We start from the raw sequence: 72,089 nt of genomic DNA, 5'->3' as shown, positions 1-72,089 counted from the left end.
CATAAAATAGAGTTCAATATGAAATCATAGAAATTTGATTCACTCAAAACGGATTCAAAATGAAGAAGTTATGGGTAAAACAAGATTGGATAGTTTTTCTCATTTTAGCTACGTGAAAATTGGTAACAAATCTATTCCAACCATAACTTAATCAACTTGTATTGTATATTATGTAATCTTGAGATACCATAGACACGTATACAATGTTTCGACCTATCATGTCGACACATCTATATATATTTTGGAACAACCATAGACACTCTATATGTGAATGTTGGAGTTAGCTATACAGGGTTGAGGTTGATTCCAAAATATATATAGTTTAAGTTGTGATCAATACTGAGATACGTATTCACTGGGTCGTGGATTGATTCAAGATAATATTTATCGATTTATTTCTGTTCATCTAACTGTGGACAACTAGTTATAGGTTACTAACGAGGACAGCTGACTTAATAAACTTAAAACATCAAAATATATTAAAAGTGTTGTAAATATATTTTGAACATACTTTGATATATATGTATATATTGTTATAGGTTCGTGAATCAACCAGTGGCCAAGTCTTACTTCCCGACGAAGTAAAAATCTGTGAAAGTGAGTTATAGTCCCACTTTTAAAATCTAATATTTTTGGGATGAGAATACATGCAGGTTTTATAAATGATTTACAAAATAGACACAAGTACGTGAAACTACATTCTATGGTTGAATTATCGAAATCGAATATGCCCCTTTTTATTAAGTCTGGTAATCTAAGAATTAGGGAACAGACACCCTAATTGATGCGAATCCTAAAGATAGATCTATTGGGCTTAACAAACCCCATCCAAAGTACCGGATGCTTTAGTACTTCGAAATTTATATCATATCCGAAGGGTGTCCCGGAATGATGGGCTTATTCTTATATATGCATCTTGTTAATGTCGGTTACCAGGTGTTCACCATATGAATGATTTTTATCTCTATGTATGGGATGTGTATTGAAATATGAAATCTTGTGGTCTATTATTATGATTTGATATATATAGGTTAAACCTATAACTCACCAACATTTTTGTTGACGTTTTAAGCATGTTTATTCTCAGGTGATTATTAAGAGCTTCCGCTGTCGCATACTTAAATAAGGACGAGATTTGGAGTCCATGCTTGTATGATATTGTGTAAAAACTGCATTCAAGAAACTTATTTTATTGTAACATATTTGTATTGTAAACCATTATGTAATGGTCGTGTGTAAACAGGATATTTTAGATTATCATTATTTGATAATCTACGTAAAGCTTTTTAAAACCTTTATCTATGAAATAAAGGTTATGGTTTGTTTTAAAAATGAATGCAGTCTTTGAAAAACGTCTCATATAAAGGTCAAAACCTCGCAACGAAATCAATTAATATGGAACGTTTTTAATCAATAAGAACGGGACATTTCAACTACCGTATGTAAATGATGATGTTTGATGACGATGAGTTCAATGATATAAAGATAATGGATAGGATACATGATGGTGGTTGTAAAAGTTAGGATGAAGATGCGTATGATTATCATGATGATGAGGAGGTGATTATGAAATGATCGGGATAAAGATGATAATATGAATACCGAATGATAATTGGTGAGGATTATGTTATGATGATGATGTAAAGCAAATCGATGATGATCATGGAGAGATATATGGTGAAACCAGGAAACCTCGTTTGTGTTCCTGTTACCGTAATATTTTTTTTTTACAATTCTTTTTGTGAAACCAGGAAGCCTCGTGGACAACTAGATTGGGTTTTATGATGGGCCGTTTATGAGTTAATGGGATTTGTTTAGATGGGCTGCGCCCCAATATGCAAGCAGGCTACTAGTAATCTTGTTAAATAGAAACGAACTAGGATTAAATCAGAAAAGTAGACTTGGACGGTTGGTTAGGAGTGTTGTTTGCTAAGTGAGAGGTCACGGGTTCGAGCCCGGGCTCTAGCAATTCTTTTTCTAAAAAAGCTCATTTTGAAAGGTAGTCTTATTATTGTTATTGTTATTATTAATATTATTATTGTTATTATTATTATCATTATCATTATTATTATTATTATTATTATTATTATTATTATTATTATTATTATTATTATTATTATTTTTATTATTATTATTATTATTATTATTATTATTATTATTATTATTATTATTATTATTATTATTATTATTATTATTATTACTATTATTATTATTATTATTATTATTATTATTATTATTATTATTATTATTATTAGTAGTAGTAGTAGGTATTAAGTATTATTATCAAAACTATTATTTTCATTATCAGTATTATTAAACTTATCATTTTGATTAAAAACTATCATTTATATTAAAAGTATCATTTTTACTAATATTATTATCATTATTAGAAAAATTATCAATTTATCAAAATTATTATTATTACTATCATTATTATTATTTTCACATTATTATTATTATTTTTATATTATCAATATTATTATCATAATAACTATTATTATCATAATAACTATTATTATTATTATTGAAAAATAAAACAACTTTTATTTATTATTATTATCAATATTATTTTATCAAATAACTATTAGTTATATGAAACTATATTTACTACACATATCATAACTATATTAATACTTTTATAATAAATATTAATAAATAAGGTTATTAATGAAAAATCTAATTAAAACAACAATTAAATCTCTAATAACATATAAATTTGTTCAATTTTCATTTTATGTGTTAATATATATATAAATGATATAGGTTCGTGAATCCAAGGTCAACCCTGCATTTCTGTCGTATGAATATTTTTACTACAAAATATTGGATAGTGAGTTCATTTGCTCCCTTTTACTCTTTACATTTTTGGGACTGAGAATACATGCGCTGCTTTTACAACTGCTTTATTAAATGCTTTTGAAATACATTTTGAACTGCGAATACATGAAATGCTTTTATAAATGTTTGACGAGATAGACACAAGCAAAACATTCCTCGAATGAATTATGTGGACATGATAATTGCCACCATTGAATTATGTGGACGTGATGTTGGAGTCGATCATCACAATGGAACCAGATGTTGGTGACTTCGTCCAGATGGATTTAATAGAAACCCTTCTCTATATTTTTTTAGTCGACTTTTTGTTCCCTCCTCCCCTCTCTGCTGCCGTCGACTACCACACACATACACACACTCAAAAATTAAATTTTGATCAAACCTCAAGAACAAATGTTGCAATTCTCGATCTCCTCTATGCGTTGGTATAATTCTTTTCTTGATATAAGGTATATTCACATGAACCCTAATCTTAAAAATATGATTTTTAATAAAGTTTCATAGTTATGTTGTCAATTGCTCAAGTCTATACGCGTACGTGTTAATTGTTATCGTTATATTGATTGTTTGATGCGTTAGGGTTTAAAAATGAATTTATTTATGCATGATCAGAAAAATTAAGTTTTTCAAATATTAATTATTATGTTATATTCAGATTCCTTGCGAAAAACTATTGAGTTTAGGCTTTGGATTCGCTTGATTTCGTATCCGGATGATCAAGTTATGCTTAATTGAAATTAACGTTATGTTTTCGTGATTGATCAGAAATCTGGATTTTATAGACCACGAATTGGCATGTGAGACTTATACCACTGGAAAGATAATTTAAAAACACTCAATTTAGACTAGGATATCATATCGTTTGCTTATGTATAAACCGATATATGCTTGAATTAGTGTAAAAATAGTTTTATACAGCACTTGCATGAAAATAACCTTGTATGATAAAATTTGTTAACTTCTGTGATTAAAGCTTTGCATATTTGAAATTTACACAAAAATTACTTCACCTATCATGTAGATATCATAGGCTAATTGTATCTAGATCTTCGGATAATCGCGTGCGAATGTGACTAACTAATCTAGAATCGAATCTGTAAATTGCTCTCTGTTTTATACTCTGTGGATTGTGTTTATTGAATGAGCATGTAAGCTTTTGGAATATGAATTTTAACATGATATTTGACTTATTGTTTGTTTATGTCAATCTCTGAAACCTTATGCATTGGGCACAATAGAGCCGTACTTTATGTGGATTCTGATTTGAGCTGAAAAACTGAATATCCAATTTGCATGAATAAACTGTACAAATTGGCTAAAAAAAATTTGCTAGATTTTTGATATGTGTAACTTTGACTTGTCCTTGAACTATGGCCACTGGTATTGTATCAATTTCATGTCCCTAACTCCGGTTATAGCCAAAACGAAATCAGTGCGCGGTCAGAAACTGACTGGGCAAACCCCAAATGTACCCCTTCTGATTCCCGACTTTTAATTATTGTATGAGTCCCTGGCCTGAATTTTTGGAATCTATTTTAATTATATTTATGATCTAGAGTTTTCCATATTTACGTGAATTTTGTACTATGAGATATTGTGCTAAGTATGCTACGTGTTCATGAACTTTGTGCACAACGATAAACGAAAATTGTGAAAATGATCATTCATGACCTAAAACGTATTGTTTGACTTAGATTTGACATGTTGAACAACATTTGACATGAACCTACCGATTTTGACTTTAGTTGACCACATTGACCAAGTTTGACTTTCGGTTTGACTTCGGTTGACTTTGTTTGACTTGCATGAATTACTTGACTATATGTTGACTTTTACTTTAAAACGCGTCGAGTCGAGCAATAAGATAACTTATACTATGAAACCTCCCTTATTTAAGATACATATATTGACCAACCTAAATACGTATACTTAGGTTGCATTATTCAGCAGCAAACCGTACAAGTTTTTGTCTGTCATCCAAGCTTATTCAAAGGTGAATCTATAGTCCCACTTTTTACATGTTTTCAGGGATGAGAATACATGCTATTATACTTACTTTATCAATTGATTTTGTATTGACACTAGTACTATATATGCGTACTGAGTTTGTTCACAAAGCCTCTAGCTTGAATACTTTTAATACCATCGGTATAAGCACAATTTAGATGGACGGATCCGTTAGGTTGACTGAAAGTGTAGTGACCCGAACTTTTCCATGTTTATATATATTAATTGAGATTGATATTTACATGATTAAATGTTTCCAACATGTTAAGCAATCAAACTTGTTAAGACTTGATTAATTGAAATGTGTTTCATATAGACAATTGACCACCCAAGTTGACCGGTGATTCACGAACGTTAAAACTTGTAAAAACTATACGATGACATATATATGGTTATATATATAGTTAACATGTTTTTATTATAAGTATGTATCTCATTAGGTATTTTAACAATGAGTTGTATACATAAAAATGAGACTATTAATTTAAGAAACTCGAAAACGATATATATAACGATTATCGTTATAACAACGTCTTACTAGGTACATATGAATCATATTAAGATATTGATACACTTGGTTAATTATGTTAAATGATAAGTAAATATATTAGTAAGTGTATTAACAATGAAATACATATGTAAAAATAAGACTACTAACTTAATGATTTCGAAACGAGATATATATGTAACGATTATCGTTGTAACGACATTTAACTGTATATACATCATACTGAGATATATTATATATCATAATATCATGATAATATAACAATTTAACATCTCATTTGTTATAATAAACAATGGGTTAACAACATTCAACAAGATCATTAACCTAAAGGTTTCAAAACAACATTTACATGTAACGACTAACGATGACTTAACGACTCAGTTAAAATGTATATACATGTAGTGTTTTAATATGTATTCATACACTTTTGAAAGACTTCAAGACACTTATCAAAATACTTCTACTTAACAAAAATGCTTACAATTACATCCTCGTTCAGTTTCATCAACAATTCTACTCGTATGCACCCGTATTCGTACTCGTACAATACACAGCTTTTAGATGTATGTACTATTGGTATATACACTCCAATGATCAGCTCTTAGCAGCCCATGTGAGTCACCTAACACATGTGGGAACCATCATTTGGCAACTAGCATGAAATATCTCATAAAATTACAAAAATATGAGTAATGATTCATGACTTATTTACATGAAAACAAAATTACATATCCTTTATATCTAATCCATACACCAACGACCAAAAACACCTACAAACACTTTCATTCTTCAATTTTCTTCATCTAATTGATCTCTCTCAAGTTCTATCTTCAAGTTCTAAGTGTTCTTCATAAATTCCAAAAGTTCTAGTTTCATAAAATCAAGAATACTTTCAAGTTTGCTAGCTCACTTCCAATTTGTAAGGTGATCATCCAACCTCAAGAAATCTTTGTTTCTTACAGTAGGTTATCATTCTAATATAAGGTAATAATCATATTCAAACTTTGGTTCAATTTCTATAACTATAACAATCTTATTTCAAGTGATGATCTTACTTGAACTTGTTTTTGTGTCATGATTCTGCTTCAAGAACTTCGAGCCATCTAAGGATCCGTTGAAGCTAGATCCATTTTTCTCTTTTCCAGTAGGTTTATCCAAGGAACTTAAGGTAGTAATGATGTTCATAACATCATTCGATTCATACATATAAAGCTATCTTATTCGAAGGTTTAAACTTGTAATCACTAGAACATAGTTTAGTTAATTCTAAACTTGTTCGCAAATAAAAGTTAATCCTTCTAACTTGACTTTTAAAATCAACTAAACACATGTTATATATCTATATGATATGCTAACTTAATGATTTAAAACCTGGAAACACGAAAAACACCGTAAAACCGGATTTACGCCGTCGTAGTAACACCGCGGGCTGTTTTGGGTTAGTTAATTAAAAACTATGATAAACTTTGATTTAAAAGTTGTTATTCTGAGAAAATGATTTTTATTATGAACATGAAACTATATCTAAAAATTATGGTTAAACTCAAAGTGGAAGTATGTTTTCTAAAATGGTCATCTAGACGTCGTTCTTTCGACTGAAATGACTACCTTTACAAAAACGACTTGTAACTTATTTTTCCGACTATAAACCTATACTTTTTCTGTTTAGATTCATAAAATAGAGTTCAATATGAAACCATAGCAATTTGATTCACTCAAAACGGATTTAAAATGAAGAAGTTATGGGTAAAACAAGATTGGATAATTTTTCTCATTTTAGCTACGTGAAAATTGGTAACAAATCTATTCCAACCATAACTTAATCAACTTGTATTGTATATTATGTAATCTTGAGATACCATAGACACGTATACAATGTTTCGACCTATCATGTCGACACATCTATATATATTTCGGAACAACCATAGACACTCTATATGTGAATGTTGGAGTTAGCTATACAGGGTTGAGGTTGATTCCAAAATATATATATTTTGAGTTGTGATCAATACTGAGATACGTATACACTGGGTCGTGGATTGATTCAAGATAATATTTATCGATTTATTTCTGTACATCTAACTGTGGACAACTAGTTGTAGGTTACTAACGAGGACAGCTGACTTAATAAACTTAAAACATCAAAATATATTAAAGGTGTTGTAAATATATTTTGAACATACTTTGATATATATGTATATATTGTTATAGGTTCGTGAATCAACCAGTGGCCAAGTCTTACTTCCCGACGAAGTAAAAATCTGTGAAAGTGAGTTATAGTCCCACTTTTAAAATCTAATATTTTTGGGATGAGAATACATGCAGGTTTTATAAATGATTTACAAAATAGACACAAGTACGTGAAACTACATTCTATGGTTGAATTATCGAAATCGAATATGCCCCTTTTTATTAAGTCTGGTAATCTAAGAATTAGGGAACAGACACCCTAATTGACGCGAATCCTAAAGATAGATCTATTGGGCCTAACAAACCCCATCCAAAGTACCGGATGCTTTAGTACTTCGAAATTTATATCATATCCGAAGGGTGTCCCGGAATGATGGGGATATTCTTATATATGCATCTTGTTATTGTCGGTTACCAGGTGTTCACCATATGAATGATTTTTATCTCTATGTATGGGATGTGTATTGAAATATGAAATCTTGTGGTCTATTATTATGATTTGATATATATAGGTTAAACCTATAACTCACCAACATTTTTGTTGACGTTTTAAGCATGTTTATTCTCAGGTGATTATTAAGAGCTTCCGTTGTCGCATACTTAAATAAGGACGAGATTTGGAGTCCATGCTTGTATGATATTGTGTAAAAACTGCATTCAAGAAACTTATTTTGTTGTAACATATTTGTATTGTAAACCATTATGTAATGGTCGTGTGTAAACAGGATATTTTAGATTATCATTATTTGATAATCTACGTAAAGCTTTTTAAACCTTTATTGATGAAATAAAGGTTATGGTTTGTTTTAAAATGAATGCAGTCTTTGAAAAACGTCTCATATAGAGGTCAAAACCTCGCAACGAAATCAATTAATATGGAACGTTTTTAATCAATAAGAACGGGACATTTCAGTTGGTATCCGAGCGTTGGTCTTAGAGAACCAGAAAATTTGCATTAGTGTGTCTTATCGAGTTTGTTAGGATGCATTAGTGAGTCTGGACTTCGACCGTGTTTTCTTTAAAAATGATTGCTTAACATTTTTGTTGGAAACTATATATTTTTAACATATGAATATTATGTGATATATTAATCTCTTAACGTGTTTGATATTATGTGATAGATGTCTACCTCTAGAACAAGTTCCATTGACTCACCTAATAATAATGAAGAGTCAAATGTAAATTGGAATGATTTTTGGACTGATTCACAAGTTCCCGAAGAAGAACAGGAAGAAGAGTCGGAACCGGAAGAAGAATCGGAACCGGAAGAAGAATCGGAACCGGATGAAGAAATAGAACCGGTGGGGGAAATAATAAAACGGTTAAGTAAAAGAAAATCCTCAACCAACCGACCAAAGTTAATTATGGTCAATGGTGTTTCCGCCAAGGAAGCAAAATATTGGGAGGATTACCAATTCTCCGATGAATCGGATTCCGACGAGAATTCCGATGATGTTATAGAAATTACCCCAACTGAATTTAAAAAGGCAAAAGAAAATAATAAGGGAAAGGGCATAAAAATAGAGAAATCTAATTCCAACCCCGATGAACTTTATATGTATCGTCAACCCCCGAAGTCCTTAAGTTGTAACAATGACCCGGGAACCTCTAAACCACCAGGTTTTTCTAAACCAATGTGGACAACGACGGCTCGTATTAGGGGAACATCATATATCCCTAGAAACTTGGCAAAACGAACCAAAACCGAAGAAGAAGAAATGAGCGAGTCGGAATAAGATAGTTGTATTCGTGTGGTGTAATATATGTAATATAGTGTTCTTATGCTTTATGATATATGTAAAAATTGCTTGTATTAATAAGTATTTTTTTTATGAATCTAACTCTTGTCTATTTTACAGTTTAAAAACACAAAATGGATAGACAACCCAATATTTTAAGAGACCTACCCGGAGACATGATTGATGAAATCTTGTCTAGAGTCGGCCAGAATTCTTCGGCACAACTATTTAAGGCGAGATCAGTTTGTAAGACATTCGAAGAACGTTCCAAGAATGTCTTGGTTTATAAGAGACTTTCGTTTGAAAGATGGGGGATATCACATTGGGAAACCCATAAGTTACGATGTGTTTACTTTGACGCATATATTGCGGGGAACCCAAATGCTATTTTACGCAACGGGTTAAGAAATTATTTTGACTCAATATATCATAATATTGGACTTCGTGATTTAGAAAAAGCGGCTAACATGCAACATAAAGAAGCATGTTATGCTTACGGATTAGTAATGTTCGCTTCTCACCAAAGTGAGAACAAGAACATTGGGCTACAACTATTAAACAAAACGTTTCCACAAGTGACGGAGTCGGTAATTGGGGTAAGAAATGAGGTTTTTAGATTATTACGGGACTGTTGGACATTACGTAACCCTCGTCCCTTTGATGACGTTACAACACGCTGTCTTATCAACGGCCATAACGGTTATGTTGCACAAGACCAAGGATGGGAAGTAGTCCTAGTAAAACCAGAATGCATGACTTGTTTCTGGACGTATGAATTACGTGTCTTTATTGCCTTTGCTGAACGACTTGTGTACTAGCTAGAATTGTCTTCACAACTATCTTGTATCAAAGTTATTGTGTGCTATATTTCATGCTTTATGTAAAATAAGCGGTATTGTAAGTTTGTAAAATATTGTATAAAAGTTTGAACGCGAAATATTATTATAATCAGTTTTTCATATAGAATTGTAGTAGTTGAATTGTATATTAGCTACTAAGTATGAACTTAACGGGTAGGTACTACCCGAATTTAAACTTATAAAACGCTAATATGAAGAAAAAGCTTTTATAAATGAGTTCATATTATGCTACGAAATACTATTAACTACTCTTAATATTCTGTATGATTAACTTGTTCCATTTAACTATTTTGAAGGAAATGGCACCGACTACTCGACACACCGTGAATATGAATGAAGAGGAATTCCGTACTTTTCTAGCTTCAAACATAGCCGCAGTACAGGCTGCGCTACATACCAACAATAACCTTGGATCTAGCAGTACAGGAAATCGTGTAGGATGCACCTACAAAGAATTCACTGCCTGCAAACCTTTGGAATTTGATGGAACCGAAGGACCGATCGGATTGAAACGGTGGACCGAGAAGGTCGAATCGGTGTTTGCCATAAGTAAGTGTACTGAAGAGGACAAAGTGAAGTACGCTACGCATACCTTCACAGGTTCTGCGTTAACATGGTGGAATACCTATCTAGAGCAAGTGGGACAAGACGATGCGTACGCACTACCGTGGTCAGCATTCAAGCACTTGATGAACGAGAAGTACCGTCCCAGAACCGAGGTCAATAAGCTCAAGACAGAACTTAGAGGGTTACGAACCCAAGGATTTGATATTACCACATACGAAAGACGATTCACAGAATTGTGCCTATTGTGTCCGGGAGCATTCGAAGATGAGGAAGAGAAGATCGACGCATTTGTGAAAGGATTACCGGAAAGAATCCAAGAAGATATAAGTTCACACGAGCCCGCCTCCATACAACAGGCATGTAGAATGGCTCACAAACTCGTGAACCAGATTGAAGAAAGAATTAAAGAACAGACTGCTGAAGAGGCCAATGTGAAGCAAGTCAAAAGAAAGTGGGAGGAAAACGGTGATAAGAATCACCAATACAACAACAACAGCAATTACAACAATAATCGCAACAATTATCCCAACAATCGCAACATCAATCGCAACTACAACAAACGGCCCAACAACAACAACAATAATAACAACAGCAACTACAACAATCATCCCAACAACAATAATAACCGCAACAACAACAACAATCAGAAGCAGCTATGCCAAAGGTGTGAAAAGAATCACTCGGGGTTCTGCACCAAATTTTGCAACAAGTGTAAAAGAAATGGTCATAGTGCGGGGAAGTGTGAGGTCTACGGACCAGGGGTTAATAGAACGAAAGGAACAAATGGTGTCGGAACGAGTAATGGCGGAGCAAGTAGTGTCGGAGCAAGTTATGCCAATGTAGTTTGTTATAAATGTGGAAAACCGGGCCACATTATTAGAAATTGCCCGAACCAGGAGAACACGAATGGACAAGGCCGTGGAAGAGTTTTCAATATTAATGCGGCAGAGGCACAGGAAGACCCGGAGCTTGTTATGGGTACGTTTCTTATTGACAATAAATCTGCTTACGTTTTATTTGATTCGGGTGCGGATAGAAGCTATATGAGTAGAGATTTTTGTGCTAAATTAAGTTGTCCATTGACGCCTTTGGATAGTAAATTTTTACTCGAATTAGCAAATGGTAAATTAATTTCAGCAGATAATATATGTCGGAATCGAGAAATTAAACTGGTTAGCGAAACATTTAAGATTGATTTGATACCAGTAGAGTTAGGGAGTTTTGATGTGATAATCGGTATGGACTGGTTGAAAGAAGTGAAAGCGGAGATCGTTTGTTACAAAAATGCAATTCGCATTATACGAGAAAAAGGAAAACCCTTAATGGTGTACGGAGAAAAGGGCAACACGAAGCTACATCTTATTAGTAATTTGAAGGCACAAAAACTAATAAGAAAAGGTTGCTATGCTGTTCTAGCACACGTCGAGAAAGTACAAACTGAAGAAAAGAGCATCAATGATGTTCCCATTGCAAAAGAATTTCCCGATGTATTTCCGAAAGAATTACCGGGATTACCCCCACATCGATCCGTTGAATTTCAAATAGATCTTGTACCAGGAGCTGCACCAATAGCTCGTGCTCCTTACAGACTCGCACCCAGCGAGATGAAAGAACTGCAAAGCCAATTACAAGAACTTTTAGAGCGTGGTTTCATTCGACCAAGCACATCACCGTGGGGAGCTCCTGTTTTGTTTGTCAAGAAGAAAGATGGTACATTCAGGTTGTGTATCGACTACCGAGAGTTGAACAAACTTACCATCAAGAACCGCTACCCACTACCGAGAATCGATGACTTATTTGATCAACTACAAGGCTCGTCTGTTTATTCAAAGATTGACTTACGTTCCGGGTATCATCAAATGCGGGTGAAAGAAGATGATATTCCAAAGACTGCTTTCAGAACACGTTACGGTCATTACGAGTTTATGGTCATGCCGTTTGGTTTAACTAATGCACCAGCTGTGTTCATGGACCTTATGAACCGAGTGTGTGGACCATACCTTGACAAGTTTGTCATTGTTTTCATTGATGACATACTTATTTACTCAAAGAATGACCAAGAACACGGTGAACATTTGAGAAAGGTGTTAGAAGTATTGAGGAAGGAAGAATTGTACGCTAAGTTTTCAAAGTGTGCATTTTGGTTGGAAGAAGTTCAATTCCTCGGTCACATAGTGAACAAAGAAGGTATTAAGGTGGATCCGGCAAAGATAGAAACTGTTGAAAAGTGGGAAACCCCGAAAACTCCGAAACACATACGCCAGTTTTTAGGACTAGCTGGTTACTACAGAAGGTTCATCCAAGACTTTTCCAGAATAGCAAAACCCTTGACTGCATTAACGCATAAAGGGAAGAAATTTGAATGGAAGGATGAACAAGAGAAAGCGTTTCAGTTATTGAAGAAAAAGCTAACTACGGCACCTATATTGTCATTGCCTGAAGGGAATGATGATTTTGTGATTTATTGTGACGCATCAAAGCAAGGTCTCGGTTGTGTATTGATGCAACGAACGAAGGTGATTGCTTATGCGTCTAGACAATTGAAAATTCACGAGCAAAATTATACGACGCATGATTTGGAATTAGGCGCGGTTGTTTTTGCATTAAAGACTTGGAGGCACTACTTATATGGGGTCAAAAGTATTATATATACCGACCACAAAAGCCTTCAACACATATTTAATCAGAAACAACTGAATATGAGGCAGCGTAGGTGGATTGAATTATTGAATGATTACGACTTTGAGATTCGTTACCACCCGGGGAAGGCAAATGTGGTAGCCGATGCCTTGAGCAGGAAGGACAGAGAACCCATTCGAGTAAAATCTATGAATATAATGATTCATAATAACCTTACTACTCAAATAAAGGAGGCGCAACAAAGAGTTTTAAAAGAGGGAAATTTAAAGGATGAAATACCCAAAGGATCGGAGAAGCATCTTAATATTCAGGAAGACGGAACCCGGTATAGGGCTGAAAGGATTTGGGTACCAAAATTTGGAGATATGAGAGAAATGGTACTTAGAGAAGCTCATAAAACCAGATACTCAATACATCCTGGAATGGGGAAGATGTACAAGGATCTCAAGAAACATTTTTGGTGGCCGGGTATGAAAGCCGATGTTGCTAAATACGTAGGAGAATGTTTGACGTGTTCTAAGGTCAAAGCTGAGCATCAGAAGCCATCAGGTCTACTTCAACAACCCGAAATCCCGGAATGGAAATGGGAAAACATTACCATGGATTTCATCACTAAATTGCCAAGGACTGCAAGTGGTTTTGATACTATTTGGGTAATAGTTGATCGTCTCACCAAATCAGCACACTTCCTGCCAATAAGAGAAGATGACAAGATGGAGAAGTTAGCACGACTGTATTTGAAGGAAGTCATATCCAGACATGGAATACCAATCTCTATTATCTCAGATAGGGATGGCAGATTTATTTCAAGATTCTGGCAGACATTACAGCAAGCATTAGGAACTCGTCTAGACATGAGTACTGCCTATCATCCACAAACTGATGGGCAGAGCGAAAGGACGATACAAACGCTTGAAGACATGCTACGAGCATGTGTTATTGATTTCGGAAACAGTTGGGATCGACATCTACCGTTAGCAGAATTTTCCTACAACAACAGCTACCATTCAAGCATTGAAATGGCGCCGTTTGAAGCACTTTATGGTAGAAAGTGCAGGTCTCCGATTTGTTGGAGTGAAGTGGGGGATAGACAGATTACGGGTCCGGAGATTATACAAGAAACTACCGAGAAGATCATCCAAATTCAACAACGGTTGAAAACCGCCCAAAGTCGACAAAAGAGCTACGCTGACATTAAAAGAAAAGATATAGAATTTGAAATTGGAGAGATGGTCATGCTTAAAGTTGCACCTTGGAAAGGCGTTGTTCGATTTGGTAAACGAGGGAAATTAAATCCAAGGTATATTGGACCATTCAAGATTATTGATCGTGTCGGACCAGTAGCTTACCGACTTGAGTTACCTCAACAACTCGCGGCTGTACATAACACTTTCCACGTCTCGAATTTGAAGAAATGTTTTGCTAAAGAAGATCTCACTATTCCGTTAGATGAAATCCAAATCAACGAAAAACTTCAATTCATCGAAGAACCCGTCGAAATAATGGATCGTGAGGTTAAAAGACTTAAGCAAAACAAGATACCAATTGTTAAGGTTCGATGGAATGCTCGTAGAGGACCCGAGTTCACCTGGGAGCGTGAAGATCAAATGAAGAAGAAATACCCGCATCTATTTCCAGAAGATTCGTCAACACCTTCAACAGCTTAAAATTTCGGGACGAAATTTATTTAACGGGTAGGTACTGTAGTGACCCGAACTTTTCCATGTTTATATATATTAATTGAGATTGATATTTACATGATTAAATGTTTCCAACATGTTAAGCAATCAAACTTGTTAAGACTTGATTAATTGAAATGTGTTTCATATAGACAATTGACCACCCAAGTTGACCGGTGATTCACGAACGTTAAAACTTGTAAAAACTATACGATGACATATATATGGTTATATATATAGTTAACATGTTTTTATTATAAGTATGTATCTCATTAGGTATTTTAACAATGAGTTGTATACATAAAAATGAGACTATTAATTTAAGAAACTCGAAAACGATATATATAACGATTATCGTTATAACAACGTCTTACTAGGTACATATGAATCATATTAAGATATTGATACACTTGGTTAATTATGTTAAATGATAAGTAAATATATTAGTAAGTGTATTAACAATGAAATACATATGTAAAAATAAGACTACTAACTTAATGATTTCGAAACGAGATATATATGTAACGATTATCGTTGTAACGACATTTAACTGTATATACATCATACTGAGATATATTATATATCATAATATCATGATAATATAACAATTTAACATCTCATTTGTTATAATAAACAATGGGTTAACAACATTCAACAAGATCATTAACCTAAAGGTTTCAAAACAACATTTACATGTAACGACTAACGATGACTTAACGACTCAGTTAAAATGTATATACATGTAGTGTTTTAATATGTATTCATACACTTTTGAAAGACTTCAAGACACTTATCAAAATACTTCTACTTAACAAAAATGCTTACAATTACATCCTCGTTCAGTTTCATCAACAATTCTACTCGTATGCACCCGTATTCGTACTCGTACAATACACAGCTTTTAGATGTATGTACTATTGGTATATACACTCCAATGATCAGCTCTTAGCAGCCCATGTGAGTCACCTAACACATGTGGGAACCATCATTTGGCAACTAGCATGAAATATCTCATAAAATTACAAAAATATGAGTAATGATTCATGACTTATTTACATGAAAACAAAATTACATATCCTTTATATCTAATCCATACACCAACGACCAAAAACACCTACAAACACTTTCATTCTTCAATTTTCTTCATCTAATTGATCTCTCTCAAGTTCTATCTTCAAGTTCTAAGTGTTCTTCATAAATTCCAAAAGTTCTAGTTTCATAAAATCAAGAATACTTTCAAGTTTGCTAGCTCACTTCCAATTTGTAAGGTGATCATCCAACCTCAAGAAATCTTTGTTTCTTACAGTAGGTTATCATTCTAATATAAGGTAATAATCATATTCAAACTTTGGTTCAATTTCTATAACTATAACAATCTTATTTCAAGTGATGATCTTACTTGAACTTGTTTTTGTGTCATGATTCTGCTTCAAGAACTTCGAGCCATCTAAGGATCCGTTGAAGCTAGATCCATTTTTCTCTTTTCCAGTAGGTTTATCCAAGGAACTTAAGGTAGTAATGATGTTCATAACATCATTCGATTCATACATATAAAGCTATCTTATTCGAAGGTTTAAACTTGTAATCACTAGAACATAGTTTAGTTAATTCTAAACTTGTTCGCAAATAAAAGTTAATCCTTCTAACTTGACTTTTAAAATCAACTAAACACATGTTATATATCTATATGATATGCTAACTTAATGATTTAAAACCTGGAAACACGAAAAACACCGTAAAACCGGATTTACGCCGTCGTAGTAACACCGCGGGCTGTTTTGGGTTAGTTAATTAAAAACTATGATAAACTTTGATTTAAAAGTTGTTATTCTGAGAAAATGATTTTTATTATGAACATGAAACTATATCTAAAAATTATGGTTAAACTCAAAGTGGAAGTATGTTTTCTAAAATGGTCATCTAGACGTCGTTCTTTCGACTGAAATGACTACCTTTACAAAAACGACTTGTAACTTATTTTTCCGACTATAAACCTATACTTTTTCTGTTTAGATTCATAAAATAGAGTTCAATATGAAACCATAGCAATTTGATTCACTCAAAACGGATTTAAAATGAAGAAGTTATGGGTAAAACAAGATTGGATAATTTTTCTCATTTTAGCTACGTGAAAATTGGTAACAAATCTATTCCAACCATAACTTAATCAACTTGTATTGTATATTATGTAATCTTGAGATACCATAGACACGTATACAATGTTTCGACCTATCATGTCGACACATCTATATATATTTCGGAACAACCATAGACACTCTATATGTGAATGTTGGAGTTAGCTATACAGGGTTGAGGTTGATTCCAAAATATATATATTTTGAGTTGTGATCAATACTGAGATACGTATACACTGGGTCGTGGATTGATTCAAGATAATATTTATCGATTTATTTCTGTACATCTAATTGTGGACAACTAGTTGTAGGTTACTAACGAGGACAGCTGACTTAATAAACTTAAAACATCAAAATATATTAAAGGTGTTGTAAATATATTTTGAACATACTTTGATATATATGTATATATTGTTATAGGTTCGTGAATCAACCAGTGGCCAAGTCTTACTTCCCGACGAAGTAAAAATCTGTGAAAGTGAGTTATAGTCCCACTTTTAAAATCTAATATTTTTGGGATGAGAATACATGCAGGTTTTATAAATGATTTACAAAATAGACACAAGTACGTGAAACTACATTCTATGGTTGAATTATCGAAATCGAATATGCCCCTTTTTATTAAGTCTGGTAATCTAAGAATTAGGGAACAGACACCCTAATTGACGCGAATCCTAAAGATAGATCTATTGGGCCTAACAAACCCCATCCAAAGTACCGGATGCTTTAGTACTTCGAAATTTATATCATATCCGAAGGGTGTCCCGGAATGATGGGGATATTCTTATATATGCATCTTGTTATTGTCGGTTACCAGGTGTTCACCATATGAATGATTTTTATCTCTATGTATGGGATGTGTATTGAAATATGAAATCTTGTGGTCTATTATTATGATTTGATATATATAGGTTAAACCTATAACTCACCAACATTTTTGTTGACGTTTTAAGCATGTTTATTCTCAGGTGATTATTAAGAGCTTCCGTTGTCGCATACTTAAATAAGGACGAGATTTGGAGTCCATGCTTGTATGATATTGTGTAAAAACTGCATTCAAGAAACTTATTTTGTTGTAACATATTTGTATTGTAAACCATTATGTAATGGTCGTGTGTAAACAGGATATTTTAGATTATCATTATTTGATAATCTACGTAAAGCTTTTTAAACCTTTATTGATGAAATAAAGGTTATGGTTTGTTTTAAAATGAATGCAGTCTTTGAAAAACGTCTCATATAGAGGTCAAAACCTCGCAACGAAATCAATTAATATGGAACGTTTTTAATCAATAAGAACGGGACATTTCAGAAAGGACCCGTCCTAATCCATCCACACGAAGTCCATACCGATTATAAATGAATCACAATAGTTGATTACATCGCGAGGTACTTGACCTCTATATGATACATTTTACAAATATTGCATTCGTTTTTGAAAAGACAATCTTTCATTACATTGAAAGTTGACAACATGCATACCATTTCGTAATATATCTTACTATAATTGACTTAATAATAATCTTGATGAACTCAACAACTCGAATGCAACGTCTTTTGAAATATGTCATGAATGACTCCAAATAATATCTTTAAGATGAGCAAATGCACAGCGGAAGATTTATTTCTTACCTGAGAATGAACATGCTTTAAAGTGTCAACCAAAAGGTTGGTGAGTTCATTAGTTTAACATAAATAATCATTTCCATCATTTTAATAGACCACAAGATTTCATATTTCCATTTCTCATAAACATACGTCCCTTGCATAGAGACAAAAATATCATTCATATGGATCGAACACCTGGTAACCGACATTCACAATATACATATAAGAATATCCCCAACATTCCGGGATCCTCCTTCGGACATGATATAAATTTCGAAGTACTAAAGCATCCGGTACTTTGGATGGGGCTTGTTGGGCCCGATAGATCTATCTTTAGAGTTCGAGTCAATTAGGGTGTCTGTTCCCTAATTCTTAGATTACCAGACTAAATAGGGGCATATTCGGTTTAATAATCCAACCATAGAATGTAGTTTCGATTACTTGTGTCTATTTCGTAAAACAGTTATAAAAGCAGCGCATGTATTCTCAGTCCCAAAAATATATATTGCGAAAGCATTTAAAAAAGGATTAATGAAACTCACAATACTGTATTTTGTAGTAAAAATACATATGACGACATTGAACATGTGTGCAGGGTTGGCCTCGGATTCACGAACCTATATCAGTTGCATATATATTAATACATATAATGGAAATCACATAATTTCATTTATTAATATATATTATTTGTATATTTATAGTTATATAGAACTTATACTGAAACTCATTTTAAAACATATACTTTATTTGTATATATTATATTTTAATTTGTATATTTATTTTGTATATATGTATTCATTTAGTTATGTTAATATATATATAGTATATATATATATATATATATATATATATATATATATATATATATATATATATATATATATATATATATATATATATATATATATATCTTAAAAATACTTAATTTATTATATATAGGTATTTATATACAAATTGTTAATCAAATGAATTTATACTTATATGTATATACTTATAAGTCTATTTTTATATAGCTAATAATATTTTATATAAATAAAAGTTGTATTTAGTTATATTGATAATAAGATTACTACTAATGATATTCATATTAATAATATTTTTGTTAATGATAATAATAATAATAGTACTAAAAATGGTGCTAATGCTAATATTAATGTTAATTATAGTGATTTGTATTATCTTCATACAACAATAATAATCGTAATCCTAATCATAATATTACTTATATCAATATCCATAATATCACTAATATTTCCTAATGACGTTACTTAAAAATGATAATAATATTAACCATGGTATTTATGTTATCATTATAATAACATAACAATAATTAATGATAATAATAATAATAGGTTGTCTTATTTTCTTAATAATGATAAAAGTTATATTCATAGTAATAATAACAATAATAACAATAATACTAGTAACATTAATAAAAATCACAATAATTAATAATAATAATAATAATAATAAATAAAATAAAATTTAAAATTGTATACCCTTTAAAAGTATTTTCCAAAAAAAGACTGCGCGAGACGAGACTCGAACCCGCAACCTCTTGAAACCCGTCACCAACACAAACCATCTGGGCTACCACATTTTTTCTAATTAATACCCAGATCAAATTTATTTAACACCTATGTCGTAAGCTGTCATCTCCTTCTCCCAAAACTAACACTGAATCGACCAATTTACACAATCGTTGCAAAGCTTTGAAATGGATTGATTTTAGGATTTAGTATTCAGTACCAAAATAATTATAAGTGAGTAATTTTATTAACATACAAAAAAAAATAAATAAAAAAACAACAGCTGTAGCTGTGTTCGTGGCTGCAAATAAAAAAAAATTTGATTTTGATTACGGGCATATTTTAGATAAAAGTTCCTAAATAACATAAGTTCTAAATCGTTGTTGGAAACAATTTTGATCATCAATTGAACCTATAACATCAAAACGATTTCAAATTTCTCTATGAACAAAATTGTTGACTTTTTCATTATGAACTTTGACTCTACAATTCGAATTCGTTTTAAAGAATTGGAAACTGAAATTTTGAAGATATTTTGAGTAAAAGATTCCTAACAAAGCTACGTTAATGGATTCTAACAATTATTTCGATTTCGAATTCTAATAGTAAGCGAGTTGGAACAGCGGTTTCGCTGAAAAGAAAAAAAAAGAAAGAAAGAAATAAATAAATAACATCTGTTTCTTTCCTCTCGATTAGTACAGCGAAGCAGTTTATAAATGTTAAAACTGTTAGTAATCGAATTATTGCTGCTACAATCATGATAGAATCTATTAGTGTTTTGTAGTGAGACTTTTGGGAAGACATAAATTCACGAGTAGGAATAAAGAAAGAAAAAAAACGAAAGGGAATCAGGTGAATGAGAAAAACAAAGAGATAGGGATAGCGAAAAATTCAGCCTTTATATATTTATATTTATTTATTTTAATAATTAAAATAATACTAATAAAAACATCTTAATAATATTATTCATAATTCTGTTATTAATTAATATCTTACTAACAATAAATCAGTTATTATATAAATAAGAATAATAATAATTATGTAACAAATCAATTGTATCAAATTTCATATCTATTTATTATATACAATAATATTGATGATACTGATGTTAATATAAATATTAATTTTTAACGAAAGTAATAATATTAACATAACAATTATGTTTTAACTTGTATTCATATAAATACATATTTTAAGTTTCTACCTAAGATTTATAAATTATTTATAATATATATTATTTACATTGTTCATATGTATAACTGTATATCGGAATTTTATATATATATATATATATATATATATATATATATATATATATATATATATATATATATATATATATATATATATATATATTCATATATTAACCTACCTATAAATTATTCGTTGTTAACTTCGTTAGGAAAATAAGACGAGTCTTTCTAAGTATAGTATTCGAAGTTCTTAAAATATATTTTAAAATACTATATATATATTTATTACTTAACAGGTTTTTATTATATAATTAAATAATATATATATATATATATATATTTATATTTTTAATTAAATAATTTAATATTTAATCTTATATATATATTTACAATTAATAATATTTCTCATTACATAGTATATTATTTTACATATTTAATTCTATTTGATTAAAGTATACTTTATTAATTCAAACTATTATATATACACTTTTATTTATATTTATATATAGTTACATATTTAATTATACACAATTATTCGTGAATCGTCGAGAAAAGTCAAAGGTCAAATGATTTCATGAAAACAGTTCAATAAAAAACTTTGAGACTCAACATTACAGACTTTGCTTATCGTGTCGGAAGTATATAAAAATTAAGTTTAAATTTGGTCGAAAATTCCCGGGTCATCACAGTACCTACCCGTTAAAGAAATTTTGTCCCGAAATTTGAGTGAGGTGGTCATGGCTAACAATAAGAATTTTTTCATGACCAATATGAGTTGATAATTAGAGGTTTATTATCATTGAATAATAATGATAAAATAATTCGATTATACTAAGAATACGAATGAAGCTATCACCAAAGAGTGAAATAGGAAAATAAAGATTCATTTTAACTTTTGACAGGGTCAGGGTTGAAAATAAGATGCGTCTTAACTTTTGATGTAGTCTGGTTTGAATTCCGAAATTCAAGGGATTCAAAAGAAAATCTTGTAAATCTATAAGATCTGATTCTTCGAGATTTAAGGAAATTAGGGCCTCTTTAATTAAATGCGATGATCTGTCCCGATTACTACGCCTGATGTTTCCATTATAAATTTACATTTTCCATTCTATTAGTTTTCACTACTTCTATACCTTCTCTCTCAGTTCATATATCAAAAGATTATAATAATGCTTAATCCGATTCTAATCCTTGTTCTCATGCTGACTATCGCAATGACCGTTCTTCTTTCCCAACTTCCACCTGAAGAATCTGTTTATTTCTATTATGCTCTAGGGATTATTGTATTCATAATCCTCCCGTGTATTTATATTGCTATACGCACTGATATCCACAGTTTGTAATTTCGGTGTTGTTGTTGGGATTTATATTTTCCCTTATATATCGGAGCTTCATGTTCTTGTTTTCTCTTCCCGACTTTAAATCAAGCGAATAATGGTCCAGAATTCGTAGGTATAGTGTTTCGAATGATTATAATGTTCTAAGCAGGAAGGAACGTGATAGCACGATTTGATTTTCAAATTTATCAACATCACGGAAGATAGAACCATCAAGAATACATTTTCTTGATTTGTTCAGGAGTTAAGTAGAATGAAAGAGTTATATAACATGGCACATGATGATGTTATGATCAGCGAATCATCACGTTAAAATAGAAGCTCAGCATGACTTACTGTAATATAATCACATTGATCAAGTGTCATTATATTATACTAACTCATGCATCAGCTCCCAACACTACTTCAATAACATTCATATTTTAAGCTCGAAAGTTTACAGAATATAGAAACTAACAGTTTCTATATGATGTAACACTGATAGCACGAAGAGATTAATGATTTCAGATAAGAATAGTTATGAAAATATCTTCAGAAATATGAAGGATATTTATAATGAAAGATACGATGATATCTTGGAATTTCTAATATCGATGGATGATGAAGAAGATTTATCCGTAAAGGTTTAGATTCGGAAGCAAGGTATTCGCTAAAGATTTCATCAGAAACAGAATCATTTGGATTCTTTGAAGTCAAACTCATTCTTTGCGATTTGTCCACGGCGTTCTTCATAGTTTCGCATAATCTGCTTTTCGGTACTAAATTTTCTATTGAATGTTTCCAATATAATGATACACAGGAAGCACGAAAAGGTATATAATTTTGGACGAGAATATTTATGAAAATATCCTCAGAAATATCGAAGATATTGATGATGATATTTTGGAATTTCTAAGTTCGATGGTTGATGGAGAAATATTTTTCGCAAGATTTTAACATGACTTCGGAGCAAGATATTCTCTAAAAATTTCAACGGATCTAGATTTATCTGGGTTCTATGAATTTAGGGTATGTTACTTGTATGTCTCCTTGGTTTCCTTTATGGTTAGCTCAATCCGCTTTCCAGTTCCAACTTTTCTGAGCTTTTCCAACATACTAATCTTTATCATCAAACTTTTCATGATTATGGTCGTTTACGGTTATCTACAGTTTCTGCTGCTTCATTCAGCTTTTTCAACATTCAGAGTATTAATTTGTGACTGAGTGCTTTTCAGAATTTCAGAATGAGAGATCATAATTCTAAGAGATAAATGTCATATATATAACTGTTGATGTAGATATGCTATGAGTTTTCAAAGTACTGATTGCTGATTCCCGGTAATTGTTATGGCAGTTCTCGTTATAAGATGCGGGTGAGTATATGATAGGGTTTCAATGAATAAATATAATGATTTATCAGAGAGATTTAAGCAAAAAAAGCAACGAGGTTGCTGGTACGTCTGCTGGTAATATGGTGGAATATAAAAGAATTCTCCGGTATCAAAAGGGTAATTGTATATATCAGGATTATAGTAAGGCTACTTCGAATGAAAAGTCGAAGTTGACTTGCTGGAGCTGTGACAAAATTGGCTACTTTAGAAAGGGATCGCAAAGTTAGTTTTGCTAATAAATGTCAAAGGATCTGACGCGGCTACGTGTTAAACTTTTACTCAGTTGCCGAGAGTTTCTCAGGTGCATAATTATATGTATAAATCTTTCCTTCCGTTAATGAAGTGCGGTTGATTCATCCTATCGATTGAGGTGTTTTCAAGAATCATGAAAGGTTTGAACGCATATTGTAATCGTCAAGATACAAATGAGGTTTAAGATAAAATCAAGTGGCAAACTTGAGGAATTGTTTAGTTTCATATATTATAGTCAATATTTTAATTCATTTTAATTGTCCAATGTTATTAGTCTACAGTCGATAGTCCACAGTTGGCAGTCCAATAATTCATTTTCATATATAATTTAATATATAATATTCAAATTAATTAATACGTATCGTGACCCGTGTACATGTCTCAGACTCGATCACAACTCAAAGTATATATATTATTATAGAATCAACCTTAACCCTGTATAGAGAACTCGATCATTACTGCATATAGAGTGTCTATGGTGATTCCAAATAATATATATAGATGTGTCGATATGATATGTCAAAACCTTGTATACGTGTCCCGATATTTAAAGTGCGTAAAATAAATAACAGAAATTAAATGACGATAAATTAAATGCGTAAAGTAAATAACAAAAAAAAATTAAATGACGATAAATTAAAATTACGAGAATGTAATTGCGAGAATGTAAATTGCGAGAATGTAAATTGCGATAAATAAAATGTAACCAGTTAGCTAGTAACAGTTAGCTGGAACAGTTAGCGTGGTTTCTTAACAAAATTCCATATTGTTAATTAGTCTATTTCTAATCAATTTTTATTGTGTCTATTATTTCTTCATTATGCCACTTGTTGAATTCTGGTAAGTAAAAATCCAAATATGAAATTTAATTTGAATGAAAATGGTTATTCTGTGGTGAACGGATTCGTATATCGATAGATGTAGGTAGGATGGTAATCGACCGTTGAATCAGATTCGAAGAATGTACAATGTAACTAATTAATGTGAAATCTTAAATATTTCTCGAGTATTACCTACCCGTTAAAATATTTTTACCATTAACAGTTTGTACGAAAGAATTTTTAATCACAATCCTTATGAAAATATATTTACATATATATTTTCTTCAGATGTAATTATGGATTTAATGAGTCAATGTGATATTAAACTCATCAGATTTACGATTGGAACTATGATACATAATCTCTAAAACATTAGAGTTTACATAATCGTCATGTCGAACGAAGATAAATGATGTAGAATAATTCGTGGAACGATAATTATACTCAAGGTACAGAATGAGATGTTGAGGCATGGATTGTTGAAACTTGGGTTGTTGGTGGTATTGGTGCCATTGGTGCTGAGACTGGTGATGTTACTGGTGTTGGTGATACTGTTAATGATTGCAAATTGTATATCGTGCTCTCTAAAGTTAATACTCGAGCTCAGCTCGGAGTTCTCTAACTTCTTCTACTAACCCTGGTTGTTTATCAATGTGAGGTAGAGGTCGGATATCTTCTCTAGTTCTATTAACGGTAGTTTCAAGACAAAAAATTCTTGCAAATAGGGTATAAACGGTATTGCGAACGGGTTCGCCGGTGAGCGGGTCAAGTACTCCAAGGTTAGGTGGTAGATTTGATTCATGATATGAAGTACCTTCTTCCTTTCTCCATAGGGTGAGTATGTCGCGAACCCACCCCCATTTTCTCCAGTAATCACGGTAGTTGATTGGTTGGTGTGCTCCTGTTACGCTGTCTTCAGAGTCAGAGGAACTTGGTCAATTCGTAGAGGCCATCTTACGCAATCTCAGGAAAGATTTTTGGTATGAAGAGTTTAGTGACAGCAATTGATAGTTAGATGGTATTCTCAATGCATAATTTGCATAGATATATATAGTACCAGGATCCCTTAAATTAAGGAGAAATTTGCGAGATACATCAGGCAAGGTCTACAGTAACAGATACACTAAGATATGAATTAGAGGATACGTTAAGATACGAATGTTGTCTACACACTATTCATGCAATCATTGCAGTAAGATGTGTCTAGACTAAGAATAATAAGCAGGTATGTTCCTAAGGATGATAAGAAGATGATTTTAGACACAAAATGATAAGCAAAACTTTTGATATGCAGACACGGTCGAAGTCCAGACTCAATAATGCATCCTAACGACTTATCAGTTAGACACACTAATGCAGACATGGTTCGCTAAGACCACCGCTCTGATACCAACTGAAAGGACCCGTCCTAATCCATCCGGACGAAGTCCATACCGATTATAAATGAATCACAACAGTTGATTACATCGCGAGGTACTTGACCTCTATATGATACATTTTACAAATATTGCATTCGTTTTTGAAAAGACAATCTTTCATTACATCGAAAGTTGACAACATGCATACCATTTCGTAATATATCTTACTATAATTGACTTAATAATAATCTTGATGAACTCAACAACTCGAATGCAACGTCTTTTGAAATATGTCATGAATGACTCCAAATAATATCTTTAAGATGAGCAAATGCACAGCGGAAGATTTCTTTCATACCTGAGAATGAACATGCTTTAAAGTGTCAACCAAAAGGTTGGTGAGTTCATTAGTTTAACATAAATAATCATTTCCATCATTTTAATAGACCACAAGATTTCATATTTCCATTTCTCATAAACATACGTCCCTTGCATAGAGACAAAAATATCATTCATATGGATCGAACACCTGGTAACCGACATTCACAATATACATATAAGAATATCCCCATCATTCCGGGATCCTCCTTCGGACATGATATAAATTTCGAAGTACTAAAGCATCCGGTACTTTGGATGGGGCTTGTTGGGCCCGATAGATCTATCTTTAGAGTTCGCGTCAATTAGGGTGTCTGTTCCCTAATTCTTAGATTACCAGACTAAATAAGGGCATATTCGGTTTAATAATCCAACCATAGAATGTAGTTTCGATTACTTGTGTCTATTTCGTAAAACAGTTATAAAAGCAGCGCATGTATTCTCAGTCCCAAAAATATATATTGCGAAAGCATTTAAAAAGGGATTAATGAAACTCACAATACTGTATTTTATAGTAAAAATACATATGACGACATTGAACAAGTGCAGGGTTGGCCTCGGATTCACGAACCTATATCAGTTGCATATATATTAATACATATAATGGAAATCACATAATTTCATTTATTAATATATATTATTTATATATTTATAGTTATATAGAACTTATACTGAAACTCATTTTAAAACATATACTTTATTTGTATATATTATATTTTAATTTGTATATTTATTTTGTATATATGTATTCATTTAGTTATGTTAATATATATATATATATATATATATATATATATATATATATATATATATATATATATATATATATATATATATATATATATATATGTATATATATATCATAAAAATACTTAATTTATTATATATAGGTATTTATATACAAATTGTTAATCAAATGAATTTATACTTATATGTATATACTTATAAGTATATTTTTATATAGCTAATAATATTTTATATAAATAAAAGTTATATTTACTTATATTGATAATAAGATTACTACTAATGATATTCATATTAATAATATTTTTGTTAATGATAATAATAATAATAATAGTACTAAAAATGGTGCTAATGCTAATATTAATGATAATTATAGTGATTTGTATTATCTTCATACAACAATAATAATCGTAATCCTAATCATAATATTACTTATATCAATATCCATAATATCACTAATATTGCCTAATGGCGTTACTTAAAAATGATAATAATATTAACCATGGTATTTATGTTATCATTATAATAACATAACAATAATTAATGATAATAATAATAATAGGTTGTCTTATTTTCTTAATAATGATAAAAGTTATATTCATAGTAATAATAACAATAATAACAATAATACTAGTAACATTAATAAAAATCACAATAATTATTAATAATAATAATAATAATAAATAAAATAAAATTTAAAATTGTATACCCTTTAAAAGTATTTTCCAAAAAAAGACTGCGCGAGACGAGACTCGAACCCGCAACCTCTTGAAACCCGTCACCAACACAAACCATCTGGGCTACCACGTTTTTTCTAATTAATACCCAGATCAAATTTATTTAACACCTATGTCGTAAGCTGTCATCTCCTTCTCCCAAAACTAACACTGAATCGACCAATTTACACAATCGTTGCAAAGCTTTGAAATGGATTGATTTTAGGATTTAGTATTCAGTACCAAAATAATTATAAGTGAGTAATTTTATTAACATACAAAAAAAATAAATAAAAAAACAACAGCTGTAGCTGTGTTCGTCGGCTGCAAATAAAAAAAAATTTGATTTTGATTACGGGCATGTTTTAGATAAAAGTTCCTAAATAACATAAGTTCTAAATCGTTGTTGGAAACAATTTTGATCATCAATTGAACCTATAACATCAAAACGATTTCAAATTTCTCTATGAACAAAATTGTTGACTTTTTCATTATGAACTTTGACTCTACAATTCGAATTCGTTTTAAAGAATTGGAAACTGAAATTTTGAAGATATTTTGAGTAAAAGATTCCTAACAAAGCTACGTTAATAGATTCTAACAATTATTTCGATTTTGAATTCTAATAGTAAGCGAGTTGGAACAGCTGTTTCGCTGAAAAGAAAAAAAAAAGAAAGAAAGAAATAAATAAATAACATCTGTTTCTTTCCTCTCGATTAGTACAGCGAAGCAGTTTATAAATGTTAAAACTGTTAGTAATCGAATTATTGCTGCTACAATCATGATAGAATCTATTAGTGTTTTGTAGTGAGACTTTTGGGAAGACATAAATTCACGAGTAGGAATAAAGAAAGAAAAAAAACGAAAGGGAATCAGTGAATGAGAAAAACAAAGAGATAGGGATAGCGAAAAATTCAGCCTTTATATATTTATATTTATTTATTTTAATAATTAAAATAATACTAATAAAAACATCTTAATAATATTATTCATAATTCTGTTATTAATAAATATCTTACTAACAATAAATCAGTTATTATATAAATAAGAATAATAATAATTATGTAACAAATCAATTGTATCAAATTTCATATCTATTTATTATATACAATAATATTGATGATACTGATGTTAATATAAATATTAATTTTTAACGAAAGTAATAATATTAACATAACAATTATGTTTTAACTTGTAATCATATAAATACATATTTTAAGTTTCTACCTAAGATTTATAAATTATTTATAATATATATTATTTACATTGTTCATATGTATAACTGTATATCGGAATTTATATATATATATATATATATATATATATATATATATATATATATATATATATATATATATATATATATATATATATATATATATATATATATATATATATATATATATTCATATATTAACCTACCTATAAATTATTCATTGTTAACTTCGTTAGGAAAATAAGACGAGTCTTTCTAAGTATAGTATTCGAAGTTCTTAAAATATATTTTAAAATACTATATATATATTTATTACTTAACAGGTTTTTATTATATAATTAAATAATATATATATATATATCTATTTATATTTTTAATTAAATAATTTAATATTTAATCTTATATATATTTACAATTAATAATATTTCTCATTACATAGTATATTATTTTACATATTTAATTCTATTTGATTAAAGTATACTTTATTAATTCAAACTATTATATATACACTTTTATTTATATTTATATATAGTTACATATTTAATTATACACAATTGTTTGTGAATCGTCGAGAAAAGTCAAAGGTCAAATGATTTCATGAAAATAGTTCAAAAAAAAACTTTGAGACTCAACATTACAGACTTTGCTTATCGTGTCGGAAGTATATAAAAATTAAGTTTAAATTTGGTCGGAAATTCCCGGGTCATCACATTGACAACCTCACCCGCTATAATAATTGTGGTACATTTATTTTGAACATTAGATACGCTCGAACAAGTGTAATGACCCACACTTTTTCGATCATTCTATACTTATAAGATTAATATTTACATAAATTAAACCTTACCAACATGACAAGCAATCCAAATTGTTGAGATTTATGTTTTTGAAAAGAGTTTTACACAACGTTTGACCGTCTAGTTTGACCGATGATATCACGAACTATATAATATATGATAATTATACGTTTGTGTATATATATGTATATATACATATTTAACATGATCTAAGAATGTTTTAATACCTCATTTTGTATTAATAACAATAAGTTACAAGTATATTTTGAAACTACTAACCTAAGTTTTCAAAACGATAACCATACGTAACGTTATTTGACATAAATACTTATGACCTATAATGTTTATACATATATCGTATAAGTAATGTATTTAATCACTTTTAAGGACTTAAATACATAAAACAATATAAGTATATTCACAAAAGATAGCTATATTTGAATTCTCATTCCATTTTTCACAAGATTTCTATACGTATATCTAGAGTACATGTACTCGTATCATACCTAACCTCTATACGTATTTACTATTGGTATATACACATCAAATCACCACCAACCAGCCCTTGTTCAATGCCTTATGTATAAGGTAACTACTTTTGTTATCTAGTATGACAATTTCACATGATTAAAAGATTTTTTCACAAAATTACAAACTTATACACCTTTTACACCACCATTTATACTCCATTCCATTCTCATTTTACTACACATTTCCTTTAACTAAAACACACACACTTTTAAGAGCCTTAACCTCCATAACCATTCAGCTAATATCCATGAAGATCTAGCCATAAAAACATCACTTAATCACCATAAGAAAACTCTTACAAAAACACTTCAAGAATCCTTCCAAGAACACAAGTTTACTTCCAATCTTTCATCCAATTCCATCACCCTTTTGGTTCTAGGTCTTTACTCCTCTTTTACAGCAATCTTGTCCAAGTAACTTGAGGTAGTAACTTTGTTCATAACCTTATTCGATTCATATATATATATAGCTATCTTATTATATGGTATAAAATTTTAACAACAAGAACATAGTTTGAATGTTTTCAAACTTGTTTGCAAACTAAATAGATCCTTCTAACTTAACTTTCAAAATACTTCAAGACCTGTAATATATCATAAATATATGCTAATTTAACAAGGTATAACTTGGTTTTTCAAAGAACATCTTAAAAACTGTTTTTACGACGTCGGAGTGCAACCGGGGGCTGTTTTGGGTTGGATAATTAAAAACCATCTTAAACTTTGAATTGGAGGTTTATTTTCTGGAAAAATGATTTTTACTATGAATATGATAACACATAAAAATTTCATTATTTAACTAAAAGTATAAGTATTTTTAGAAAAATAATCATTTAAGGTTGTTTACATGATGGAAAATGATTAACTTCATAAGTTTCACTAAAGTTTGACCTATGACCTGTGATTTCGAATACAAACTAAGGTATTTACAGTTCATAGTCTTAAAGAGGGACTCGATCCAAGGAAGTGGCAAGTTGAACCAACGAAAACGGAGTTGTAACGAAGAAACTACGACCAAAACAAAATCGGATATCCAAGACTAGTTTAGCTACGAAAATAATTGGAGAAAATTAAATAAATCACATCTTTTTAAAATAACATGATATTTTATATATATGTACTCATAATTTAATTTTATATGGTTCAGGATCACCCGTAAACAATACGAGAAGATTAATCATAAGATCCCATGATTGTACGCAACACGTCATTTGACAACACCGGTACTTTATGTACGCAACACGTCATTTGACAACACCGGTACCATGGGTCAAGATTAATCCCGACCAATACAAATACGATGGGGTTTTATTTATTTCGATGGGGGTTTTATTTATTAAACACCTAAATATGAACCATTAAAATTGAATTACTAACATCGGACTACTAACTACGGACTAAGAAATTATTAAAACTATTAAAAGTATAATAAGTATATATATGTGACGATTGTTTAAAATGGAAATATATTGATAAACTATATATGGATAGGTTCGTGATATCAACCGGAGACCAAGTCAAAATATATATATCTTCAAGGCAAAAGTGAGTATATAGTCCCACTTTTAAACTCTAAATATTTCGGGATGAGAATACATGTATTTTATGTTTTACGATATGGACACAAGTAACTGAAAAATATATTCTACGTTGAGTTGTACCACTGGCATACTTCCCTGTAGCTTGGTAACTATTATTTACAGCGGTATTGTAAACGCGAATCCTGTTGATAGATCTATCGGGCCTGACGACCCCAACCGGACTGGACGACCAGTATTCAACGGTTGCACAGTACTTCGTTTCGTGACTATACTTGGTACAGTGTAGTAAGATTTCATAATAAAGGGAATATGCGACGTGATTAAATGTTAAGTATGGTTACCAAGTGCTCAACCACTTAGAATACTTTTATTAAAATGTTTATATATGAAATCTTGTGGTCTATATATATATATATATTGCTACCGGCATTAAACCTATATCTCACCAACTTTATGTTGACGTTTTAAGCATGTTTATTCTCAGGTGATAACTAAAAGCTTCCGCTGCAACATGTTGAATTTAAGCAAGATCTTGAGTATGCATATTTGTGTCAAAAATAAAACTGCATATCCGAGGAATTGTAATGTAAAATATGCTAGAAATCGTATTGTTATCATCACATGTAAAGTTTGTAAGTCTAAGATTATCGCTAAACGATAATCATCTTTATATTGTCTAAAGCTTGTATTAAAATAAGAGTTATGGTTTGTAATGTAAAATAAATGCAGTTGTTCTTTTAAAAATGTCGCATATAGAGGTCAACACCTCGCAATGAAATCATACGTTATCTAACTCGTTCTTATGGTTAAGGACGGGTTATGACATGTGGTATCAGAGCGGTGGTCTTAGCGAACCAGGTTTGCATTAGTGTGTCTAACCGAGAAGTCGTTAGGATACATTAGTAAGTCTGGACTTTGACCGGGTCTGATTTTTAAAAACCATTGCTTATCATTGTTGGTTAAAATTTATATGTAAATATTATGTAGTACTAATGGGTTAGTTGTTGTGTGATAGATGTCGGGCTCAAAACTTATTATCACATTCAGCGACCCCGAATCAGAATCTTCAGATGGTGTTTCAGTCATTAACCTATCCGATGACGAAAATAATATCTTTGGGGAAGACTCACAAATTCCGGATGAACCAACTATAAAGAACCCGGAAAGTGAACCCGAGGAGGAAAGTGAACCCGAGGAAGAAATACAAGAAATTACGAAAGACAAGTTCGAACTAGGAAAGAAACGAAAGGCTAATGAATTAGAAAATTCAAATCCTGAGTTTAGTAAGGATGATGTGGCACCAACTCCACTAGACACTACCACCCCTATTCCCGCTATTCCTATTCGTTCTATCCCGGCATCTAGTTCTTCAGCCCCACAGCCAAAATATAGGCAGACAGCTAGGATAAGCGTTAGGCCATTCCTTGAACCTAAACGTCCTAGAAAATAGACCAAACGATGCGCTGCCGTATTAAACCATGGGATCATATAATGTTTTGTATAATATTATTAGTGTGGTTTGCTTAATGTTCGATGTAAGATAAGCATATGTAAAATAGTGAAGTATGAAATGCAATAATTTTCCATGGTTAAGTATTATTTAGATTGTAGTAATTGATTCTGTACTAAGCTATTAAGTATGGACATTAACGGGTAGGTACTACCCTAGATATAATTATAAAACGCTAATAAGAAGAAAAGGCTTTTATAATAATACCTGGTTCATATTATTAATAAGCTATAATGTACTGTAAATATACACTACATCTATAATATTCCATGTGAATAATTATTTTTTTTCATTCTTATAGAAGAATATGGCGCGATTGAACCGAATGACGGAACAAGAAATCCAGGAACTCATCAATCAGTGAGTGAACGACAGAATGTTATGGGTCGAGGCTGCAAGAGGTGCTGCAGTTAACCCAAATCCTCGTGTGGGGTGCACTTACAAAACTTTTCAAACTTGCAAGCCCTCATCATTCAGTGGAACAGAAGGACCGATCGGTTTAACCCGGTGGATAGAAAAGATGGAGACTGTGTTTAAAATCAGTGGTTGTGTTGAAAAGGACATGACCAAGTATGCATCGTGCACTTTACAAGATAGTGCACTCACGTGGTGGAAAAATTATGTGAAGGCTGTAGGAGGAGATGTAGCTTATGATACCCCATGGGAAGAATTCAAAATAATGTTAATCAACGAGTATTGTCCAAGGAACGAGGTTAGGAAGTTGGAAGATGAATTACGAAGCCTGAAGGTTGTTGGTACTGAAATCACCAACTACAATCAGCGATTCATGGAATTAGTTTTGCTATGTCCTGAATTGGTTCCAACCGAAGAACGGAAGATTGAAATGTACAAAGATGGTTTGCCCAAAAAGGTCAAGGCAAATGTTACAGCATCGAAACCTAAGACAATTCATGAAGCTATAACCATGGCAAACGAGCTAATGGATCAGGTCATCATGGATAAGAAAGTATCCAATACTGATGTGAAGGTATCAGGTAACAAAAGAAAGTGGAATGGAAATTATGATCGAGGTAACCAACAACAATCTTTTAAGAAACAAGAAATCACGCAAGGTGCGGGTAGTGGTTTAAGCTTTGGTTATAAAGGACAAAATCCTTTATGTAACCGATGCCACAAACATCACTCTGGCTACTGTAATGTGGTATGCAACAAATGTAATCGAAAGGGTCATCTTGCTGAAGATTGTAGGGCTCTCGTTACAAATACAAATGGTACCAAGACTCCTGCCACCAATGCAAATAGAACTGCTTTGGCTACCATTACTTGTTATGGGTGTGGAAAACAAGGTCACTATAAGATCCAGTGTCCGAATCCAGAGAAGAATAATGGATCTGCACGTGGAAGAGCATTTGTTATTAATGCTAGAGAGGCGTGTGAAGACCCGGAGCTTGTTACGGGTACGTTTACCATTAATGACTTATCCGCATCTATTATATTTGATACTGGTGCCGATAGAAGTTACGTGAGTAGAGGATTTTACGCTAAATTGAATTGTTCATCATTACCTCTAGATGCTAAGTACATGATTGAGTTAGCTAATGGTAAACTAATTAAAGCCGATAAAATTTGCCGTGATTGTAAAATAAATTTAGCCGGAGAAACGTTTAAAATTGACTTGATACCCATAGAATTAGGAAGTTTTGATGTAATAGTCGGCATGGACTGGATGTCCAAAATAGGAGCTGAAGTTGTGTGCGCCAAGAAGGCAATTCGCATTCCTCGTAAGAATAAAACGCCAGTAATGATTTATGGAGAGAAGGGTAACTCAAAGCTAAAACTCATTAGTTATTTGAAAGCTCAAAAGTGCTTGAAGAAAGGGTGCTATGCTATCTTAGCACATGTTAATAAAGTCGAAAAGAAAGAAAAAGAGAAGTGCATCAATGACGTGCCTGTGGCAAGAGATTTTCCTGAAGTATTTCCGGAAGAGTTGCCGGGATTACATCCATTTAGATCTGTAGAATTTCAAATAGATTTAGTACCAGGAGCTGCACCAGTTGCCCGTGCTCCATATAGACTTGCACCGTCCGAGTTAAAAGAACTTCAGAGTCAGTTAAAAGAATTACTGGATCGTGGATTCATACGACCAAGTACTTCACCGTGGGAAGCTCCGATTCTATTTGTTAAAAAGAAAGATGGATCTTTTAGGATGTGTATAGATTATCGTGAATTAAATAAGTTAACTATCAAGAATCGGTATCCACTACCGAGAATTGACGACTTATTTGATCAACTCCAAGGATCATGTGTGTACTCGAAAATTGACCTAAGATCGGGCTATCATCAATTACGTGTCAAAGAAGAAGATATACCGAAAACTGCTTTTCGGACACGTTATGGTCATTACGAATTTTTGGTCATGCCGTTTGGGTTGACAAATGCGCCAGCTGTATTCATGGACCTCATGAATCGAGTTTGTAGTCCGTATTTAGATAAGTTTGTTATCGTTTTCATTGATGATATTCTTATATATTCCAAGAGTGAGCAAGAGCATGAGCAGCATTTAAGGTTGATATTAGAGTTGTTGAGAAAAGAACAGCTATATGCTAAATTTTCTAAATGTGCTTTCTGGTTGAAAGAAGTGCAATTTCTTGGCCACGTTGTTAGTAGCAAAGGAATTCAGGTTGATCCAGCAAAAATTGAAGCCATTGAAAAATGGGAGACTCCTAAGACACCAATGCAGATACGCCAATTTTTGGGTTTAGCCGGTTATTATAGAAGGTTTATTCAAGATTTTTCCCGAATAGCTAAGCCGTTGACAGCGTTAACGCAAAAAGGGAAGAAATATGAATAGACTTCTGAGCAGGAGAGTGCATTTCAATTACTGAAAAAGAAGTTGACTACGGCACCTATTTTATCGTTACCAGAAGGGAATGATGATTTTGAAATATATTGTGACGCTTCGCGACAAGGTTTTGGTTGCGTTCTTATGCAACGGAAGAAAGTTATTGCATACGCATCCCGACAATTGAAGATTCATGAGCGGAATTATACGACGCATGATCTAGAATTGGGAGCAGTCGTGTTTGCATTGAAGATATGGAGACACTACTTGTATGGGGTTAAATGCACTGTGTTTACTGATCATAAAAGCCTTCAACATATTTTTGATCAGAAACAGCTGAACATGAGGCAACGTAGGTGGGTCGAGTTAATAAACGACTATGATTGTGAAATTCGTTATCATCCCGGGAAAGCGAATGTGGTGGCTGACGCACTAAGCAGAAAGGAACGAGAACCAATTCGAGTACGAGCGATGAACATAAAAATTCGCATGAATCTCAACTCACAAATCAAAGAAGTTCAACGAGAAGCACTTACTAAAGAAAATATAGGAAATGAAATAATGAAGAAGTATGAGAAGCAACTCGTTATGCGGGAAGATGGAATTCGATATTTTGCAAACCGTATTTGGGTACCAAAGTTGGGTGGATTAAGGAAGTTAATATTGAATGAGGCACATAAGACAAGATACTCGATACATCCTGGAGTTGGAAAGATGTATCAAGATCTTAAGACGCATTATTGGTGGCCTAATTTGAAGACAGACGTTGCAACATATGTTGGGGAATGTTTAACTTGTTCCAAAGTCAAAGTAGAACACCAGAAGCCGTCAGGATTACTTCAACAACCAGAAATCCCAGAATGAAAATGGGACGGTATTACCATGGATTTCATCACGAAGTTACCAAAGACTGCCTGGGGATACGACACTATTTGGGTAATTGTTGATCGTCTTACCAAATCTTCACATTTCTTGCCTATAAAGGAAACGGATAGAATGGAGAAATTATTACGATTATATATAAAGGAAATAGTTTCAAGGCATGGAATACCTATTTCCATTATATCTGATCGTGATAGTAGATTTACCTCAAAGTTCTGGCAATCACTACAGGAGGCACTAGGAACTCGTTTGGATATGAGTACCGCATATCATCCGCAAACTGACGGGCAGAGTGAAAGAACAATTCAGACTCTTGAAGACATGCTCAGGGCATGTGTGATCGATTTTGGAAACGGATGGGATAAGTATTTACCATTAGCAGAATTCTCGTATAATAATAGTTATCATGCGAGCATTAAAGCTGCGCCATTTGAAGCACTGTATGGAAGGAAGTGTAGATCTCCTATTTGTTGGAATGAAGTAGGAGATCGACAATTAACTGGTCCCGAGATCATACACGAAACGACTGAGAAGATAGTACAAATCAAGGAGAGATTGAAAACAGCCCGTAGTCGTCAAAAGAGCTACGCCGATGTCCGAAGGAAACCATTAGAGTTTCAGATCGGTGACATGGTTATGTTAAAGGTGTCACCATGGAAAGGTGTAATACGCTTCGGAAAAAGGGGTAAACTGAACCCAAGATATGTAGGCCCGTTCAAGATCATCGAACGCATTGGACCGGTAGCTTATCGACTCGAGTTACCGCAACAACTCGCCGGAGTACATAATACCTTTCACGTCTCAAACCTTAAGAAGTGTCTTGCAAAGGAAGACCTCACCATTCCTCTTGAAGAAATCCATGTCGACGAGAAACTACAATTCATCGAAGAACCAATCGAAATCATGGATCGTGAAGTTAAACGGCTCAAGCAGAGCAACATACCGATCGTTAAGGTTCGTTGGAATGCTCGAAGGGGTCCCGAGTTTACTTGGGAACGATAGGATCAAATGAAACAAAAGTATCCACACTTGTTTCCCGATGACGCAAAATAGGTACAATTTTAAAATTTCGGGACGAAATTTATTTAACGGGTAGGTACTGTAATGACCCGCACTTTTTCGATCATTCTATACTTATAAGATTAATATTTACATAAATTAAACCTTACCAACATGACAAGCAATCCAAATTGTTGAGATTTATGTTTTTGAAAAGAGTTTTACACAACGTTTGACAGTCTAGTTTGACCGATGATATCACGAACTATATAATATATGGTAATTATACGTTTGTGTATATATATGTATATATACATATTTAACATGATCTAAGAATGTTTTAATACCTCATTTTGTATTAATAACAATAAGTTACAAGTATATTTTGAAACTACTAACCTAAGTTTTCAAAACGATAAACATACGTAACGTTATTTGACATAAATACTTATGACCTATAATGTTTATACATATATCGTATAAGTAATGTATTTAATCACTTTTAAGGACTTAAATACATAAAACAATATAAGTATATTCACAAAAGATAGCTATATTTGAATTCTCATTCCATTTTTCACAAGATTTCTATACGTATATCTAGAGTACATGTACTCGTATCATACCTAACCTCTATACGTATTTACTATTGGTATATACACATCAAATCACCACCAATCAGCCCTTGTTCAATGCCTTATGTATAAGGTAACTACTTTTGTTATCTAGTATGACAATTTCACATGATTAAAAGATTTTTTCACAAAATTACAAACTTATACACCTTTTACACCACCATTTATACTCCATTCCATTCTCATTTTACTACACATTTCCTTTAACTAAAACACACACACTTTTAAGAGCCTTAACCTCCATAACCATTCAGCTAATATCCATGAAGATCTAGCCATAAAAACATCACTTAATCACCATAAGAAAACTCTTACAAAAACACTTCAAGAATCCTTCCAAGAACACAAGTTTACTTCCAATCTTTCATCCAATTCCATCACCCTTTTGGTTCTAGGTCTTTACTCCTCTTTTACAGCAATCTTGTCCAAGTAACTTGAGGTAGTAACTTTGTTCATAACCTTAGTCGATTCATATATATATAGCTATCTTATTATATGGTATAAAATTTTAACAACAAGAACATAGTTTGAATGTTTTCAAACTTGTTTGCAAACTAAATAGATCCTTCTAACTTAACTTTCAAAATACTTCAAGACCTGTAATATATCATAAATATATGCTAATTTAACAAGGTATAACTTGGTTTTTCAAAGAACATCTTAAAAACTGTTTTTACGACGTCGGAGTGCAACCGGGGGCTGTTTTGGGTTGGATAATTAAAAACCATCTTAAACTTTGAATTGGAGGTTTATTTTCTGGAAAAATGATTTTTACTATGAATATGATAACACATAAAAATTTCATGATTTAACTCAAAGTATAAGTATTTTTAGAAAAATAATCATTTAAGGTTGTTTACATGATGGAAAATGATTAACTTCATAAGTTTCACTAAAGTTTGACCTATGACCTGTGATTTCGAATGCAAACTAAGGTATTTACAGTTCATAGTCTTAAAGAGGGACTCGATCCAAGGAAGTGGCAAGTTGAACCAACGAAAACGGAGTTGTAACGAAGAAACTACGACCAAAACAAAATCGGATATCCAAGACTAGTTTAGCTACGAAAATAATTGGAGAAAATTAAATAAATCACATCTTTTTAAAATAACATGATATTTTATATATATGTACTCATAATTTAATTTTATATGGTTCAGGATCACCCGTAAACAATACAAGAAGATTAATCATAAGATCCCATGATTGTACGCAACACGTCATTTGACAACACCGGTACTTTATGTACGCAACACGTCATTTGACAACACCGGTACCATGGGTCAAGATTAATCCCGACCAATACAAATACGATGGGGTTTTATTTATTTCGATGGGGGTTTTATTTATTAAACACCTAAATATGAACCATTAAAATTGAATTACTAACATCGGACTGCTAACTACGGACTAAGAAATTATTAAAACTATTAAAAGTATAATAAGTATATATATGTGACGATTGTTTAAAATGGAAATATATTGATAAACTATATATGGATAGGTTCGTGATATCAACCGGAGACCAAGTCAAAATATATATATCTTCAAGGCAAAAGTGAGTATATAGTCCCACTTTTAAACTCTAAATATTTCGGGATGAGAATACATGTATTTTATGTTTTACGATATGGACACAAGTAACTGAAAAATATATTCTACGTTGAGTTGTACCACTGGCATACTTCCCTGTAGCTTGGTAACTATTATTTACAGCGGTATTGTAAACGCGAATCCTGTTGATAGATCTATCGGGCCTGACAACCCCAACCGGACTGGACGACCAGTATTCAACGGTTGCACAGTACTTCGTTTTGTGACTATACTTGGTACAGTGTAGTAAGATTTCATAATAAAGGGAATATGCGACGTGATTAAATGTTAAGTATGGTTACCAAGTGCTCAACCACTTAGAATACTTTTATTAAAATGTTTATATATGAAATCTTGTGGTCTATATATATATATATTGCTGCCGGCATTAAACCTATATCTCACCAACTTTATGTTGACGTTTTAAGCATGTTTATTCTCAGGTGATAACTAAAAGCTTCCGCTGCAACATGTTGAATTTAAGCAAGATCTTGAGTATGCATATTTGTGTCAAAAATAAAACTGCATATCCGAGGAATTGTAATGTAAAATATGCTAGAAATCGTATTGTTATCATCACATGTAAAGTTTGTAAGTCTAAGATTATCGCTAAACGATAATCATCTTTATATTGTCTAAAGCTTGTATTAAAATAAGAGTTATGGTTTGTAATGTAAAATAAATGCAGTTGTTCTTTTAAAAATGTCGCATATAGAGGTCAACACCTCGCAATGAAATCATACGTTATCTAACTCGTTCTTATGGTTAAGGACGGGTTATGACAACAAGTGTATAACATTTTGGGAGGTAAAGGCGGGTATAGTGGCTTCTATACTCGGGTCATTGCTAGTATTCAGGTGCTCAGATTATGCAAACATTAAAATCTCGTGGTCAAGAAAACTAAACTATTTTTCTGATAACTGTTTTTCAGATACTGCTACATTACTTTAAACATGTAGATTCACCAACATTATTGTTGACCTGTTTTTGCGTGTTTTTATTCTCAGGTCCTTAAGAGGTAGACTTCCGCTGTGTTTGCTGCATGTCTGGTCGTGGAGTCAGCATTTGATATAATGAACATTATTTACTTTCACATTTAAAACTTTTATAACTGTTTAAATACTGTTGGCTTGTGGTTACGATCACAATAGTGTTTCTATTTTAGTATTATTGACTTATGTTTTTGAAAGTCAACTTTTAATAAAATTAAATGCGATTGCTTTAAACGTCTCATATAGAGGGCGTAACTGTTAACTGTGGGACCTGGATTAACGCGCCGTCAGATAGAAATTTGGCGGGGTGTTATAGTCTCGAACAACCACTATCGATATACCAGATTTGTTTTGAATGCCTTGCACAATAATAAGTGATTAATTTATTTTTGAGAACTCATCCAGTCATCTTAGATGACTTGATTTTCCTTTCTGCTGGTTTTTAAGGACCAGAAGATTGAGTCATAGGTACAAGAACAGGCAGATAGACTGGACTATCAGTGTATTCTTTTACATAGGAATGTGCCTAATGATGTTTGTTACCATAAGTATAGCACCTTAGCCTTTCCTGTGGTTGCTTGTGCTAGTTAGAAGTAGACGGGTTGAAAATATGATCTGTTGCTGGTTGTTAGTAACAGCCGGTAGTATCTTGTCCAGCTTTTCAGTCAGTAGCAGACTCCTTACCCTTGGTATTCTTTAGAATCTTGCTTTTATGAGCTTCCTTGCGTTTACACACAACACTGTTATTCGTTGATGTCTTGCCTTTACCATTTGGTTTACCAGTATTCAAAATTTTTGTAGACCCAGCAGATAAAGGAATTTATGCTTGGTCTTGGATTACTAGAAGACCAGTGGAACTTTTAAAAGTAGACACAACAGATATAGCATAGCAGATATAGTAGACGCATCAGGAGAAGTATTTAGAGAAATTGAGGGATCAGTCAACTTCAATATAGAATTTCTCCTTTTGTTGAGTATATCCCTTTTGATCTCTAGTTATTTAGGAGACATGTATAGGTCATCTAAAGGATCAGTAACCTCATTAGTCGAGGTAAAGGAGCTAATGTGAAATGGCCCGTTCATATCGATTATAAACGTTACATAATAATTGATTTCATTGCGAGGTATTTAACCTCTATATGATACATTTTACAAAGATAATTGATATGATACATGATGGTGGTTGTAAAAGTTAGGATAAAGATGCGTATAATTATCATGATGATGAGGAGGTGATTATGAAATGATCGGGATAAAGATGATAATATGAATACCGAATGATAATTGGTGAGGATTATGTTATGATGATGATGTAAAGCAAATCGATGATGATCATGGAGAGATATATGGTGTCACGACCCTACTTTTTTCGTTAACTTTTCCGTTAATTATTTAATGACCGTTAACTGTTATTTGTGTTACGTCATTTCATGACCTATATTATTATTTTAGTAATAATATATTAATTATTATGTGTTATGTGAATATATGTATTCATATTTTAAAATGTACGTTTATACGAATCGCGGATTTCTATCCGGCGAATCTTTTCGGTATTTAAACCAACGGTCGCGTTTTTGGGATATTTAAATCCTAAATATTTTAAATATGATATTTTAAGATCATATTATTATATAGTGTATTTATATTTATTTTTCGTCGCGCGTTTGTTATCTTTCCGAATTTTTAATCGCGTAAGTGCATTTTCGCGTTTCAGGACTCGTTCGGGCTTTCGGGCCATCAGGAAATAATCACTTAGCAACTTGGGCTAGTGGGGCCCACCCCACATACCCCATTCGGCCGACCAAGAGGGGGGATGGAGTATTACTTCCTTAAATTTTTTTATTTTGTTATAATTTTTTACTTCATCAAATCCCTTAAACCTAATTATTATTTTTGCTCTCCTTCTCCTTTTTCCCTTCCCCTAACCATCGCCATTCATCACCATACCATCATCATCATCAACCAAAATCAAGCTTGGATCAAGAGATCATCTACATAAACGCGTTCCTCGTTCCGTTCTCTACGCGATCATACTCATTGATTATTGATTAGGGTATAGACCCTAACCCTAGAACTTTCAATTTTTCATTTATTTTCTGTATTTTGATGATTATTTAGTAGTATGATGTTTGTGGATTATTGTAATGATGTTTGTATGCATAGAAATACTCATAATCACATGTTTTCGGTTTGATAAAATTGGGACAGCAGCTTTTTCGTGTGTTTCTGACTTTGTAACTGATGTTGATCATAAAATAAACTATATAAATGAGTTCCTCTCATCAAGACATTAATTTTAGACTCCGGATTCATGTCGTTTCGATTCCCGGAACCCTAATTATGATCAAAATGGTATTTTGTTAAGATTGAAATGTGATTTTGGTATGACCCAGGTTTGGTCCGACTTTGTGACCATATTTGGTGACTTTAGGGTGTGTTAGTGTGTTAGGACTGATGGTGGGGTGAACTTTCATGTCCGAGCCACGAATCACCCGTTACGTCTAAAACACGTTTTTGATTGAATTGAAGTTGTAAGTAGTGTAATGGCTGTACATCATGACTTGTGGACTGTTCTTGGGGTGTTCTTGAGTGTACCAAAGTGTCGGGTGATTTGTTTAGGCGGCGATATATGTAAGGCTCGCCGAAAATTGACACCCGGGGCTCAGGATACGACCCGATAAACTTTTGATTTAAAACTTGTGATTAATTATTAAACTTATGTTATAAATAATGAATTTCATTATCATTTAATTACTTATGATAAAAAGGTAATTATTATTATTTACAACTTATGATATATATATTTATTATATCATTTAATTAATAATTATGATTTAATTAACTTTTTAATTAAACATATGATTAATAATACTTCATTATTAATGGAAAATACTTATGATAAGTATTAAACTTATATTATGAGATTATTATAATAAGACTTATAATAAGGATTAAATAATTATTTAATTATTATAAGAATTAGTTATTATTTAATTATAATTTAATTATTAAATAATTATGATTTAATAATTATAATTAGAAACTTATGATATGATTAATAATTCATTATTAATTAATAATACTTATGATATGATTTAAAAATTATTATTAATTAATAATACTTACATTATGACTAATATTTAATTAATTAATTAAATACTTGTGTTATATTAATTATATCATTTAAAGTTATATTAACTTTAATAATTCATTTTAATTTAATTAAACTTATGTTATGACATAATTAGACATATTTAACTTTAATAAACGTTATAACTTATATTATTATTATAACTTACACTTTTAAAATTAACGTTGACCATGTTTGACCAAGGTTGACTTTTGAGTTGACTTTCGGTTGACTTTGACTTTCAGTTGACTTTTGTTGACTTTCTAATTAAGGAAACTTTCCTAACTTATAAACTTTCCTAAAATAGCAACTTTCTAAATTTGGAAACTTTCCAAAAATAGAAACTTTTCAAAAACAGAAACTTTCCAAAAATAGAAACTTTCCAAAAATGGAAACCTGCTAAAAATAGAAACTTTCTAAAAATAGAAAGTGTGTGTCCGTAAGCTGTTTCGATCAAACCGATGCATATTGAGTATTGTTCTATGACTACTTGCAACATGTACAATAGCTATCATACTAAGACTTGACCTAAGTTAGTTATTTATATCGACCTGCTTTATTTATAGGTCGGCGTTGTGATCATTCCTGATCACTGTACTACATTTGATGTTTGCTTAATTATGTTGGTTACTTCATTACTATTAAGGTGAGTTATAGTCCCGTTTTTACATACTTTTCAAAGTATATTTTTGGGATGTGATTACATGCATTTTATTTCACGTTTAGACACAAGTGACAATTAAATTTAAATTATTCATTGTGAGTTGGACAAAAATATTCCCAAGTCTGGTAACTGTAATCATTGGTTTTTACCGGTGAACGCGAATCCTACGGATAGATCTATCGAGTTTGACAACCCCATTTCGAGCTAGTCGCGCTAGCAATTTATAATCGGAATGTTTAGTACTTCGTATTTTGTTGTAGATACACTGTCCAGTTTATATTATTATTGTGTTTGGCAAGGGTAAATAAAGGGTTAAGTGGTTACCAGGTGGCTCATTGATAATGGAATAATGTTTAATGTTTTCTAACATTTTTAAATCTTGTGGTCAAAAGTTTATTTAATTATTTAAACCTATAGTTCACTCAACCTTTGTGTTGACAGTTTACTCGCATGTTTTCACAGGTACTTGAGTTTATGTGATGCTTCCGCTGTGTTTAGAAGAGTCTGCATGCATTTGGGCCGATTTTTATGAAACAATTTATGAAACTTTGGCTTGCATTCGGTTTTTGAATAATTAATACTTGTGGTTTGTTGACAATGTTTTTGTGTCAACTTTGGATTATTAATATGTTGAGTTACTTTTAAACTACATATTTTGGTATGCTTTCCTTTTTGGGAAACTTTTGATATAAAAGAATGCAATGTCATTTATTAAATTCATTTAAATTCGATCAAGCTGTGGGACCAAGTGACGGAGCCGTTAAGTGTTTTGACGGGGCCATCACAGTTGGTATCAGAGCTCTGGTTGTAGGGAACGAGGCGGTCTTAATGTGGTCAACCCGTGGTTCTTAGGGTGCATTAGAGTCTAGTCTACAGCCCGACCTTTTTGCTATAGCATTATTATGCATTTCATTTCGGATGTGTTATATCATTAGCATTTATATCTTTTGGTATGTGGTTTGCGGTTTTACTGTTTGCAGATGTCGACTTCGAGCGATAACTCAGTTGCTGCTCCTGCTCCCCAGGCTGCTGCCAGACGCCGTGCTGATCAACCAGAGATCGATGATCCTGTTCACTACTACTTTTCCACCCTTACCCATATGAAAAGGGCTTACAATGAAGTGACGTGTATTAATGCTCTTAGTGATTGTATGCGTACTTTGCCACATAACGAGATGATGGACCAGATTCGAGCTCGTATGGATTCGTTTGTTAGCTTCAAGAACAATGTTGGGGTCGAGAGTCGTAAGCGTAACCGTGAAGTTGACGCTTGGTTCGAGGCTCTGGAGAGCACAGTTCGTAGTTTGAAGGAAGAGTTGGAAGAAGTGAAAGGAAAGTTGCGAAAGTATGAGCCACCTGCTGAGACTCATGCTGGCCCAGCTTATCACACCCGCTCTAAGCAGATGTGATATGATGATTCATGATTTTTTTTTTTTTTTTTTTTTTTGAAAGGCAAGCCCCCCAAAGTGTAGCAAGTGAGGATTGAACTTGGGTCCCTTTGGAACTTTCCAAGCATCCTACCACCAAGCCAACCCCTTGGGGTTATGATTCATGATTGATTACTTATTTCATAAAACTTAATGTCCTTTCATACATACATTTTTGTGTTATGTACGGCGTTTTGCCGAGGATTTTATTAAGATTTTGTTATGGGATGTTTTCATTATGTATGGATGGTTATTTTTATGACATCTATTATCATTATCACATTTTATTTCTGATGTTGTGACTCTTGGCATGTTACATTATGCGTAATGTAGATCATGTATGTTAGGTGCTATGTATGTTGTATGATGTTATCATAAAATATGTATGCATATGGTGGTTATTTCTATAACAATCATAACTATCATGTTATTACTCATAGTGGTTACTGACTATTATTTTAATGGTTAATCTTTTCATGTTCGATCTATTCCTTTATAACACTGGTATTATTCTTAGTACTAACGATTGTGTTATTCTGTTTTGAAGATCATGCCTCCTAGAGAGTCCAACGAAGCCCGTATCCAACGTCTTGTTACCGAAGGGATAGCTGCTGCTATGGCAGCGAATGCTAATGCTAATGCGAACAACAATCAGGTGGGATGCTCCCACAAAACGTTTATGGTAAGTCGCCCACAGGAATTCAGTGGTACAGAAGGACCCATAGGACTTACCCGCTGGTTCGAGAAAATCGAGTCTATTTTCAGGGTTAGTCGAGTCAGAGAGGAGGACAAGGTTAGTTTTGCTAGCTGCACTTTGAAGGATAGTGCATTGACCTGGTGGAACAACTTGGTTAACAGTTTGGGAAATGATGTGGCTTATGGTTTAACTTGGAATAATTTTAAGGAAAGAATGATCACCCGCTACTGTCCTAGGGGTGAGCTTAAGAAGTTAGAGGTTGAACATAAAAACTTGAAAATGAAGGTCACCGAATTAGATGCCTACGAGCAGAGATTCTTTGAGTACTTTGTTGTGCCCTAATGTTTATGCCGATGAGAATCTTAAGATTGAAGCCTACATTGATGGGTTGTCCGAGAAAATTGAACATGGAGTTGAATCTAGTGAGCCCCATACTATTGAGGCCCGATGTCAATGGCTCATAAGTTGAATGATAAGATCTTGAGAAGAAGCAAGGCTGCTGTAACCGAACCCAGTGAAGTGGCTGTTAAGAAAGCTGATAATGGGAAGAGAAAGTGGGATAATAACCGCAATCAAAACCAGAATCAGCAGAAAAAGCAGGATACTTCTTGTTCAAATAACCGCAGTCAGCGTGTGTGTCCACGTTGTTACAAGGCTCATGATGGTTTCTGTACCGTGACTTGCAAGAGGTGTTCCAAACAGGGACACATTGCTAAGGATTGTACGGTGCTTCTACCGGGTTCTGCTACTCCTGCCGCAGGTGGTAATAATGCTGGTAATAGAGGTGGTAATGGTAATGGTAATTGAAAGTTTAATAATGGTGGTAATCTGAGGGTTTGTTACGAGTGTGGAAAGCCGGGGCATTTTCGTGATGGCTGTCCTAACAAGAAGACTGCAGAGACTGCGCGTGGTAGAGCGTTCAACATTAACGCCAGGGATGCTGTGGAAGATCCTAAACTTGTTACTGGTACGTTCTCGGTCAATGATTTATCAGTTTATGTACTATTTGATTCAGGGGCTGATTTGAGTTTTGTGTCGAGTAAATTAAGTCCAAAAATCAAAACACCGTTAACTCCTTTAGACAATACGTATGTTGTTGAAATAGTTAATGGTAAGGTACTCACTGCTAAGACTGTGCATCATAAGTGTAACATTAGTTTAGCTGGTAGAGATTTTGAGATAGATTTGGTACCGATTGAACTTGGTAGTTTTGATGTTGTCATTGGGATGGATTGGTTATCTGCGAATCGTACTAAGATTGTGTGTTATGATAAAGCTATTCGTATTACTAATGTGGTTGGAGAGTCGCTGATGGTTCTTGGAGATAAGAAATGCCGACAGTTAAATCTTATTAGCTGTTTGAAAGTTCTTAAACATCTTCGCAAAGGCTGTCATGCTATTCTAGCCCATGTTGTTGATTCTGAAAGAGAAACGAAGAGTGTTGGAGATGTTCATATTGTTAGAGATTTTCCCGAGGTATTTCCCGAAGATTTACCTGGCCTTCCACCGCAACGTGCGGTAGAATTTCAAATTGATCTTGTTCCCGGTGCTGCTCCCGTAGCACGTGCTCCTTATCGTCTTGCGCCTTCTGAACTTCAAGAATTGTCAAGTCAACTCCGTGAGTTGTTAGAAAAAGGTTTTATTCATCCTAGTTCGTCCCCTTGGGGAGCTCCTGTTCTGTTTGTTAAGAAGAAGGATGGTTCTTTTCGTTTGTGCATTGAATATCGTGAGTTGAACAAGCTTACTATTAAAAACCGTTATCCCCTTCCGAGAATTGATGATCTGTTCGATCAGCTTCAGGGTTCATCTGTTTATTCAAAAATTGATCTTCGTTCCGGCTATCATCAGTTGCGTGTTAAAGAATCTGATGTTTCAAAAACTGCTTTTCGCACCCGTTATGGTCACTTTGAATTTCTTGTTATGCCGTTTCTGATTGACGAATGCACCTGCTGTGTTCATGGACCTCATGAACCGTGTGTGTAGACCCTATCTGGACAAGTTCGTTATTGCATTTATCGACGACATCCTTATTTATTCGAAGAGTGATGAAGAGCACGAGGAACATTTGAAGTTAGTGCTTGATCTGTTGAGAAAAGAAGAGTTGTACGCTAAGTTCTCTAAGTGTGCATTCTGGTTACGAGAAGTTCAATTCCTTGGACACATTGTTAGTAAGCAAGGGATTCAAGTTGATCCTGCTAAGATTGAGGCGATTGAAAGGTGGGAAACTCCGAAAACTCCTACCCAGATTCGTCAGTTCCTAGGATTGGAAGGTTACTATCGAAGGTTCATTCAAGATTTCTCTCGTATCGCGAAACCTCTGACTGCTTTAACGCATAAAGGGAAGAAGTACGAGTGGAAGGATGAACAAGAGACTGCTTTTCAGATTTTAAAGAAGAAGTTGACTACCGCTCCGATATTGTCACTACCTGAGGGTAATGATGATTTTGTTGTTTATTGTGATGCTTCGCTTCAAGGCTTTGGTTGTGTTTTGATGCAACGAAAGAAAGTTATTGCGTACGCATCACGTCAGTTGAAGATTCACGAGCAGAACTATACAACTCATGATTTAGAGTTGGGGGCCATTGTTTTTGCACTTAAGATTTGGAGACATTATTTGTATGGGGTCAAGAGTACTGTGTACACAGATCACAAAAGTCTTCAACATATCCTCGATCAGAAACAGTTGAACATGAGACAACGAAGATGGATTGAGATGTTGAACGATTACGATTGTGAACTTTTGTATCATCCGGGTAAGGCCAATGTTGTGGCTGATGCGTTGAGTCGTAAAGAAAGGGCTGAACCTCACAGGTTTAGGGCCTTGAATATGACAATTAGAACAAACCTCGCAAGGCAGATTCTTGAGGCACAACCAGAAGTCTTAAAGAAAGAGAATTTTATGAAAGAGAACGTAAGAGGTATGGCTAAGAAATTTGAGATTCGAGCAGATGGTACTAGGTACTTTGCAGGACGTCTTTGGGTTCCGAAGTTTGGTGAACTGCGACAACTTGTTTTGGATGAGGCTCATAAGTCTAGGTACTCTATTCATCCTGGTTCAGGAAAGATGTATCATGATCTTAAGGAGCTGTATTGGTGGCCATATTTGAAAGGTGATGTGGCTACGTATGTGGCTAAGTATTTGACTGGTGCTAAGGTTAAAGATGAACATCAAAAACCATCTGGACTGTTGGTACAACCCGAGATTCCCGAGTGGAAGTGGGAAGGAATTACGATGGATTTTATTACTAAGTTACCGAGAGTTGCGGGTGGCTATGACACTATCTGGGTGATTATAGATCGACTCACTAAGTCGGCTCACTTTTTGCCGATTAGGGAAACAGATTCAATGGAGAAACTCACTCGTTTGTACTTGAAGGAGATTGTTTCTAGGCATGGTGTTCCTGTATCCATTATTTCGGACCGAGACAGTCGATTTGTATCGAGGTTTTGGCGATCTTTACAGGAAGCCTTGGGAACTAGATTAGATATGAGCACCGCTTATCATCCTCAAACGGATGGTCAGAGTGAAAGGACCATTCAGACGTTGGAAGATATGATGCGAGCGTGTGTTATTGATTTTGGTAATGGGTGGGATAAATATTTGCCGCTAGCTGAATTTTCTTATAACAACAGTTATCACGCAAGTATTCAAGCCGCACCATTTGAAGCTCTGTATGGTAGAAAGTGTAGGTCTCCTGTCTGTTGGAATGAGGTTGGGGATGCTCAACTCACAGGTCCAGAAATTATTCACGAGACTACCGAGAAGATTGTACAGATTAAGGAAAGGTTGAGAACCACTAGAAGTCGGCAAAAGAGTTATGCCGATAGGGGAAGGAAAGATGTGGAATTTCAAGTTGGTGATCGTGTTATGTTAAAGGTTTCACCTTGGAAGGGTGTGATCCGTTTTGGTAAAAGGGGAAAGCTAAGTCCTCGTTTTGTTAGACCGTTTGAGATTGTTGAGAGAGTTGGACCGACGACTTATCGTTTGAAGTTGCCACAAGAACTCAGTGCTGTTCACGATGTTTTTCATGTATCGAATCTGAAGAAGTGTTTGGCCGAGGCTGACAAAACTATTCCTTTGGAAGAACTTCATGTTGATAAGCAACTTCATTTTATCGAGGAACCCATCAAAATTATGGATCGAGAAGTTAAGACTCTTAAGCAGAGCCGAATTCCTATTGTCCGGGTTAGATGGAACGCCAGACGCGGTCCCGAGTTCACTTGGGAGCGTGAAGATCAGATGAAGCAGAAGTATCCGCATTTGTTCCCAGATGCTGAGTCAACCCCTGCACCAGCTTAAATTTCGGGACGAAATTTCCGTAACGGGAAGGTACTGTCACGACCCTACATTTTCCGTTGTCTTTTCCGTTAATTATTTAACGACCGTTAACTGTTATTTGTGTTACGTCATTTCATGACCTATATTATTATTTTAGTAATAATATATTAATTATTATGTGTTATGTGAATATATGTATTCATATTTTAAAACGTACGTTTATACGAATCGCGGATTTCTATCCGGCGAATCTTTTCGGTTTTTAAACCAACGGTCACGTTTTTGGGATATTTAAATCCTAAATATTTTAAATATGATATTTTAAGATCATATTATTATATAGTGTATTTATATTTATTTTTCGTCGCGCGTTTGTTATCTTTCCGAATTTTTAATCGCGTAAGTGCGTTTTCGCGTTTCGGGACTCGTTCGGGCTTATGGGCCATCAGGAAATAATCACTTAGCAACTTGGGCTAGTGGGGCCCACCCCACATACCCCATTTGGCCGACCAAGAGGGGGGGAGGGAGTATTACTCCCTTGAATTTTTTTATTTTGTTATAATTTTTCACTTCATCAAATCCCTTAAACCTAATTACTATTTTTGCTCTCCTTCTCCTTTTTCCCTTCCCCTAGCCGTCGCCATTAATCACCATACCATCATCATCATCAACCAAAATTAAGCTTGGATCAAGAGATTACCTACATAAACGCGTTCGTCGTTCCGTTCTCTACGCGATCATACTCATTGATTATTGATTAGGGTATAAACCCTAACCCTAGAACTTTCAATTTTTCATTTATTTTCTGTATTTTGATGATTATTTAGTAGTATGATGTTTGTGGATTATTGTAATGATGTTTGTATGCATAGAAATACTCATAATCACATGTTTTCGGTTTGATAAAATTGGGACAGCAGCTTGTTCATGTGTTTCTGACTTTGTAACTGATGTTGATCAAAAAATAAACTATATAAATGAGTTCCTCTCATTAAGACATTAATTTTAGACTCCGGATTCATGTCGTTTCGATTCCCGGAACCCTAATTATGATCAAAATGGTATTTTGTTAAGATTGAAATGTGATTTTGGTATGACCCAGGTTTGGTCCGACTTTGTGACCATATTTGGTGACTTTAGGGTGTGTTAGTGTGCTAGGACTGATGGTGGGGCAAACTTTCATGTTCGGGTCATCTCAATCCGAGCCACGAACACCCGTTACGTCTAAAACACGTTTTTGATTGAATTGAAGTTGCAAGTTGTGTAATGGCTGTACATCACCACTTGTGGACTGTTCTTGGGGTGTTCTTGAGTGTACCAAAGTGTCGGGTGATTTGTTTAGGCGGCGATATATGTAAGGCTCGCCGAAAACCGACACCCGGGGCTCAGGATACGACCCGATGAACTTTTGATTTAAAACTTGTGATTAATTATTAAACTTATGTTATAAATAATGAATTTCATTATCATTTAATTACTTATGATAAAAAGGTAATTATTATTATTTACAACTTATGATATATATATTTATTATATCATTTAATTAATAATTATGATTTAATTAACTTTTTAATTAAACATATGATTAATAATACTTCATTATTAATGGAAAATACTTATGATAAGTATTAAACTTATATTATGAGATTATTATAATAAGACTTATAATAAGGATTAAATAATTATTTAATTATTATAAGACTTAGTTATTATTTAATTATAATTTAATTATTAAATACTTATGATTTAATAATTATAATTAGAAACTTATGATATGATTAATAATTCATTATTAATTAATAATACTTATGATATGATTTAAAAATTATTATTAATTAATAATACTTACATTATGACTAATATTTAATTAATTAATTAATTAAATACTTATGTTATATTAATTATATCATTTAAACTTATATTAACTTTAATAATTCATTTTAATTTAATTAAACTTATGTTATGACATAATTAGACATATTTAACTTTAATAAACGTTATAACTTATATTATTATTATAACTTACACTTTTAAAATTAACGTTGACCATGTTTGACCAAGGTTGACTTTTGAGTTGACTTTCGGTTGACTTTGACTTTCAATTGACTTTTGTTGACTTTCTAATTAAGGAAACTTTCCTAACTTATAAACTTTCCTAAAATAGCAACTTTCTAAATTTGGAAACTTTCTAAAAATAGAAACTTTCCAAAAATAGAAACTTTCCAAAAATAGAAACTTTCCAAAAATAGAAACTTTCCAAAAATGGAAACCTGCTAAAAATAGAAACTTTCTAAAAATAGAAAGTGTGTGTCCGTAAGCTGTTCCGATCAAACCGATGCATATTGAGTATTGTTCTATGACTACTTGCAACATGTACAATAGCTATCATACTAAGACTTGACCTAAGTTAGTTATTTATATCGACCTGCTTTATTTATAGGTCGGCGTTGTGATCATTCCTGATCACTGTACTACGTTTGCTGTTCGCTTAATTGTGTTGGTTACTTCATTACTATTAAGGTGAGTTATAGTCCCATTTTTACATACTTTTCAAAGTATATTTTTGGGATGTGATTACATGCATTTTATTTCACGTTTAGACATAAGTGACAATTAAATTTAAATTATTCATTGTGAGTTGGACAAAAATATTCCCTAGTCTGTTAACTGTAATCATTGGTTTCTACCGGTGAACGTGAATCTTACGGATAGATCTATCGGGTTTGACAACCCCATTTCGAGCTAGTCGCGCTAGTAATTTATAATCGGAATGTTTAGTACTTCGTATTTTATTGTAGATACACTGTCCAGTGTATATTATTATTGTGTTTGGCAAGGGTAAATAAAGGGTTAAGTGGTTACCAGGTGGCTCATTGATAATGGAATAATTTTTAATGTTTTCTAACATTTTTAAATCTTGTGGTCTAAAGTTTATTCAATTATTTAAACCTATAGTTCACTAAACCTTTGTGTTGACAGTTTACTCGTATGTTTTCACAGGTACTTGAGTTTATGTGATGTTTCCGCTGTGTTTAGAAGAGTCTGCATGTATTTGGGCAGATTTTTATGAAAAAATTTATGAAACTTTGGCTTGCATTCGGTTTTTAAATAATTAATACTTGTGGGTTGTTGACAATGTTTTTGCGTCAACTTTGGATTATTAATATGTTGAGTTACTTTTAAACTACATATTTTGGAACGCTTTCCTTTTTGGGAAACTTTTGATATAAAAGAATGCAATGTCATTTATTAAATTCATTTAAGTTCGATCAAGCTGTGGGACCAAGTGACGGAGCCGTTAAGTGTTTTGACGGGGCCATCACATATGGTGAAACCAGGAAACCTCGTTTGTGTTCCTGTTACCGTAATATTTTTTTTTACAACTCTTTTTGTGAAACCAGAAAGCCTCGTGGACTACTAGATTGGGTTTTATGATGGGCCGTTTATGAGTTAATGGGATTTGTTTAGATGGGCTGCGGCCCAATATGCAAGCAGGCTACTAGTAATCGTGTTTAATAGCAATGAACTAGGATTAAATCAGAAAAGTAGACTTGGATGGTTGGTTAGGAATGTTGTTTGCTAAGTGAGAGGTGACGGGTTCGAGCCCGGGCTGTAGCAATTCTTTTTCTAAAAAAGCTCATTTTGAAAGGTAGTCTTATTATTGTTATTGTTATTATTAATATTATTATTGTTGTTATTATTATTATTATTATTATTATTATTATTATTATTGTTATTATTATTATTATTATTATTATTATTATTATTATTATTATTATTATTATTATTATTATTATTATTATTAGTAGGTATTAAGTATTATTATCAAAACTATTATTTTCATTATCAGTATTATTAAACTTATCATTTTGATTAAAAACCATCATTTATATTAAAAGTATCATTTTTACTATTATTATTATCATTATTAGAGAAATTATCATTTTATCAAAATTATTATTATTACTATCATTATTATTATTTTGACATTATTATTATTATTATTATATTATCAATATTATTATCATAATACCTATTATTATTATTAAAAAATAAAACAACTTTTATTTATTATTATTATCAATATTATTTTATCAAATAACTATTAGTTATATGAAACTATATTTACTACACATATCATAACTATATTAATACTTTTATAATAAATATTAATAAATAAGGTTATTAATGAAAAATCTAATTAAAACAACAATTAAATCTCTAATAACATATAAATTTTTTCAATTTTCATTTTATGTGTTAATATATATATAAATGATATAGGTTCGTGAATCCAAGGTCAACCCTGTATTTCCGTCGTATGAATATTTTTACTACAAAATATTGGATAGTGAGCTCATTTGATTCCCTTTTACTCTTTACATTTTTGGGACTGAGAATACATGCACTACTTTTACAACTTCTTTATTAAATACTTTTGAAATATATTTTGAACAGCGAATACATGAAATGCTTTTATAAATGTTTGACGAGATAGACATAAGCAAAACATTCCTCGAATGAATTATATGGACGTGATAATTGCCACCATTGAATTACGTGGACGTGATAATTGCCACAATTGATATGAATATTTTTCCCCTGATTATTATTGCTTGGTAACCTAAGAATTAGGGAACATCACTAATTTTGAGAATTAGTGCACGCCTAATTGACGCGAATCCTAAAGGTAGCTACCGGGTTTAACACCCCCACCCAGAATGTTCACTAGACGGAAGGGCTAGTGGGCGTGGTGTTTAGTACTTCGAAGTTTATATGATTATTATACAGACGAGATGTTCTGTTTTGGGGATATTATTATGTGCATTATATGTTAAGGTCGGTTACCAAGCCAAGCTATATGTATCGAGAGAATGATTTTATACACAAGTTATGTGTATGTTATTTTTGTGCACGAGAAATGTGTACTGTATTTAAAAGATATCGCATGTACATTACAGGTGGGTATAGGATTCGGGCCCATTTGTACCATGCAGCATTTAAATCTTGTGGTCTATCAAAATGATGAATTTTATTGTTTTATGATAAACTTATGAACTCACCAACCTTTTGGTTGACACTTGAAAGCATGTTTATTCTCAGGTATGAAAGAAACATTCCGCTGTGCATTTGCTCATTTTAAAGACATTATTTGGAGTCGATCATCGCAATAGAACCAGATGTTGGTGACTTCGTCCAGATGGATTAGGACGGGTCCTTTCAGTTGGTATCAGAGCGGTGGTCTTAGCGAACTAGGTCTTGCATTAGTGTGTCTAACTGATAGTTGTTTAGATGCATTAGTGGGTCTGGACTTCGACCGTATCTGCATGTCAAAAGTTTTGCTTATCATTTAGTGTCGAAAATTATTTGCTTATCATCCTTAAAGTCTAGACACGTCTTACTGAAATTCATATCTTAGCGTATCTGTTATTGTTACCTTTGCCTGACAGCTTCCGTAGATTCCTCCGTAACTTATGGGATTTTAGTATTATATATATGCATATGTAAATTATGTATTACAGGGTACTAATCTACATCCTATAATCTATTTCTTATCGAAAATCCTTCATCTGATCATACGAGATGAATCCCTCAACCAGTTCGAGTCCCTCAGATTTTGATAACTATTCCGATAGTTATTCCGACAACTATTCCGACATGGATATTCACCTAAGCTCCGAAAGCGGTATCACCAGAATGAATCAATCAATCAGCCATCCCCAATTCATCTAATGGGTTTGTTGTCGACTTAATCAATGGAGACGCGAAGAAGGTGATCCTTTCCACCAACCAAATTGCCCTCTTGGCGAAGATCCTGAAGCATTTACCAGCGAACCTATCCAAAATACCATTTTCAGCCTCATTTCCAGAGTATCTCGTCACAATTATATACTATCTCACATTTTAGACCTTATTCATCTGCTCGTTCTGACCGACAATCATCCTGGAGTAATAAGTCAACGAACTTCGCGCTCGAATAATCAATTTGGAGAATATGGTGCAAAATGTACCAGCTTCAGCAACATCACCGGCACCAAAAGTACCAACAGTAACAGCACCAGTACCATCAACAATCCATGCCTCAACATCTCATTTTGTACCTTGAGTATAATTATCGTTCTACGAATCGTTCTACATCATTTATCTTCGTTCGACATGGCGATTATGTAATCTCTAAGGTGTTAGAGATTATATATTCTTATTCTAACGGTAAATCAAATGAGTCTAATATCATATTAACTCATTAAATCCCTGACTACATCTGAAGAAAATATATATGTATATATGTTTTCATAAGGATTGTAATTAAAAATTCTTTTGTACAAACTGTTAATGGTGAAAATATTTTAACGGGTAGGTAATACCCTAGGAATATTTAGATTTCACATTAATAAGTTACACTGTACATTCTTCGAATCTGATTCAACAGTCATTTACTACCCTATTTACATCTACCGATATATGAATCCGTTCACCACAGAATAACCATTTTCCATTCAAATTTCATATTTGGATTTTGACCTATCAGAATCCAACAAGTGGCATAATGAAGAAAACATTTGACGGAATAAAATTTGTTAGAAACAAACAAATTAATTATGAGAAATTTTGTTAAGAATCCACGCTAACAAAATCCTAGCTAACTGTTCTTAGCTAACTGATTACATTTTATTTATCGCAATTTATTTATCGCAATTTATATTCTCGCAATTTTATTTATCGTCATTTAATTTCTGTTATTTATTTTGCGCACTTTAAATATCGGGACACGTATACAAGGTTTTGACATATCATATTGACGCATATATATATATTATTTGGAACAACCATAGGCACTCTATATGCAGTAATGTTAGGAGTTAGCTATATAAGGTTGAGGTTGATTCCAAAATATATATATACTTTGAGTTGTGATCTAGTCTGAGACATGTATACGGGTCATGATACGTATTAATTAATTCGAATATTATATATTAAATTATATATGAATTATTGAACTGTTAACTGTGGACTATCGACTGTGGACTAATGACATTGGACAATTAAAATGAATTAAAATATTGATTATAACATATGAAACTAAACATTTCTTCAAGTTTGCCACTTGATTTCATCTTAAACCTCATTTGTATCTAAATGATTACAATCTACGTTCAAACCTTTCGTGATTCTTGAAAACACCTCAATCGAGAGGATGAACCTGAAATGTCCCGTTCTTATTGATTAAAAACGTTCCATATTAATTGATTTCGTTGCGAGGTTTTGACCTCTATATGAGACGTTTTTCAAAGACTGCATTCATTTTAAAACAAACCATATCCTTTATTTCATCAATAAAGGTTTAAAAAGCTTTACGTAGATTATCAAATAATGATAATCTAAAATATCCTGTTTACACACGACCATTACTTAATGGTTTACAATACAAATATGTTACAACAAAATAAGTATCTTGAATGCAGTTTTTACACAATATCATACAAGCATGGACTCCAAATCTCGTCCTTATTTAAGTATGCGACAGTGGAAGCTCTTAATAATCACCTGAGAATAAACATGCTTAAAACGTCAACAAAAATGTTGGTGAGTTATAGGTTTAACCTATATATATCAAATCATAATAATAGACCACAAGATTTCATATTTCAATACACATCCCATACATAGAGAAAAAATCATTCATATGGTGAACACCTGGTAACCGACATTAACAATATGCATATATAAGAATATCCCCATCATTCCGGGACACCCTTCGGATATGATATAAATTTCGAAGTACTAAAGCATCCGGTACTTTGGATGGGGTTTGTTAGGCCCAATAGATCTATCTTTAGGATTCGTGTCAATTAGGGTGTCTGTTCCCTAATTCTTAGATTACCAGACTTAATAAAAAGGGGCATATTCGATTTCGATAATTCAACCATAGAATGTAGTTTCACGTACTTGTGTCTATTTTGTAAATCATTTATAAAACCTGCATCCCAAAAATATTAGATTTTAAAAGTATGCTATTACACACTTTCACAGATTTTTACTTCGTCGGGAAGTAGGGCTTGGCCACTGGTTGATTCACGAACCTATAACAATATATACATATATATCAAAGTATGTTTAAAATATATTTACAACACTTTTAATATATTTTGATGTTTTAAGTTTATTAAGTCAGCTGTCCTCGTTAGTAACCTACAACTAGTTGTCCACAGTTAGATGTACAGAAATAAATCGATAAATATTATCTTGAATCAATCCACGACCCAGTGTATACATATCTCAGTATTGATCACAACTCAAACTATATATATTTTGGAATCAACCTCAACCCTGTATAGCTAACTCCAACATTCACATATAGAGTGTCTATGGTTGTTCCGAAATATATATAGATGTGTCGACATGATAGGTCGAAACATTGTATACATGTATATGGTATCTCAAGATTACATAATATACAATACAAGTTGATTAAGTTATGGTTGGAATAGATTTGTTACCAATTTTCACGTAGCTAAAACGAGAAAAATTATCCAATCTTGTTTTACCCATAACTTCTTCATTTTAAATCCGTTTTGAGTGAATCAAATTGCTATGGTTTCATATTGAATTCTATTTTATGAATCTAAACAGAAAAAGTATAGGTTATAGTCGGAAAAATAAGTTACATGTCGTTTTTGTAAAGGTAGTCATTTCAGTCGAAAGAACGACGTCTAGATGACCATTTTAGAAAACATACTTCCACTTTGAGTTTAACCATAATTTTTGGATATAGTTTCATGTTCATAATAAAAATCATTTTCTCAGAATAACAACTTTTAAATCAAAGTTTATCATAGTTTTTAATTAACTAACCCAAAACAGCCCGCGGTGTTACTACGACGGCGTAAATCCGGTTTTACGGTGTTTTTCGAGTTTCCAGGTTTTATATAATTAAGTTAGCATATCATGTAGATATAGAACATGTGTTTAGTTGATTTTAAAAGTCAAGTTAGAAGGATTAACTTTTGTTTGTGAACAAGTTTAGAATTAACTAAACTATGTTCTAGTGATTACAAGTTTAAACCTTCGAATAAGATAGCTTTATATGTATGAATTGAATGATGTTATGAACATCATTACTACGTTAAGTTCCTTGGATAAACCTACTGGAAAAGAGAAAAATGGATCTAGCTTCAACGGATCCTTGGATGGCTCGAAGTTCTTGAAGCAGAATCATGACACGAAAACAAGTTCAAGTAAGATCATCACTTGAAATAAGATTGTTATAGTTATAGAAATTGAACCAAAGTTTGAATATGATTATTACCTTGTATTAGAATTATAACCTACTGTAAGAAACAAAGATTTCTTGAGGTTGGATGATCACCTTACAAGAATGGAAGTGAGCTAGCAAACTTGAAAGTATTCTTGATTTTATGTAACTAGAACTTGTAGAATTTATGAAGAACACTTAGAACTTGAAGATAGAACTTGAGAGAGATCAATTAGATGAAGAAAATTGAAGAATGAAAGTGTTTGTAGGTGTTTTTGGTCGTTGGTGTATGGATTAGATATAAAGGATATGCAATTTTGTTTTCATGTAAATAAGTCATGAATGATTACTCATATTTTTGTAATTTTATGAGATATTTCATGCTAGTTGCCAAATGATGGTTCCCACATGTGTTAGGTGACTCACATGGGCTGCTAAGAGCTGATCATTGGAGTATATATACCAATAGTACATACATCTAAAAGCTGTGTATTGTACGAGTACGAATACGGGTGCATAAGAGTAGAATTGTTGATGAAACTGAACGAGGATGTAATTGCAAGCATTTTTGTTAAGTAGAAGTATTTTGATAAGTGTATTGAAGTCTTTCAAAAGTGTATAAATACATATTAAAACACTACATGTATATACATTTTAACTGAGTCGTTAAGTCATCGTTAGTTGTTACATGTAAGTGTTGTTTTGAAACCTTTAGGTTAACGATCTTGTTAAATGTTGTTAACCCAATGTTTATAATATCAAATGAGATTTTAAATTATTATATTATCATGATATTATCATGTATGAATATCTCTTAATATGATATATATACATTAAATGTATTTACAACGATAATCGTTACATATATGTCTCGTTTAAAAATCATTAAGTTAGTAGTCTTGTTTTTACATATGTAGTTCATTGTTAATATACTTAATGATATGTTTACTTATCATAGTATCATGTAAACTATATATATATCCATATATATGTCATCATATAGTTTTTACAAGTTTTAACGTTCGTGAATCACCGGTCAACTTGGGTGGTCAATTGTCTATATGAAACATATTTCAATTAATCAAGTCTTAACAAGTTTGATTGATTAACATGTTGGAAACATTTAATTATGTAAATATCAATCTCAATTAATATATATAAACATGGAAAAGTTCGGATCACTACAGTACCTACCCGTTAAATAAATTTCGTCCCGAAATTTTAAGTTGTTGAAGGTGTTGACGAATCTTCTGGAAATAGATGTGGGTATTTCTTATTCATCTGATCTTCACGCTCCCAGGTGAACTCGGGTCCTCTACGAGCATTCCATCGAACCTTAACAATTGGTATCTTGTTTTGCTTAAGTCTTTTAACCTCACGATCCATTATTTCGACGGGTTCTTCGATGAATTGGAGTTTTTCATTGATTTGGATTTCATCTAACGGAATAGTGAGATCTTCTTTAGCAAAAAATTTCTTCAAATTCGAGACGTGGAAAGTGTTATGTACAGCCGCGAGTTATTGAGGTAACTCAAGTCGGTAAGCTACTGGTCCGACACGATCAATAATCTTGAATGGTCCAATATACCTTGGATTTAATTTCCCTCGTTTACCAAATCGAACAACGCCTTTCGAAGGTGCAACTTTAAGCATGACCATCTCTCCAATTTCAAATTCTATATCTTTTCTTTTAATGTCAGCGTAGCTCTTTTGTCGACTTTGGGCGGTTTTCAACCGTTGTTGAATCTGGATGATCTTCTCGGTAGTTTCTTGTATAATCTCCGGACCCGTAATCTGTCTATCTCCCACTTCACTCCAACAAATTGGAGACCTGCACTTTCTACCATAAAGTACTTCAAACGGCGCCATCTCAATGCTTGAATGGTAGCTGTTGTTGTAGGAAAATTCTGCTAACGGTAGATGTCGATCCCAACTGTTTCCGAAATCAATAACACATGCTCGTAGCATGTCTTCAAGCATTTGTATCGTCCTTTCGCTCTGCCCATCAGTTTGTGGATGATAGGCAGTACTCATGTCTAGACGAGTTCCTAATGCTTGCTGTAATGTCTGCCAGAATCTTGAAATAAATCTGCCATCCCTATCAGAGATAATAGAGATTGGTATTCCATGTCTGGAGACGACTTCCTTCAAATACAGTCGTGCTAACTTCTCCATCTTGTCATCTTCTCTTATTGGCAGGAAGTGTGCTGATTTGGTGAGACGATCAACTATTACCCAAATAATATCAAAACCACTTGCAGTCCTTGGCAATTTAGTGATGAAATCTATGGTAATGTTTTCCCATTTCCATTCCGGGATTTCGGGTTGTTGAAGTAGACCTGATGATTTCTGATGCTCATCTTTGACCTTAGAACACATCAAACATTCTCCTACGTATTTAGCAACATCGGCTTTCATACCCGGCCACCAAAAATGTTTCTTAAGATCCTTGTACATCTTCCCCGTTCCAGGATGTATTGAGTATCTGGTTTTATGAGCTTCTCTAAGAACCATTTCTCTCATATCTCCAAATTTTGGTACCCAAATTCTTTCAGCCCTATACCGGGTTCCGTCTTCCCGAATATTAAGATGCTTCTCCGATCCTTTGGGTATTTCATCCTTTAAATTTCCCTCTTTTAAAACTCCTTGTTGCGCCTCCTTTATTTGAGTAGTAAGGTTATTGTGAATCATTATATTCATAGATTTTACTCGAATGGGTTCTCTGTCCTTTCTGCTCAAGGCGTCGGCTACCACATTTGCCTTCCCAGGGTGGTAACGAATCTCAAAGTCGTAATCATTCAACAATTCAATCCACCTACGCTGCCTCATATTCAGTTGTTTCTGATTAAATATGTGCTGAAGACTTTTGTGGTCGGTATATATAATACTTTTGACCCCATATAAGTAGTGCCTCCAAGTCTTTAATGCAAAAACAACCGCGCCTAATTCCAAATCATGCGTCGTATAATTTTGCTCGTGAATCTTCAATTGTCTAGACGCATAAGCAATCACCTTCGTTCGTTGCATTAATACACAACCGAGACCTTGCTTTGATGCGTCACAATAAATCACAAAATCATCATTCCCTTCAGGCAATGACAATATAGGTGCCGTAGTTAGCTTTTTCTTCAATAACTGAAACGCTTTCTCTTGTTCATCCTTTCATTCAAATTTCTTCCCTTTATGCATTAATGCGGTCAAGGGTTTTGCTATTCTGGAAAAGTCTTGGATGAACCTTCTTTAGTAACCAGCTAGTCCTAAAAACTGGCGTATGTGTTTCGGAGTTTTCGGGGTTTCCCACTTTTCAACAGTTTCTATCTTTGCCGGATCCACCTTAATACCTTCTTTGTTCACTATGTGACCGAGGAATTGAACTTCTTCCAACCAAAATGCACACTTTGAAAACTTAGCGTACAATTCTTCCTTCCTCAATACTTCTAACACCTTTCTCAAATGTTCACCGTGTTCTTGGTAATTCTTTGAGTAAATAAGTATGTCATCAATGAAAACAATGACAAACTTGTCAAGGTATGGTCCACACACTCGGTTCATATGGTCTATGAACACAGCTGGTGCATTAGTTAAACCAAACGGCATGACCATAAACTCGTAATGACCGTAACGTGTTCTGAAAGCAATCTTTGGAATATCATCTTCTTTCACCCGCATTTGATGATACCCGGAACGTAAGTCAATCTTTGAATAAACAGACGAGCCTTGTAGTTGATCAAATAAGTCGTCGATTCTCGGTAGTGGGTAGCGGTTCTTGATTGTAAGTTTGTTCAACTCTCGGTAGTCGATATACAACCTGAATGTACCATCTTTCTTCTTGACAAACAAAACAGGAGCTCCCCACGGTGATGTGCTTGGTCGAATGAAACCACGCTCTAAAAGTTCTTGTAATTGGCTTTGCAGTTCTTTCATCTCGCTGGGTGCGAGTCTGTAAGGAGCACGAGCTATTGGTGCAGCTCCTGGTACAAGATCTATTTGTAATTCAACGGATCGATGTGGGGGTAATCCTGGTAATTCTTTCAGAAATACATCGGGAAATTCTATTGCGACGGGAACATCATTGATACTCTTTTCTTCAGTTTGTACTTTCTCGACGTGTGCTAGAACAGCATAGGAACCTTTTCTTATTAGTTTTTGTGCCTTAAAATTACTAATAAGATGTAGCTTCGTGTTGCCCATTTCTCCGTACACCATTAAGGGTTTTCCTTTTTCTCGTATAATGCGAATTGCATTTTTGTAACAAACGATCTCTGCTTTCACTTCTTTCAACCAGTCCATACCGATTATCACATCAAAACTCCCTAACTCTACTGGTATCAAATCAATCTTAAATGTTTCGCTAACCAGTTTAATTTCTCGATTCCGACATATATTATCTGCTGAAATTAATTTACCATTTGCTAATTCGAGTAAAAATTTACTATCCAAAGGCGTCAATGGACAACTTAATTTAGCACAAAAATCTCTACTCATATAGCTTCTATCCGCACCCGAATCAAATAAAACGTAAGCAGATTTATTGTCAATAAGAAATGTACCCGTAACAAGCTCCGGGTCTTCCTGTGCCTCTGCCGCATTAATATTGAAAACTCTTCCGCGGCCTTGTCCATTCGTGTTCTCCTGGTTCGGGCAATTTCTAATAATGTGGCCCGGTTTTCCACATTTATAACAAACTACATTGGCATAACTTGCTCCGACACTACTTGCTCCGCCATTACTCGTTCCGACACCATTTGTTCCTTTCATTCTATTAACCCCTGGTCCGTAGACCTCACACTTCGCCGCGCTATGACCATTTCTTTTACACTTGTTGCAAAATTTGGTGCAGAACCCCGAGTGATACTTTTCACACCTTTGGCATAGCTGCTTCTGATTGTTGTTGTTGTTGCGGTTATTATTGTTGTTGGGTTAATTGTTGTAGTTGCTGTTGTTGTTGTTGTTGTTGTTGTTGGGCCGTTTATTGTAGTTGCGATTGATGTTGCGATTGTTGGGATAATTGTTGCGATTATTGTTGTAATTGCTGTTGTTGTTGTATTGGTGATTCTTATCACTGTTTTCCTCCCACTTTCTTTTGACTTGCTTCACATTGGCCTCTTCAGCAGTCTGTTCTTTAATTCTTTCTTCAATCTGGTTACTAGTTTGTGAGCCATTCTACATGCCTGTTGTATGGAGGCGGGCTCGTGTGAACTTATATCTTCTTGGATTCTTTCCGGTAATCCTTTCACAAACGCGTCGATCTTCTCTTCCTCATCTTCGAATGCTCCCGGACACAATAGGCACAATTCTGTGAATCGTCTTTCGTACGTGGTAGTATCAAATCCTTGGGTTCGTAACCCTCTAAGTTCTGTCTTGAGCTTATTGACCTCGGTTCTAGGACGGTACTTCTCGTTCATCAAGTGCTTGAATGCTGACCACGGTAGTGCGTACGCATCATCTTGTCCCACTTGCTCTAGATAGGTATTCCACCATGTTAACGCAGAACCTGTGAAGGTATGCGTAGCGTACTTCACTTTGTCCTCTTCAGTACACTTACTTATGGCAAACACCGATTTGACCTTTTCGGTCTACCGTTTCAATCCGATCGGTCCTTCGGTTCCATCAAATTCCAAAGGTATGCAGGCAGTGAATTCTTTGTAGGTGCATCCTACACGATTTCCTGTACTGCCAGATCCAAGGTTATTGTTGGTATGTAGCGCAGCCTGTACTGCAGCTATGTTTGAAGCTAGAAAAGTACGGAATTCCTCTTCATTCATATTCACGGTGTGTCGAGTAGTCGGTGCCATTTCCTTCAAAATAGTCAAATGGAACAAGTTAATCATACAGAATATTAAGAGTAGTTAATAGTATTTTGTAGCATAATATGAACTCATTTATAAAAGCTTTTTCTTCATATTAGCGTTTTATAAGTTTAAATTCGGGTAGTACCTACCCGTTAAGTTCATACTTAGTAGCTAATATACAATTCAACTACTACAATTCTATATGAAAAACTGATTGTAATAATATTTCGCGTTCAAACTTTTATACAATATTTTACAAACTTACAATACCGCTTATTTTACATAAAGCATGAAATATAGCACACAATAACTTTGATACAAGATAGTTGTGAAGATAATTCTAGCTAGTACACAAGTCGTTCAGCAAAGGCAATAAAGACACGTAATTCATACGTCCAGAAACAAGTCATGCATTCTGGTTTTACTAGGACTACTTCCCATCCTTGGTCTTGTGGAACATAACCATTATGGCCGTTGATAAGACAGCGTATTGTAACGTCGTTAAAGGGACGAGGGTTACGTAATGACCAACAATCTCGTAATAACCTAAAAACCTCATTTCTTACCCCAATTACCGACTCTGTCACTTGTGGGAACGTTTTGTTTAATAGTTGTAGCCCGATGTTCTTGTTCTCACTTTGGTGAGAAGCGAACATTACTAATCCGTAAGCATAACATGCTTCTTTATGTTGCATGTTAGCCGCTTTTTCTAAATCACGAAGTCCTATATTCGGATATACTGAGTCAAAATAATTTCTTAACCCGTTGCGTAAAATAGCATTTGGGTTCCCCGCAATATATGCGTCAAAGTAAACACATCGTAACTTATGGATTTCCCAATGTGATATCCCCCATCTTCCGAACGAAAGCCTTTTATAAACCAAGGCATTCTTGGAACGTTCTTCGAATGTCTTACAAACTGATCTCGCCTTAAATAGTTGTGCCGAGGAATTCTGACCGACTCTAGACAAGATTTCATCAATCATGTCTCCTGGTAGGTCTCTTAAAATATTGGGTTGTCTATCCATTTTGTGTTTTTATACTGTAAAATAGACAAGAGTTAGATTCATAAAAAAAATACTTATTAATACAAGCAATTTTTACATATATCATAAAGCATAAGCACACTATATTACATATATTACACCACACGAATACAACTATCTTATTCCGACTCGCTCGTTTCTTCTTCTTCTTCTTCGGTTTTGGTTCGTTTTGCCAAGTTTCTAGGGATATATGATGTTTCCCTAATACGAGCCGTCATTTTCTACATTGGTTTAGAAAAACCTGGTGGTTTAGAGGTTCCCGGGTCATTGTTACAACTTAAGGACTTCGGGGGTTGACGATACATATAAAGTTCATCGGGGTTGGAATTAGATTTCTCTATTTTTATGCCCTTTCCCTTATTATTTTCTTTTGCCTTTTTAAATTCGGTTGGGGTAATTTCTATAACATCATCAGAATTCTCGTCGGAATCCGATTCATCGGAGAATTGGTAATCCTCCCAATATTTTGCTTCCTTAGCGGAAACACCATTGACCATAATTAACCTTGGTCGGTTGGTTGAGGATTTTCTTTTACTTAACCGTTTTATTATTTCCCCCACCGGTTCTATTTCTTCACCCGGTTCCGATTCTTCTTCCGGTTCCGACTCTTCTTCCGGTTCCTCTTCGGGAACTTGTGAATCAGTCCACGAATCATTCCAATTTACATTTGACTCTTCATTATTATTAGGTGAGTCAATGGGACTTGTTCTAGAGGTAGACATCTATCACATAATATCAAACACGTTAAGAGATTAATATATCACATAATATTCATATGTTAAAAATATATAGTTTCCAACAAAAATGTTAAGCAATCATTTTTAAAGAAAACACGGTCGAAGTCCAGACTCACTAATGCATCCTAACAAACTCGATAAGACACACTAATGCAAATTTTCTGGTTCTCTAAGACCAACGCTCGGATACCAACTGAAATGTCCCGTTCTTATTGATTAAAAACGTTCCATATTAATTGATTTCGTTGCGAGGCTTTAACCTCTATATGAGACGTTTTTCAAAGACTGCATTCATTTTAAAACAAACCATAACCTTTATTTCATCAATAAAGGTTTAAAAAGCTTTACGTAGATTATCAAATAATGATAATCTAAAATATCCTGTTTACACACGACCATTACTTAATGGTTTACAATACAAATATGTTACAACAAAATAAGTTTCTTGAATGCAGTTTTTACACAATATCATACAAGCATGGACTCCAAATCTCGTCCTTATTTAAGTATGCGACAGCAGAAGCTCTTAATAATCACCTGAGAATAAACATGATTAAAACGTCAACAAAAATGTTGGTGAGTGATAGGTTTAACCTATATATATCAAATCATAATAATAGACCACAAGATTTCATATTTCAATACACATCCCATACATAGAGATAAAAATCATTCATATGGTGAACACCTGGTAACCGACATTAACAAGATGCATATATAAGAATATCCCCATCATTCCGGAACACCCTTCGGATATGATATAAATTTCGAAGTACTAAAGCATCCAGTACTTTGGATGGGGTTTGTTAGGCCCAATAGATCTATCTTTAGGATTCGCGTCAATTAGGGTGTCTGTTCCCTAATTCTTAGATTACCAGACTTAATAAAAAGGGGCATATTCGATTTCGATAATTCAACCATAGAATGTAGTTTCACGTACTAGTGTCTATTTTGTAAATCATTTATAAAACCTGCATGTATTCTCATCCCAAAAATATTAGATTTTAAAAGTGGGACTATAACTCACTTTCACAGATTTTTACTTCGTCGGGAAGTAAGGCTTGGCCACTGGTTGATTCACGAACCTATAACAATATATACATATATATCAAAGTATGTTTAAAATATATTTACAACACTTTTAATATATTTTGATGTTTTAAGTTTATTAAGTCAGCTGTCCTCGTTAGTAACCTACAACTAGTTGTCCACAGTTAGATGACCATTTTAGAAAACATACTTCCACTTTGAGTTTAACCATAATTTTTGGATATAGTTTCATGTTCATAATAAAAATCATTTTCTCAGAATAACAACTTTTAAATCAAAGTTTATCATAGTTTTTAATTAACTAACCCAAAACAGCCCGTGGTGTTACTACGACGGCGTAAATCCGGTTTTACGGTGTTTTTCGTGTTTCCAGGTTTTATATCATTAAGTTAGCATATCATGTAGATATAGAACATGTGTTTAGTTGATTTTAAAAGTCAATTTAGAAGGATTAACTTTTGTTTGCGAACAAGTTTAGAATTAACTAAACTATGTTCTAGTGATTACAAGTTTAAACCTTCGAATAAGATAGCTTTATATGTATGAATTGAATGATGTTATGAACATCATTACTACCTTAAATTCCTTGGATAAATCTACTGGAAAAGAGAAAAATGGATCTAGCTTCAACGGATCCTTGGATGGCTCGAAGTTCTTGAAGCAGAATCATGACACGAAAACAAGTTCAAGTAAGATCATCACTTGAAATAAGATTGTTATAGTTATAGAAATTGAACCAAAGTTTGAATATGATTATTACCTTGTATTAGAATGATAACCTACTGTAAGAAACAAAGATTTCTTGAGGTTGGATGATCACCTTACAAGATTGGAAGTGAGCTAGCAAACTTGAAAGTATTCTTGATTTTATGTAACTAGAACTTGTAGAATTTATGAAGAACACTTAGAACTTGAAGATAGAACTTGAGAGAGATCAATAAGATGAAGAAAATTGAAGAATGAAAGTGTTTGTAGGTGTTTTTGGTCGTTGGTGTATGGATTAGATATAAAGGATATGTAATTTTGTTTTCATGTAAATAAGTCATGAATGATTACTCATATTTTTGTAATTTTATGAGATATTTCATGCTAGTTGCCAAATGATGGTTCCCACATGTGTTAGGTGACTCACATGGGCTGCTAAGAGCTGATCATTGGAGTGTATATACCAATAGTACATACATCTAAAAGTTGTGTATTGTACGAGTACGAATACGGGTGCATACGAGTAGAATTGTTGATGAAACTGAACGAGGATGTAATTGTAAGCATTTTTGTTAAGTAGAAGTATTTTGATAAGTGTATTGAAGTCTTTCAAAAGTGTATAAATACATATTAAAACACTACATGTATATACATTTTAACTGAGTCGTTAAGTCATCGTTAGTTGTTACATGTAAGTGTTGTTTTGAAACCTTTAGGTTAACGATCTTGTTAAATGTTGTTAACCCAATGTTTATAATATCAAATGAGATTTTAAATTATTATATTATCATGATATTATCATGTATGAATATCTCTTAATATGATATATATACATTAAATGTCTTTACAACGATAATCGTTACATATATGTCTCGTTTAAAAATCATTAAGTTAGTAGTCTTGTTTTTACATATGTAGTTCATTGTTAATATACTTAATGATATGTTTACTTATCATAGTATCATGTTAACTATATATATATCCATATATATATCATCATATAGTTTTTACAAGTTTTAACGTTCGTGAATCACCGGTCAACTTGGGTGGTCAATTGTCTATATGAAACATATTTCAATTAATCAAGTCTTAACAAGTTTGATTGCTTAACATGTTGGAAACATTTAATCATGTAAATATCAATCTCAATTAATATATATAAACATGGAAAAGTTCGGATCACTACAGAACCAACCGCACTTCATCTACGTAAGAAGAGATTGATGCATATAGTTATGCACTTGAAAACTCTCGAAACCTGAGTAAACATTTAACATGCATCTGTGCTAACTCATTTGTCGTTGTTATTACTGAAATATCTTAGCAATCCCTTTCCAAA

The sequence above is a fragment of the Rutidosis leptorrhynchoides genome, chromosome 9 (genome assembly GCF_046630445.1).
Source record: "Rutidosis leptorrhynchoides isolate AG116_Rl617_1_P2 chromosome 9, CSIRO_AGI_Rlap_v1, whole genome shotgun sequence".
NCBI lineage: Eukaryota > Viridiplantae > Streptophyta > Magnoliopsida > Asterales > Asteraceae > Rutidosis > Rutidosis leptorrhynchoides.
The sequence above is the reverse complement of the archived record's forward strand: the minus strand, read 5'-3'. Positions refer to the sequence as shown.